Raw genomic sequence first — 72,089 nt, 5'->3', positions numbered from 1 at the left:
TTGGTTTTAGACTTTGAGAGATCCCTCCCAGGGAACTGACCAAAAGTTATAGTGTTCCATTGCTTCCTCCTCTTCCAGAGCAAGGAGATGGGTTGATCACCTGGATGCCTAGGGTTACAACTCCTTTTCATGAGTTGCAACCTGGGTGTCAGTTATTGCAGTGCCAGACTGAGCCTTGCTGGGCTGTAGTCCTGAAGCCAGTAGTCATGTCAATCTCTGTTATGGTTGTCCCGCCCTAAGAAGCTCTGGGAGACTCCAGGGAAGTATTTTGGATGGAAAGTAAAAGTTTATTTTTCCTGGTATACAGTTCCCAAGGGTGAGAATGAGCCTAGAATGAAATCTGAACTCCCTCTTTGGCCCTAAACACATTACACTCTCAAATGCAAACCGCTACTTGTAACTGAATCCTATTACTTGCTGTCACAGTTTTCCCACTACAAAATATTGTCTTAATTTTAACTAGCATGCTTACTGCTCAGTATCTAGCTAAAAACTTTCCATGCTACCCAAATGTCCTAGCTAAACAAACATGGAAGCTTGCGGTAATGCTTGTTCCAAACTTTTTCCTTTTCCATAGATTATTGACCCAGGGTATTTTCACATTTTGTTACTCTCCCAGATATGGGTCTAACTGGATTCTGAAACATGTTTTCCTCATCTTACAATTTTTTACTCCACACTGGCAGGCCTACTGTTCTATTACTAACTCCCCCTAAATCTCCTCAAGGCTGTTCCAGAGCCCACCCCAAAATTCCGCCTTCTCATCATTTCTGCTTCAGCCACTTGGAGGAAAGACAAAAAACAAAAGTTGAATTAATTAACTTTTGGAGGAGCCTATTATATGTAAAAACCAAGCAAAATGCTGTCATTTTATAGCTGACCTAATATGAACTACTTAATATTTCTAAGCTTCAGTTTCCCCATCTGAAGAATAGCACCCATGATATTGCGTGGTTTTGAGTAATAAGAAAGAAAATGAATATAAAGCATTTGGTATATATCTAGCACACATAAGTAATCAACTAGTATTGGCTCTTAATATTGTTGTTGTTGTCATTAGATAACAGAGAATACGATGATACATAAGACATATTCCCCACCCTTAAGAAGCTTACAGGATACTTGAGATGATAAGACATGATCATGTGACAAGACAACAGCATTAGCAATACCCTAATAAAGAATGTGGTGCTATTATTTGTCAGGTGAGTGAGGGACAGAATACTGTGAGCTAGAATACAACCTGGAAAGGCTTCAGATTGATGGAGGAGTAATGAGATTGGTCTTGAAGGATGAAGTGCACTTAGGTAGATAGTGAGGGGGAAGAGCATTTGGGTAGGACAAACAGTAATAAGCAACATCCTGAGATAGGAAGGTGTAAGTGTTTAGAAAGCCGTGAGTAATGGGTTAAGTAGAGTACTCACGCCAATGTGGGTTAGAGTCAGATTAAGACAAGTATTGTGTAAATTGTATATTGTAGACATTTGAGGTTTTAAGCCACAAAACTATGGAAGTTTAATGTGGTGCTGGTAGATGGGGTGGGTTTGCGGGGAGAGACTACAGCAGAGAGTGAATACAATGTTAAAATCATCTCAGTTTAAGGTGAAGTGCAGATTCAGGTGACTGTCTAGCACCCGATGGAAAGGGAAGCCAGCTCTGAAAGACACCTAAAGGGAAGAATTGTGTCCTGATAGAATAGGCAAGGGGAGTGAGGGTGTTATGCAAGGAGAAGGAAGGCCCAGAGCAGTGGAAGGTTTTAATCCCAGGAGGCAGGGAGAATGGGGCATAGTATCATTAGTGAAATACGAAGGTCACACATTTAGTCATTTGTTCAATAATATTCTGCACTCTCTATGTCAGACCCTGTGCCAGGTCACTGGGATCCAGAGATGAACACAGAAGTCCCTGCCTTCCAGGAAACAGCAGTCTAGTCAGAAAGGGAAACTAGCTTGGGGAAGAAAGATGAACATTTACTCATAAGGTGAGAGATCTGAGAAAACTTAAATGTCATCTAGAGTACTCCTCACACTGCCCCACCTGAAGCAAACTGTAAAGAGAAGAAAACAAGTCCAAATGGAGTAAAATTCATACCTCTACTTACTGTCAGAGCCACCCCAGAATGTGAGGCCAGAATTCTTTGTTTTTTTTTTTGAAGGGGAAGTGGTTGGTGAAAGGAAGTGGGAAGATGGGGTTGCAATCCAGCAGGTGACCTTCATGCTCATGTGATTCCAAAGGCGAGCTGGACTTTGATTTGGCCTTGAGCTTGACCTGTGGAAGGGTTAGACCTTGAATGAGGGAGTCTCACAAGGTTATGTTGGGAGTAGGAAGAGGGGAACGTGGACTCCTCTTTTCCAGGTCCACTCTCCCAGAACCTTCCTTTGAACCAACGAGGCTCTAGAGAAGGCAGGTGATTGCAGGTGTGAGGTGATATCTCATTGTGGTTTTGATTTGCACTTCCGTGGTGATTATTGATGTTGGGAAATGTTTATGTACCTGTTGGCTGTTCATACGTCTTCTTTGGTAAAATATTTATTCAGATTCTCTGCCCATTTTTAATCTGGTTGTTTGTTTGTTTGTTTTTCTATTGTGTTGTATGACTTCTTTATATATTTTGGATATTAACCCCTTACCAGATATACGATTTGCAAATATTTTCTCCCATTCTGTTTGTTGCCTTTTCATTTTGTTGATCGTTTCCTTTGCTAGACAGACAATTTTTAGCTTGATATGGTTCCACTTGTTTGCTTTTGCTTTTATTGCCTTTGCTTTTGGTATCAAATCCAAAAAAATATCATTGCTAAGACCTATGTCAAGGAGCTTACCCTCTATGTTTTTTTCTAGGAGTTTTCTGGCTTCAGGTTTTATGTTCAAGTCTTTAATCCATTTTTATTTTAACATCTTTATTGGAGTATAATTGCTTTACAATGGTGTGTTACTTTCTGCTTTATAACAAAGTGAATCCATTATACATATACATATGTCCCCATATCTCTTCCCCCTTGCGACTCCCTCCCTCCTACCCTCCCTATCCCACACCGCTAGGTGGTCACAAAGCACCGAGCTGATCTCCCTGTGCTATGCGGCTGCTTCCCACTAGCTATCTATTTTACGTTTGGTAGTGTATATATGTCCATGCCACTCTCTCACTTTGTCCCAGCTTACCCTTCCCCCTCCCCATATCCTCAAGTCCATTCTCTAGTAGGTCTGTGTCTTTATTCCCATCTTGCCCCTAGGTTCTTCATGACCATTTTTTTTTTATATTCCATATATATGTGTTAGCATACAGTATTTGTTTTTCTCTTTCTGACTTACTTCACTCTGTATGACAGACTCTAGATCCATCCACCTCACTATAAATAACTCAATTTCGTTTCTTTTTATGGCTGAGTAATATTCCATTGTATATATGTACCACATCTTCTTTATCCATTTATCTGTTGATGGACACTTAGGTTGTTCCATGTCCTGGCTATTGTAAATAGTGCTGCAATGAACATTTTGGTACATGACCCTTTTTGAATTATGTTTTCCTCAGGGTATATGCCCAGTAGGGGGATTGCTGAGTCATATGGTAGTTCTATTTTTAGTTTTTTAAGGAACCTGCATACCGTTCTCCATAGTGGCTGTATCAATTTACATTCCCACCAACAGTGTAAGAGGGTTCCCTTTTCTCCACACCCTCTCCAGCATTTATTGTTTGTAGATTTTTTGATGATGGCCATTCTGACTGGTGTGAGGTGGTACCTCATTGTAGTTCTGATTTGCATTTCTCTAATGATTAATGATGTTGAGCATTCTTTCATGTGTATGTTGGCAATCTGTATATCTTCTTTGGAGAAATGTCTATTTAGGTCTTCTGTCCATTTTTGGATTGTGTTGTTTGTTTTTTTGATATTGAGCTTCATGAGCTGCTTGTAAATTTTTGAAATTAATCCTTTGTCAGTTGCTTCATTTGCAAATATTTTCTCCCATTCTGAGGGTTGTCTTTTCGTCTTGTTTATGGTTTCCTTTGTTGTGCAAAAGTTTTTAAGTTTCATTAGGTCCCATTTGTTAACTTTTGTTTTTATTTCCATTTCTCTAGGAGGTGGGTCAAAAAGGATGCTGCTGTGATTTATGTCATAGAGTGTTCTGCCTATGTTTTCCTCTAAGAGTTTGATAGTGTCTGGCCTTACATTTAGGGCTTTAATCCATTTTGAGTTTATTTTTGTGTATGGTGTTAGGGAGTATTCTAATCTCATTCTTTTTTTTTTTTTTTTTTAATGTGAATGGTACCCTTTTATTATTATTTTTATTTATTTATTTATTTATTTATTTATTTATTTATGACTGTGTTGGGTCTTCGTTTCTGTGCGAGGGCTTTCTCTAGTTGTGGCAAGCGGGGGCCACTCTTCATCGCGGTGTGCGGGCCTCTCACTATCGCGGCCTCTCTTGCTGCGGAGCACAGGCTCCAGGCGCGCAGGCTCAGTAGTTGTGGCTCACGGGCCCAGTTGCTCCACGGCATGTGGGATCTTCCCAGACCAGGGCTCGAACCCGTGTCCCCTGCATTGGCAGGCAGATTCTCAACCACTGCGCCACCAGGGAAGCCCTAATCTCATTCTTTTACATGTAGCTTTCCAGTTTTCCCAGCACCACTTATTGAAGAGGCTGTCTTTCCTCCACTGTATATTCTTGCCTCTTTTATCAAAGATAAGGTGACCATATGTGAGTGGGTTTATCTCTGGGATTTCTATCCTGTTCCATTAATCTATATTTCTGTTTTTGTGCCAGTACCGTACTGTCTTGATTACTGTCGGTTTCTGGTATAGTCTGAAGTCCGGGAGCCTGATTCCTCCAGCTCCGTTTCTCTTTCTCAAGATTGCTTTGGCTATTCGGGGTCTTTTGTGTTTCCATACAAATTGTGAAATTTTTTGTTCTAGTTCTGTGAAAAATGCCATTGGCAGTTTGATAGGGATTGCTTTGAATCTGTAGATTGCTTTGGGTAGTAGAGTCATTTTCACAATGTTGACTCTTCCAATCCAAGAACATGGTATATCTCTCCATCTATTTGCATCATCTTTCATTTCTTTCATCAGTGTCTTATAATTTTCTGCATACAGGTCTTTTGTCTTCTTAGGTAGGTTTATTCCTAGATATTTTATTCTTTTTGTTGCAATGGTAAATGGGAGTGTTTTCTTAATTTCACTTTCAGATTTTTCATCATTAGTATATAGGAATGCAAGAGATTTCTGTGCATTAATTTTGTATCCTGCTACTTTACCAAATTCATTGATCACCTCTGGTAGTTTTCCGGTAGCATCTTTAGGATTGTCTATGTATAGTATCATGTCATCTGCAAACAGTGACAGCTTTACTTCTTCCTTTCCAATTTGGATTCCTTTTCTTTCTTTTTCTTCTCTGACTGCTGTGGCTAAAACTTCCAAAACTATGTTGAATAATAGTGGTGAGAGTGGGCAACCTTGTCTTGTTCCTGATCTTAGTGGAAATGGTTTCAGTTTTTCACCATTGAGGACCATGTTGGCTATGGGTTTGTCATATATGGCCTTTATTATGTTGAGGAAAGTTCCCTCTAAGCCTACTTTCTGCAGGGCTTTTATCATAAATGGGTGTTGAATTTTGTCAAAAGCTTTCTCTGCATCTATTGAGATGATCATACGGTTTTTCTCCTTCAGTTTGTTAATATGGTGTATCACATTGATTGATTTGCATATATTGAAGAATACTTGCGTTCCTGGGATAAACTCCACTTGATCATGGTGTATGATCCTTTTAATGTGCTGTTGGATTCTGTTTGCTGGTATTTTGTTGAGGATTTTTGCATCTATGTTCATCGGTGATATTGGCCTGTAGTTTTCTTTCTTTGTGACATCTTTGTCTGGTTTTGGTATCAGGGTGATGGTGGCCTTGTAGAATGAGTTTGGGAGTGTTCCTCCCTCTGCTATATTTTGGAAGAGTTTGAGAAGGATAGGTGTTAGCTCTTCTCTAAATGTTTGATAGAATTCGCCTGTGAATCCATCTGGTCCTGGGCTTTTTTTTGTTGGAAGATTTTTAATCACAGTTTTAAGTCCCCTATTATTATTGTGTCCCCATCGATTTCCCTTTTTAATGGCTGTTAATATTTGCCTTATGTATTGAGGTGCTCCTACATTGGGTGCATAAATATTTACAATTGTTATATCTTCTTCTTGGATTGATCCCTTGATCATTATGTAGTGTCCTTCTTTGTCTCTTGTAATAGTCTTTGTTTTAAAGTCTGTTTTGTCTGATAGGAGAATTGCTACTCCAGCTTTCTTTTGATTTCCATTTGCATGGTGTATCTTTTTCCATCCCGTCACTTTCAATGTGTATGTGTCCCTAGGTCTGAAGTGGGTCTCTTGTAGACAGCATATATACGGGTCTTGTTTTTGTATCCATTCAGCCAGTCTGTGTCTTTTGGTTGGAGCATTTAATCCATTTACATTTAAGGTAATTATTGATATGTATGTTTCTATTATCATTTTCTTAATTGTTCTGGATTTGTTATTGTAGGTCTTTTCCTTCTCTTGTGTTTCCTGCCTAGAGGAGTTCCTTTAGCATTTGTTGTAAAGCTGGTTTGGTGGTGCTGAATTCTCTTAGCTTTTGCTTGTCTGTAAAGGTTTTAATTTCTCTGTCAAATCTGAATGAGATCCTTGCTGGGTAGAGTAATCTTGGTTGTAGGTTTTTCTCCTTCATCACTTTAAATATGTCCTGCCACTCGTTTCTGGTTTGCAGAGTTTCTGCTGAAAGATCAGCTATTAACCTTATGGGGATTCCCTTGTGTGTTATTTGTTGTTTTTCCCTTGCTGCTTTTAATATTTTTTCTTTGTATTTAATTTTTGATAGTTTGATTAATATGTGTCCTGGCATGTTTCTCCTTGGATTTATCCTGTATGGGACTCTCTGTGCTTCCTGGACTTGAGTAACTATTTCCTTTCCCATATTAGGGAAATTTTCAACTATAATCTCTTCAAATATTTTCTCAGTCCCTTTCTTTTTCTCTTCTTCTTCTGGGACCCCTATAATTCGAATGTTGGTGCATTTAATGTTGTCCCAGAGGTCTCTGAGACTGTCCTCAATTCTTTTCATTCTTTTTCCTTTATTCTGCTCTGCAGTAGTTATTTCCACTATTTTATCTTCCAGGTCACTTATCCGTTCTTCTGCCTCAGTTATTCTGCTATTGATCCTTTCTAGAGAATTTTAAATTTCATTTATTATGTTGTTCATCACTGTTTGTTTGCTCTTTAGTTCTTCTAGTTCCTTGTTAAACGTTTCTTGTATTTTCTCCTTTCTATTTCCAAGATTTTGGATCATCTTTACTATCATTATTCTGAATTCTTTTTCAGGTAGACTGCCTATTTCCTCTTCATTTGTTAGATCTGTTGGGGTTTTGCCTTGCTCCTTCATCTGCTGTGTGTTTCTCTGTCTTCTCATTTTGCTTAGCTTACTGTGTTTGGGGTCTCCTTTTCACAGGCTGCAGGTTCGTAGTTCCCGTTGTTTTTGTTATCTGTCCCCAGTGGCTAAGGTTGGTTCAGGGGGTTGTGTAGGCTTCCTGGTGGAGGGGACTAGTGCCTGTGTTCTAGTGGATGAGGCTGGATCTTGTCTTTCCGGTGGGCAGGTCCACGTCTAGTGGTGTGTTTTGGGGTGTCTGTGACCTTATTATGATTTTAGGCAGCCTCTCTGCTAATGGATGGGGCTGTGTTCCTGTCTTGCTAGTTGTTTGGCATAAGGTGTCAAGCACTGTAGCGTGCTGGTCATTGAGTGGAGCTGGGTCTTGGAGTTGAGATGGAGATCTCTGGGAGATTTTCACTGTTTGATATTATGTGGAGCTTGGAGGTCTCTTGTGGACCACTGTCCTGAACTTGGCTCTCCCACCTCAGAGGCACAGCCCTGATGCCTGGCTGGAGGACCAAGAGCCTGTCATCCACATGGCTCAGAATAAAAGGGAGAAAAGAAAGAAAGAAAGAGAGAGAGAAAGAAAGAAAGAAAGAAAGAAGATAAAATAAAATAAAGTTATTAAAATAAAAAATAATTATTAAAAAAATTTTTTAAGTAATAAAAAAAGAAAGAAAGAAAGAAGAGAGCAACCAAACCAAAACACAAATCCACCAATGATAACAAGGTCTAAAAACTATACTAAAAACAAACAAACAAAAAAAACAGATGGACAGACAAACCCTAGGACAAATGGTAAAAGCAAAGCTATACAGACAAAATCACACACAGAAGCATACACATACACACTCACAAAAAGAGAAAAAGTTGGAAAAATATATATATCGTTGCTCCCAAAGTCCACCTCCTCAATTTGGGATGAGTCGTTGTCTATTCAGGTATCCCACAGATGCAGGTACATCAAGTTGATTGTGGAGATTTAATCTGCTGCTCCTGAGGCTGCTGGGAGAGATTTCCCTTTCTCTTCTTTGTTCGCACAGCTCCTGGGGTTCAGCTTTGGATTTGGACCCGCCTCTGCGTGTAGGTCACCTGAGGGTGTCTGTTCTTTGCTCAGACAGGACGGGGTTAAAGGAGCAGCTGATTCGGGGGCTCTGGCTCACTCAGGACGGGGGGAGGGAGGGGTACAGATGTGGGGCGAGCCTGTGGCGGCAGAGGCCAGCGTGATGTTGCACCAACCTGAGGCGCACCGTGCGTTCTCCTGGGGAAGTTGTCCCTGGATCACGGGACCCTGGCAGTGTGGGCTGCACAGGCTGCCAGGAGGGATGGTGTGGATAGTGACCTGTGCTTGCATACAGGCTTCTTGGTGGCGGCAGCAGCAGCCTTAGCGTCTCATGCCCGTCTCTGGGGCCCGCGCTGATCGCCGCGGCTCGCGCCCATCTCTGGAGCTCCTTTAAGCGGCGCTCTTAATCCCCTCTCTTCGCACACCAGGAAACAAAGAGGTAAGAAAAAGTCTCTTGCCTCTTCGGCGGCTGCAGACTTTTTCCCGGACTCCCTCCCAGCTAGCTGTGGTGCACTAACCCCTTCAGGCTGTGTTCACGCAGCCAACCCCAGTCCTCTCCTTGCAATCCGACCGAAGCCCGAGCCTCAGCTCCCAGCCCCCGTCCTCCCCAGCGGGTGAGCAGACAAGCCTCTCAAGCTGGTGAGTGCTGGTCGGCACCCATTCTCTGTGAAGGAATCTCTCCGCTTTACCCTCCGCACCCCTGTTGCTGCGCTTTCCTCCGTGGCTCTGAACCTCCCCCGCTCCTGCACCCGCAGTCTCCGCCCGCGAAGGGACTTCCTAGTGTGTGGAAACCTATCCTCCTTCACAGCTCCCTCCCACTGGTGCAGGTCCTGTCCCTATTCTTTGCCTCTGTTTTTTCTTTTTTCTTTTACCCTACCCTGGTACGTGGGGAGTTTCTTGCCTTTTGGGAACTCTGAGGTCTTCTGCCAGTAGGTGTTCTGTAGGAGTTGTTCCACATGTAGATGTATTTCTGATGTATTTGTGGGGAGGAAGGTGATCTCCACGTCTTACTCTTCCACCATCTTGAGGTTCCTCCTTTAATCCATTTTGAGTTAGTTTTTGTGTGTGGTATAAGAGAGTGGTCCAGTTTCATTCTTTTGCATGTGGCTATCCAGTTTTCCCAGCACCATTTATTGAAGAGACTCCATTGTATATTCTTGGCTCCACTGTCATAAATTAATTGACCATATATGCATGTGTTTATTTCTGGGCTCTGTATTCTGTTCCACTGATCTGTGTGTCTGTTTTTATGTCAACACCTCATGTTTTGGTTACCATAGCTGTGTAATATAGTTTTATTTATTATTTATTTATTTATTTAATTTATATTTTTATTTTTGGCTGCATCGAGTCTTCGTTGCAGCAAGCAGGGGCTACTCTTCATTGCGGTGCGCAGGCTTCTCATTGCGGTGTCTTCTGTTGCGGAGCACGGGCTCTCGGCGTGCGGGCTTCAGTAGTTGTGGCATGCAGGCTCAGTAGTTGTGGCTCACAGGCTCTAGAGGGCAGGCTCAGTAGTTGTGGCACACGGGCTTAGTTGTTCCATGGCATGTGGGATCTTCCTGGACCAGGGCTCGAACCCATGTCCCCTGCATTGGCAGGCTGATTCTTAACCACTGAGCCACCAGGGAAGGCCTGTGTAATATAGTTTTAAATCAGGAAGTGTGATGTTGCCCACTTTGTTCTTCTCAAGATTGTTTTGACTATTCAGGGTCTTTTGTAGTTCATACAAATTTTAGGATTGTTCTATTTCTGTGAAAAATGCCATTGAAATTTTGATAGGGCTTACATTGAATCTGTAGACTGCTTTGAATAGTATAGACATTTTAAGAATATTAACTCTTCTAATCCATTTAGTCTTGGTAGGTTTTACGTTTCTATGGATTTATCCATTTCTTCTAGATTGTCAAATTTGTTGGTGTATAATTGTTCGTAGCAGTCTCAGGATCTTTTGTATTTCTGTGGTATCAGTTTAATGTCTCCTCTTTCATTTCTGATTTTATATTTTTGAGTCCTGTCTCATTTTCTTGGTAAGTCTAGCTAAAAGTTTGTCTGTTTTTTAAAAAATCTTTTCAAAAACCCAGCTCTTAGTTTTATTGATCTTTTCTACTGTCTTTTAGCCTCTGTTTCATTCATTTCTGCTCTGATCTTTGTTACTTCCTTCCTTCTACTAACTTTGGCCTTAGTTTGTTCTTTTTCTAGTTCCTTGAGGTGTAAAATAGTGTTTATTTGAGATCTTTCTTGTTTCTTAATATACACATTTATCACTGTGAACTTCCCTCTTAGAACTACTTTTGCTATGTCCCATACATTTTGTTATGTTGTATTTCCATTTTTATTTGTCTCAAGCTTTTTTTTATTGCTCTTTTGATTTTTCTTTGACCCATTGGTTTTTTTGGTAGCATGTTGTTTAATTTCCACATATTTGTGAATTTTCTAGTTTTCTTCTGGTAACTGATTTCTAGTTTTATACCATTCTGGTAGGAAAAGAATGCTTGATATGATTTTTAATCTTCTTAAATTTATTAAGATTTGTTTTGTGGCCTAACATATGATGTATCTGGAGAATGTTCCATGTGCACTTGAGAAGAAGTATATTCTGTTGCTTTTGGATGGAATGTTCTGTAAATGTCTGTTAAGGTCATCTGGTTTAATGTGTCACTTAAGTCCAATGTTTCCTCATAGATTTTCTGTCTGGATGATCTGTCCATTAATAGTCCCCTACTATTATCATATGGCTGTTTATTTCTCCCCTTAGGTCTGCTAATATTTGCTTTATATATAAAGGTTTTCCTATGTTGGGTACATAAATATTTACAAATATTATATCTTCTTGTTGGATTGTCCAGAATTCTTTATATCATACCATTTCTACCACACAGCCCTCACTGTCAGGAACACATGCTTGGCACTCAATCATGCATTGCCTTGTGACATCATTCACAGGGTATCAAACAAGGCAATGGAATCCATGGCAATCTGTAATATGTGAGGGAAGGTAAATTATTGCTAACTCACTTCTCATGTGCTGGTGACTTTTTGCCCCCAAAAGATTCTAAGTTACTTCCAATGACCATGTATTCAATGTCTGTGAGAATGAGGAAATGATCTACCATCCAGATGAAAGCCTGCCTCTTCTCTCTCCCCCACTGGCTGTACACAAATAGTCTTGAAGTCATGTCACTCTGATTCTTCAATATTGCTCAAATTGGTTATTTCATTTACACCACTGCCACTCTTGCCTTAGTCCAGGCCCTCACTGCATCTTCTTCTAATTTTTTGCCTCCCTCACTCCAATCCATATTTTTCACTCTGCCATTACATGTCACTCCTCTCCTTAAAAACCACCAGTGTTTCCTCACTGACTACAGGATAAAGTCCAATCTCCGTAGTATGACCAGAAGTTCTTTTCCTTCCAGAAGTTCCTTGCCACTCCTGCCACTCCAGGTGCTCTATGATCCCACAAAAACCTACCTACCTTTATCTGAACACCCCAAGATTTTCATCCCCTTATGCATTGGCACATACTGTGTATTCTGCTGCTTTTTCTCCTTCTCAGTATTGAGAACATTGAACTCCATGTTTCAATGCCTACCTCAAAAACCACCTCCCTTAAATATATAGTTCTATTAATTTTATTTATTTATAACACACACCATGACAAAAAAAATAAGAGGATATAACGCCACATACGGAGATACATACTATATAGCAAAGTGAAATATAGTCTAAAATTCAGCAAATGATAGGAAATTAATACAAAGACAGGAGTCATGTTAGGCCACAAAGCGCTTCTCAAACAATCCTACACATCTGATAGCCCCTCAGAGTTATTCACTTCAGTCTCTGGGGGTCTTTATGTGTTTATGTGTCTTCCTTCTCTCCTAGACGTTGAGTCCTTGAGGACAAGAAATTCATATTACTTATTTCTCTATTTTCAATGTCTCGAACAATGTCTAACACTTGTTAAGCACTCAATAAATGGTTATTGGATAAATGAGTAAATGAATGTTTCAGGGGCTGTCATACTCATCTTTATATTCCCTCCCACTACTGAATAATTTATATATAATGTATAAAATGATAGAGAGAATTCAAAGGAGAGTATCCAAGTACATGGAAATACAGTCATCCTCTTTGGGGAAAATAGATTAATTTGGGGAAATGCATTGAATATCAAGAAAGAAAACTTGGAAATAAAAGAAATGGAAAAAGGAGCCAGTGAAAGAGAAAAAAATAGTGTCAAAATGGAAGGAGCAGTAAGGAGGCAGGGAAGACAGAAAGAGTGATGAGTTAATAACTACGAATGTTTAGGCTCAGTGAGCTCTTCCTGAGCCTGATATGTTTTGCAATCACTATGCCCTCCATATATTTTGTACTAAATAAACATAGTCTTGTCAGAAGTTGGGCAGAGAAATTTTAAAGTCCCAAGTCAGAAGCACAGCAGGGTGAGTGACTTCCTTGTCCTCAGATTTAGTTTGTGCCCTCATGTGAACACATCTTCATACTATTTGCTATGTTTATATTTACATCAGCTTTAACAACTTCTGGCTACCTTTTCCTCTAGACTCTAGAGCTGTCAGAAACAACCTGTTTGTCTACACTTACCCACCCTGCTTGTTAACTCTCGAGGAATAGGCATTCTTTCCAGATCCTGGTTGATTTCTCATCTGCCTAGGTATTCCTGACTTCCTCATGCCCTGGGACGTAACCTGTGGGTCTTCCTGTGCAGTCCTGAGTAATCTCACCTAACTCTTCAAATGTGCATTTGCCAACCTGGGCAGATACATGGCTCAGAAATTCTCATCTTCCCCATTCCCAGACTTGACCTCTCTTGGCTCTGACGGACTCAGAGATTAAAATGTTCTTTGTCTCTTAGACTAAGTTTTTGAATTTACTAAAAAAGAAGACTGTTGCTTTGGTTTTTTTCCACTATAGCTTTACTTAAAATCACTATAAATTCTTAAAAGACTGACAGCTGGTAACAAAAGACAGTGATTACATTGAAATACTCTGTATAAAATCTGTACCATGTTTTGTGAGAAATTTCATCCAACTGTTTCTGTTTTTGAAATTGCTCACTTGTAATTGCTATTTAAGTCCAGGAAGCATTTAAATTGCCATCTATAACATTTTTAGTTTTTTTCTTTAAAATCACTTAAAAGAAGCTTTTACCACATATATTCATATTCTGCAAACCTAAGAATTAAGTGGTTGCTAATTCAAACATATTACTCACGTAGAATTGCCACAAATAAAAATGTTTGCTTTAGTTTGCCAAGTCATTCATTTCCACCCATTCTAATAGGGGCAATCCTTTTCTCTCCATCTAACTTTCAAGGGGAAAAAAAGTCACAATATAAAAATACTAAAAATGGGAAAATTGGCACTTCCAGGTTGAAGAAAAACAAACTACCTCTTCCCTAAACAAGTTGTCGAAGGGTAGAAGATGGAAGTAGAAAATATCTTGTGACTTGGGTGATTTCTGAAAGCTTCGGAGCTTTCAGAGTTTCCCAGAAATTAGAGAAGTAAATTGCAGAATGCCTGACTATGCAGCTTTAAGAAGTACAAGGCCTTACCAAAACAAAGGAATGCATCTTGCCAATGTAATTTATGATGCTTTACATACAAGCATGGTCATCTCACCCACCTGAGGAAAACCAAGAGCTGAAGTACACATTTTCAGCAGTGAACTGATAGACTCTGATAACTTCCAAAATTATCACCACAAAAGGATTTTAAGAAATGCTGAAATTCAAGTGCTGGGGATGGAGCTAAAGATTCTAAAATGCTAGAATAGTAAAATTATAGCAATAGAAGAGACTTCAGAAACTATTTTGTAAATGAGGAAAAGGAGACCTTGAGTGTATTTGACGGGCAGTGAAATGACTACTCAGTCACTTTGAAGATAAGTGCACAGATAAAAGGCAACACGCTTTGAGTAATAAGAAAGATTATGTGCGAAGGTTAAAACTAAATGGGATTGGGTATAATTGGGGTGGGATACGGTGGCTTCATCTGCAAAAACCCCAAGCTTCAATCCAGGCTCACCTATAGCACACTCTGAGCTTCCTCTCCCATGAGTACAAAGAAGTTGGCAACAATGAAAGTGATAATATAAAGAAACTGAAAAATTCAAAGCTAGTGATAACTGTGAGAAAATGAAGAGATGTGAGGTGTGAAAGCCAAAAAGCTCACGATAATTATGGGAAGAGAAAATTGACTAATTTTAGACAAATTATTAGTGAAAATTGTATAATTACATTCTAAACTTTCTTTCAAGCATGTAATTAAAAAAGGTGTCCTCACCTACTTTTTAAGGGTCATTTTTGAATTCAGGTTTGTCTTTTTTAAAGATTCTTATGTGAATTCATTCTACAGCAACACAAGGTACCACTTCTTTAGAAAAGCAAATTATACTTGGAAAAAGTGCTTAGCAAGAGCTTCTGTTTTGTTCTTTGTGGTGGTGGCAACGTTTGTAGATCATAAGCACCAGAACTCAGTCTCATTTCCTCTCTGAGCACGGCGGGATCTGAACTTTGCTATGCCTTTAAGTAAATATGGCTCCCAAATGGCCCCAACAGCCGGCCTTGGTTCAAGGTGCTTTACAAGTGAGTTGGGTGGGGCGCTTGAAATTGTAATATTCAGTGCCTCCAGGCACCAGAGATTGCTGTTGATAATGAAGATAATAAAAGGAGGGGAAAACCCAGATGACTTCAAATAAGCCTAAATTTCAAAAGTTCTAAACCCAGAGGCTGGTAATTTGAGTTAAGGATCTTCTATGGGTTGACCTTGACTTAATTAATGCCCTGGCCCTGCCTTTACCAATAATGCATTCAAAAAAGGAAACTGAAGTCGTCTTTTGGAAATCAGAGGAAGGAAAAATTAGGTCCATTTGGCCTAAGAAGAGAAGGTGGAGAAAAGGTTTACTAACCACCTTCAAGGATATAACATGATATCATGAGAGGGTTGGTGGACTTGTCCTAGCAGGCGTTCAGTAATAGTTACTGAATAAGCTATTTTCATTAATGGCAGAAAGAAATGAGTTTAAATGTCAACAAATAAATACATTCTAGTGAGAACTAATGAAAAATAACTATATGGGAAACATCCACCTCGAATATTTTAAGAATAGAGTAGAAGGCAGGAGAATAGATTACATGTTCTCAAGATCATATCATACTTGAGCACATCAAAGTTCATCTTATGTATTAATTGCTCTTGTAATACCTCTAGCATTATTTCAAGGGAAATTAATGTATTTGTCTATGTGCTCCCAAATTCCTACGTATAGGTTTTACACAAGGAAGAGAAAAAAGCTTTCTGTGGCTACATGCTTTCCTTGTTAAACCTACAAGCAGCAGAGAATGAAGGAGGTGGGATGAGAAGCCTGGGAGGGAAGGAGAGGTGAGAGTGCTCAGAATCAGAGGACCATCTCAAACCCGAGGAAGCACATGACTGCTGAGTCAAAACAGAAATCAGGGATTCCACTTCCACCAGAGCCCAAGCTGGGGGATAGGCTTCTGGGAACACCAATTATAAGGTGAAGATAGTAGCTACCAACTCGGACTGTCCTACACCATGTTATCTGAAACCAAGTTTGTAGAACTCCTGTCAACCCCTAGGGGATCACCCTTCCTTGCAACATCCCAAGTCAAGACAGAAAACAAAAGTTTTCAGAGTTGATTCCTTATTAAATTGACCAAGATATATCAATATTTTCCAAACTTTTCCTTCTCCTCTGAAGCTACCAGACTTTCTAAAACTTGGGAAGAATAATGATATCTGATGAAAACGCTCAACTATCAATCCTCTAGAAGATCACCAGAAAAACCTGTTAATCAAGCAAAGCTAAATCTACTAAATGTATTGAAGTAAGGGAGGACACCACTTTGACAGTCTCAAAATAGAAAACTGAGACAGGTTATCCATAGTGTTTTAGGGCCTAGACTAGATGACCTTAAGGTAGGTCTTCCAAGGCAGGAAACTGGTTGGGATTGGGTAGAGTTTATGACAAAATAAGTTGATTTAGTAGGCACAGTATGCAAGGTTGTGAAAACAGGTCTTGATGAGCAAACTGTTAGAAGTAAGCTATAGAGCTGACATTATAGGTTGGGTTCTCCATGAAGCAGATTCTGGGGCAGTTTAGTATTTCGGATGGTCATTAGGGTGTGCCCTTGAGGTCAACACCTGTGCAATGGGGGTGGGGGAGGGGAGCCAGAATGGCCAGGAGGAGAAGTCAAGCTGTGATGCAGGCTCCACAATCTCAGCCAATCCCCCATAGGGAGCTCTATGCATTTTAAATGACTCATCAGAAATGTCCCTTATTGGGCCATGTCACTGTACATAGCCTACCCCTGGAAGGAAGTTATGGTTAAGGCAGTTTTGACCAAGTAATTAATGGTCAATTGCAGCTGAGGCAATCTTGGAAAGGAATGACAGGTAAAGACATTCAGCCAACAGCATTCTCCAGCAGCCAGGGGAACAGTCTTTACTTAAAGAGGGATCCGGACTTGGTGGCCCACAGTGTCATCATACATGAGCACACAATCCCTAAGAAGCAGCCATTGTTATTGCTTGGTCTCAGCACTAATTAGCATAGGAATAGGAAAATATGTCTGATCCCACTATTGTTTAACACAGGAACAAGGAATTAGGACAGTTTGTTTTCAAAACAAGTTCAGCTTCTCTCCTCCCCACATGAAATTTGTCTGGATCTCAGAGGAAGAAGTACCCTTCCTTTGTATCAGTTGGGTTCTCTATCCTATCCCTCCTCACCCACTTTTCTCCACTCACGTGTTACATGTGTTATTCCTTTATCCTATGCGTATCCCATTGTCTGTCACCATTGATAAGATTTCTGCCAAAAGTTTTCCTTATAAATAAATAAAATTTGATTTATTTGGGCTTGTAGATCTCTATATAATCACCCATCTTCCTTTCACCATCAAATGGCTTCACTTAAAAAAGAAAGAAAAAATAGTTCTTATTGGCTTCATTTCTCTTACCAACCCTTCCCGTTCTAACTTTGCTATTCTTTGGAAACTACTCTTTGGGAAGTCTTCGGTAATCTCCCTTGATATTTACAGGATTTGTTCATATTGACCACCTTCTTCTTAAAACTCCCTCTTGACTTCTTGTATTCTGCAAGTTTTCCTTCTGCCTGTAACACAATTCTTTCTTTGTCCTGCCTTTTCTTCCTCTTCGTCATTTCTCTCAAAAATGAAGATGGTTCCCATTTCTATCTTTTCTACTCTAGCTATACTCTAGCTATACTTTCCTAATTGTTGATCTCTACTCATATAAACAGCACCTTCATGTGAATAATATATCCCTGTTTTTATTCAATATCCATTTGCTAAAAATCTAGAAGTGATTCATTTGTGAGCACGCCAAACTCATCATTTCTATAAGTAGACTTAATGTATACTCCTTCAAGACTACACTTCTCATATTTCCTATCTATACCCCATGTATATCCTTATTCTATACAGAATATAGTACTGTGTGGATCCGAGTTCAGTGAGGGAAACAGAAATCACACCAATTATTCCAATAGAGAAAATTTAATACAGGAAGTAATTTAAATAGACTTTGGAGAATTGAAAAGGCAAAGTAAAAGGGAATATTCTGAGGTAACTCAAAGATAGTAATTCCAGGCAGCAGCTACTACTCGTAGGGCTGTTGGAACAGAGGGAAGAAGTTAGGGTTATTAGAACCTAGAACCTTGGATCTGAGAAGAGGTCTCTGCCTGGCTGGTACTGATGCCTCAGGAGCTCAGAAGAAGATGCTCATGTTGCCAAGACTCACCCTCTCCCTGTGGAGGGGGTGCCAGGCAGCGGGTGCTCATATCTCTGAGGCTGGTTCTAGGAGTGTGGGAAGAAACTGGAAATCAGAACCCACTGCAGCTTCCAGGGTAAAGAACCATTGTAATGACCTTGATGGGAACAGCAAGCAAAACAGGAAGGAGTGTGTCCCTTCTCCCCGCTCCAGACCTCACAGGGAGTGGCAGGCAAAACAGAAAAGTGGTTTGCAGAGTCCCAGCGCCAGCATCCCAAGAGGGTGAGTTTACAGCTCAGAGGTGATAGCTTAATCCCAGCACTGGTGCCATAACCTTCTAAGCCAGGGATCAACAAACCACAGCCTGCAGGCTGCATGTTTTAGTAAATACAATTTTGCTGGAATACAGCCTTGTTTGTTCATTTATGTATTGTGTGTGGTTGCTTTCATGCTACAATGGCTGAGTTGAAAATTGCCATGAAGGCTGTATGGCCTGTGGAGCCTAAACTATGAATCTTGTCTTTTACAGAAAAAGGTTGCCAACCCCTGCTCTAAACTTCCAAAGCTGAACAACTGTATTATTTTGACAACTACACTTCTTTCACCCTCAATAGAGAATCATCTGTCAAGCTACACTTCTATGATATTATTCTTCCTTCTCTCCCCTGTTTCCTTGGCCATTACCTCTCCTCTTGGTCATCTTCTTTCATCCATCTTCAGTCTATTTACATGCAGATTATTCTCTGGAAAATTCATCTCGGAAATGTTTCTGCCCTGCTCAAACACCTCCAATGCTTCCCCTTTTTGCGAAAAAATAAGAATAAATCTAAAGCTGTACCCATGTTTGACCCCAAACTACATTTCCTGGTTTGTTTCCCACCACTTTCATGCATAGTAAGATCACTGACTTGTCTCTAACAAATTCTACTCTTTACTCTCTTTGTGATTTTTGCACTGACACCTCTGGTTTAACAGAATCCAAAAAAATAACACCTCTACTCCACACCAGAGTTAAAAACCAATTGAGAAACTCTCTCAATTGAAGTCAGGAAAAAGGAAGTCAAAATGTTAGACATTACTATGAAATCTACGGTGGAGTATGTGGTTTATTTATGCAAGAGAAATGGTGTACTGACACTCTCTACTCTACTACCTCCCATTCATACCCTAGTTAGACCTTAGGAAAGCCAACTCAAGAGGAAAACTTTGCAAAATAAAACAATATCTTTGTTTTATTGTTTGCAAAATAAAACAACATCCAGGATCTCTGTCTCACACTGATCCAGGATGGAGAGGACATAATAGAAATTAACACCACAGTGCTTGGAACTGTGTGATAGATCAACGCCATCAAATGGATCAATGTGGACCAATGGATGTCTCCTACCACCAGAAAGGATGGAGTACGAAAGAAGATGGGTAAAAGATGAGTAAAAGATGAGGGTGTTAGTTAAGGACTCCCATATAAAATTTGAAACCAGAGGAGATTGAGAAAGGAGGATGAGTTAGTTCCCCCCAATATTTCCCATGTTATTTTTCTCTCATCCTTTGGGATTCATCATGAATTATATCAACCAAAAGAGTGACTACCCTCCGAAAGGGAGGAGGCCAGCTGTTGATCAAGGCAGTCTTGTTTCCACCTTCATGGGTTGCTTCCTCAACACCACCTATTGCTCCTTTGGTATCCTCCTGTGGCAACATAAAAATGCTCCCAGACAGTATATTAATTAGATTAACTCCAAATCTACACAGTATCCAAGGCTGAGACTTTGCTTCCTCTTCTATTTCACATCCCAAATGATGCCCAACTACACTGCCCACAACTCACCAGAGGTTAGGTAATACAATTAAAATGCTACACCAACATATTTCACTCATAAATTTCCAACAGCATAATGATGCCTGAACTTTGCATAGAAACTCCCTCCCATTGTGAAATTCCCAGAAGAAACTGAAGTCCAAAGATTAAATTCTCTTGCAAATTAAGGTCCAAATAATTTAATGTACAAAAGAATTAACATCCTTAATTCTTCCTCCCCAAGTTCTTATTCTACTTGGGCTCAGCTAAAGGATTTAAGCTCAGATATCTGATGGAGTCTAGGTTCTTTCAGCCACTACTGCCTGCGATATTTATCACTGAAATGAGCATCGTTTTTTTTTTGTTGTTGTTGTTGTTTTTTAATTAATTAATTAATTTATTTCTGGTTGTGTTGGGTCTCGTTTCTGTGCGAGGGCTTTCTCTAGTTGCAGCGAGCGGGGGCCACTCTTCATCACGGTGCGCGGGCCTCTCACTATCGCGGCCTCTCTTGTTGTGGAGCACAGGCTCCAGACGCGCAAGCTCAATAATTGTGGCTCACGGGCCCAGTTGCTCCGCGGCATGTGGGATCCTCCCAGACCAGGGCTCGAACCCGTGTCCCCTGCATTGGCAGGCAGATTCTCAACCACTGTGCCACCAGGGAAGCCCTGAGCATCGTTTTTGTTGTTCCCCCATGTTTAAAGAACCCAAAGTCACACTAAGGTTATTGCTGCAGCAGCACTGCACTCGTGAAATTTAAAACAAGACAAAACCTAGCCCCTAGAGAGCTCATCTCAGGCAAAACTGTTCCATGAACACAGTACTTAGTCTAGACTCACATTTATGTGGCCAAAGATCATGGCAGTGAATCAGTGGTACTCAGTAGTGGCTGAAAGAACCTAGACTCCATCAGATATTTGAGCTTAAATCCTTTAGCTGAGCCCAAGTAGAATAAGAACTTGGGGAGGAAGAATTAAGGATGTTAATTCTTTTGTACATTAAATTATTTGGACCTTAATTTGCAAGAGAATTTAATCTTTGGACTTCAGTTTCTTCTGGGAATTTCACAATGGGAGGGAGTTTCTATGCAAAGTTCAGGCATCGTTATGCTGTTGGAAATTTATGAGTGAAATATGTATTGAAGGGTAGCCAGAGAGGAGAAGTTCTCAATTTTAGTCTTGCCAGGATGTCAGTCAGCTGACATCAGTTATTTAAAGTTCATGACTATGAACTTAAGCCCACCTGGGAGAAATTCCTCATAAGCGGTTAATATCACATCTGAGGAAAAATCCAAGAACATACTCCCTTTTTCCTTGGAGAGAGGTGTTGAAGATTCAGTCACAAGGTCTTATTTCCATTTCCCTTTTGAGTGTTATATTTCTGGTGCCCTGGAGATACGGTCCCAGAAGTCAGGGATCTAGCCCTCATTTTCACTGACCTCTTCATTCAAAAACAGTTTTTGGCCAGACTTCTCATGTGTGGTTAGAAGGAGAAGGATCTTGGATGAAGAAGAGGGTTACACCAGTGTCTCTTGGGTCAAGGGCAGAGTGGGACATTGGGAGAACACTGGCCCTGGAGGGCAGGCAAAGGGCTTGGAGGTGGGGACAAGTCTTGGTGAAGAGGGAGAAGAATGAAAAGAAAACTGGAATTGCCAAAATGGCCCCCATAGAGGCTCTCCACGGGCTGCCCACACATCCTCCTTCCTTGTCTTCTTCAGTCTCCCTCCAGGGGCGGAGAAGATGGGAGATAAGAGGGGTGAATTAATGTATAGGGAGAGGATATAGGCTCTATGAAATTGGGTTGTGTAAGATAAAGCAGGTGGGAAAACAGATAAGCAATGGTGTCAAAAATAAGAGGTGCAACTTCTAGTCTTTTCCTAATACTCACTAGGAATGTAACCGTGAGAAATCATTTTACTTCTTTAGCCCATCTACAAAGTTGGACTGTGGTTGCAGAGCCTGTGGAGATTCTGTGGTTGTTCTTTTGTTGTTGTTGTTGTTGTTGTTTTTTGGGGAAAGCTTCCACAATTTATTACAGAAAATGTACAGTGACCGAAGCACAGTGATGCAGCCCAGCCTGGGTCTGCCCCTGAGGAGGATGTAAAACAACATTGTTCTGCCCTCAATCCTTGGAGTTCCTACTTCATCCACAGGTGCCCCTTTATTGTATTGTAGTTTAGTGGTAAAGACTTGGGTCAAGAAGAACTACATGAACATTTATGTTTAATTCTGTGGTTGTTCTGTTGAGCTTTATAAATACCTTTTCTTGAGATCAGATTTGATACCTCAGACCTCGCCTTCACACACATAAAATTGAATACTGTAGACATTTAAAAAATCTGGACAATTGGATTTCTGTAACATTTTGCTTAAAATCCAGAATTTAACATAAAGTTCCTTTAAGATGACAGAGTGGGATTAGGCAGGGAAGAGAAGGGTGGAGAGGCATTTTGGTTATTTTTAAATCACTCCTTGCTCTTCACATACCAATAGGATTTACTTTCAAAGCACTGTTTGGGAAACGTTAGACTGAATTCAAGCTTCAACTGGAAGGCAGTCAATGGTTCCCATATTTCTCATGTTCATTCACTTGGGTTTCTTTATGTTAAAAGAGGAGTGCTTCCCAGAAATCGCCGTTTTTCTTGACTGTTGCTAGGAAATAAATTCAGACCGCACAGCATTTAATATATACCATGGGGTGGAGGAAAATATCAGTAGAAGATCCCTACCCTGATTTCCATTAGAGGGGAAATTCTGACCCAAAACAATTTAATTAAGTCTAACCCACTTCCCACATTAATAAAGTGAACAGACATTAAAAACTAATGTCAACTTCTTTTAGGATTCTGGCAGGCCCTGCCAGAGGACGCAAGAAAAAAGCTTTATTTCACAGTAATGGGGATGCAGTGACACAAAGGACAGGACAGAGTCCTGGCTCACTGAGGCAATTGCGTCTTTTCTTAACCTGAGTTTAAACTGCACTGACTCCCAAGTATAGTTTGTTCTTTGGGGATGTGCTTACTATAATGGACCAACTAGCAAACAAACCAGTAGGTCCACAGCTCCTTTTGGTGAATGTAATGGAAAGGAAACTGGAATTGACAAAGCTGCGTTCACCATTGCCCACTGGACTGAAATCCATATTGGCTCGTCTTCCTTCCATCTCAACACCTGTTCTGCTAAGGGTAATGAGCCTCAGCCATCCAGTGGGCTGAAGCCTAAAACTAATCACAACTCTAGGACTTAGACTTGGAACATGGTCCACTGGATAGGGAAAGAATCTAAAGGAGGCAATAACTGGAGCTTTGTCAAAGAAGGGCTTGGAGTTTTAGAAAGAGAGAATTAGAGAAAGGGGTGAGGCTTCCTAAATATAGAGACCCAAGTTGGGAGTGGAAGGAAAGTTTCATAAGTGGTTCCCCACCACCAACACCCTGATGGTTAGGGGACTACGGTAGGCTGAATAATGGGTTATGAAAGGTATCCCAGTCCTAAGCCCTGGAATCTGTGATGGACTTTATGTGGCAAAAGGGACTTTGCAGACATTTGCAGATGCCATTAGGTAAGGATCTTGAGATGGGAAATTATCCTGGATTATCCAGATGGGCCCTCAATGTAATCACGTGTCCTTATAAGAGAAAGGCAAAAGGAGATTCCACAACAATGTAACTACAGAAGCAGAGATTGGAGTGATGACGAACCAAAGGACACTAGCAGCCGCCAGAAGCTTTGGAAAAGCAAGAAAATGGATTCTTCCCTGGAGCCTCCAAAGGACCAGCCTTGGTCCATACCTTGACTTTAGGCTAGCAAAACTGACTTTGGACTTCTGGCCTCCAGAACTGTAAGAGAATAAATCTGTGTTGTTTTAAGCCACCAAGTTCATTGGGATTTGTTACAGCAGCCCCAGGAAACCAATACAGGGACAATGTGAACTAGGAAGAAAGAAAGAGCTATTTTTTCAGGTGCTGTGCATGGAAAATGTGGGGAGGAGATGGAAGAGATGTGCAGGCTGCTTGGAGAGGGCTTTAGGAGAAGAAAAGGAGGGGCTGCTGCTTCCAGAGCCGCCTCCAGGCATGTAAGAGGCACTGATGATAAGGACAAGGGTATTTTTAATGAACTTTGGCTGTGCTTTGTGAATGAAACCCATCCCCATTTGGGCATGTTCTCAAAAGACTGGGAAGAGATATATTTTCAGTTAACATTTATTTATGATGGAATGTCATTTTTTCAATTAATTTTGAGTAAGCTCAGAGATATCTGGAGAACTTATCTGATGTTTTGGACTTAAAATGGGGGGTATTCAGCTGCATTTTTTTAAAATTTATTTATTTATGGCTGTGTTGGGTCTCGTTTCTGTGCGAGGGCTTTCTCTAGTTGTGGCAAGTGGGGGCCACTCTTCATCGCGGTGTGCGGGCCTCTCACTATCGCGGCCTCTCTTGTTGCGGAGCACAGGCTCCAGACGTGCAGGCTCAGTAGTTGTGGCTCATGGGCCCAGTTGCTCCACGGCATGTGGGATCTCCCGGGACCAGGGCTCGAACTTGTGTCACCTGCACTGGCAGGCAGATTCTCAACCACTGGGCCACCAGGGAAGCCCTCAGCTGCATTTTGAATTTGTCATCTTCCTAGCCTAGCTCAAGAGAACATTTCACTATGACTTCCAAACTTAAGGGATAATAATGGAAAAGAGTGTCGTGTCCATTAGACACGCTGCAGTCATTTTGGACTATGACCATAAAGCCAAAAGGACATAGCAGAGGGAGCCCATACTGAGGAGAGGTCACAAATAGGATTCAGTGTTTTTGTCAAACTTAGATGCCATTATACTCTTCATTTACATGAAAATTAAAAACTCCTCGATACGAAATGAGATTCGTTTTTAACCCAGCCTCAATGGAGACCCTTTCTTTCTTTCTTTTTTTTTTTTTTTTAATATTTATTTATTTATTTGGCTGCGCCCTGTCTTAGTTGCGGCACGTGGGATCTTCATTGCAGCATGTGGGATCTTTAGTTGCAGCATGCAGACTCTTAGTTGCGGTGTGTGGGATCTAGTTCCCTGACAAGGGATCGAACCCAGGCCCCTGCATTGGGAGTGTGGAGTCTTAGTCACTGGACCACCAGGGAAGTCCTTGAATACCCTTTCTTAAGGAGAGAGGTCAGTGGCAGACATCCTGGTTTGGTTGAAGGCTTTTGTCCAGCTCTACCTGCAGAGACCAGGTTCCTGGAGAATCTCCCTGACCATAGCTATTAGCTTCTTGAAAATGAAAAAATTCATAGGAAGCACTATGCTAAGGAGACTTGGGGACAAAGGATGATTTTTAGTCATGGTTAGAGCAGTCCGTGAAATGAGACAAGAATGAACAGACCTGGAAAACAAAGTGAGAGTCTGCAAGTGTCGCTTTTACGGGTTATTTCTAGATTTGATGATAGACTGTCTCACTGCCTTTAGATGGACAATATGGCAAGGTGGAGAATAGCTTAGATTCATACATTGAATCATAAATACTAACCAACAAGAGAGAAATAAAAGGTGGCATATAGTGAAAGACATCCAAGGGTAGCTTGCCTTTATGTAGGAAAGACTTGGTGAATTCTCCATTGTCTTCTTACTGAGAACATAGACCCTGGAAGGGGTATTAAATGTTGATACTGATGAGGTTACCCTCTTAGAAAATTCCAAATTTCCCAGTTCCTCATTTTCATAGAACAAAGGTTGACAAGCAAGTAGGCTGAGCACAGCCTACCTTCCATGGCACAAAAAGAAACCTTATCCACCCAGTACAAGAGAAAAATTTTTAAATGGAGTAGGCTGGAAGTGGGAAGAGGACTTGGATCACACAAAGAAGTGGTCCCATCTCATAAAGAATGTGAATTTAACAAAGAAAAACATGTAACAAGATGGAGAATTGTATTCATCAGAGTTCAAGATGACACTCTTAAGCAAGGAGGTCAGATCCTAGGAGGACTCTGTGTCCCAGGGCGCTGGACACAAGGGGAAGGGAACAGAAGGAGAAATAGGTAGCAACTTAGAGGTTAAGTGAAGGGGGTAATGAAGGGATTTTTCCAAAAGTGTAGACAGATTCAAGGAGCAAACAAGGGAGGACGAGCAACAGTGGGAAACCAGGCTTTCCCCTAGCCCTGGAAGGAACAAAGGGTGTCTGAACTGGAGTTCCTGGAGACATAAGGAAGTGAGACAGGGAAGGAACAGCTGGCAATAAAGAGTATCGAACCAGTAATCACTGTAGGCAAGCAGAACTTAACACGAAGGGCAAACTCTGGGAATCCGTATAAAACACAAGCCATAAGGTTAGGCGTCCCAGGCCAAGGGAGCCACTGTGGCCCCCAGCTGAGGATGAATGAAACCACCCAGCCTGGGCTGTTAGAGCCCAAACAGGGCGTACATGGGGTGGGAGCACCCAGAGTGGGGATTCAGAGCCTAGGCAGAAAGAGGAAGCTATCATGGGGGGGAGGGGATCCCACCGAGATGGGAGATTGGTTTCATACTGAGGCATTGATCAAATAAGTGAACATATTAAGGATAATAAGAGGCAGGTTTCTCAATGTCGTAAGAGGAACAAATAATAGAAAGGAATAAGTCTAGAATGAACTCTGTAGTGTTGTATTAGAATAAAAGGCATAGGTGTGATCTCATGGATTTCAACATATACAGATATAGGTACAGAAATAAATACAATTGTAAATGTGTATATGTATGCATATATATGTATATACATACACACATTTACATCTATACTTAAATATACATATTATATATACGTGTATATTTATAGCCACACACATACACATAGGCACACACATTTACTTCTAAATTTGTGTGTGTGTGGATCTGTGTGTCCCAGTTCTGTCCACTGAGGATCCTGGAGCAGGGAAATCGCAATAGGAATGAGCATTTACTAATGCTTAAATCTTGGCTTCTAAAAACCATTGTTCACTCAAAGAAAGCAGGACCCCTTCGGAAAACAACTGATTCCAGCACTGGGACAGGGAAAAACACGAGCTGAGCCTGGAGGATCTTGTTCTGCCAGAAAGCAAGGAAGTGCTGAAAGAATGATGGGGCCCTGGTCAAAGGACACCAGAGCCAGTTTCAATAGGCTCCTGCTGGCCAAGGATGGGACAATTTAAGCATCAATATGGATCATGGGTTCTAACTCCCAGGACAATGCTTGACAGTGAAAGATGGATTTCTTTGTTCACAATTTTAGCATGATCTCCAAAGTTAGCCTAGAATAATAACAAATGTTTGCGCTTTGAATAAAATAGGAAATCATACATACATATATATGTATATCTATATGGACAAATGAATAAATTGACACTTTGATGAGGAACAGATGACTCACAAAATTTCAAAGTACCTCCCTATAAACTGTTACTATACAGAGGAATAGAGTTACTTTACAGAGGAGAAGCTTGACAGATGCTAACTTAGTCAAGTGATCAAAATGAATGTTATCAGTAACATAACAAGTTGAGATTTTGAGCCACCTGATAAGATGTAATTAAAAGAAAGTAGCATGGTTTCTGTGTTATCTTGGCTAAAGATCAATAACCTGATTTTAATTATGGAGATACATCAGACTGACACAAATCAAGGGACCTTCTGCAAAATAACTGCTTGTAATCTTCAAAAGAGCCAAGGCCATAAAAGCCTAGGCTGAGGAACTGTACAGACTGACGTTCACAACAGAGATGTGATAACTAAATGCAAAGGGAGATTCTGGATGGAATCTTTCGCATAAAATACATTATAAGGACACCTGGAAAAACTTGAATGAAGTCTGAGACTTAGGGGCAGCAATGTCTCCATGTTAATTTTCTGATGTTGATGATTATATTGTGCTTATGGTGGCGAGTGTATTGTTTATAAGAAATATATACCAGTCAGCGGTGATAGGGCATTGGGTCAGAAACTTAGAAAAATAACAGTCCTTTTGCTGGCCTTCCAACTTTTTTATGTTTGTAGTTGTCTCAAATTAAAAAAAAAAAAAAAAATGAAAAGAGGAATTGTTCCAAGCAGTGTAACGATCTTTAAGAACAAGGTCAAATTTGCAGGTGCTGGCTACAGTAATCAATTCCCTCCCCAAAGAAAACAGATATTTTCAGCTGAATATCAAATGTTTATTCTTTAGTTTCCTACTACTACAAAAATCTATTTCATAATTAGCTCCTCTTAAAACCAGTTTTTATTTCACAGAAATTGTATTCTTTAATAATTCACTTTGAAATGTCCAGGGCTAAGGATGAGGATACTTCAGGGCACAACTTGGGCAATCAGGAGAAGCAGACCACATGAGAGTGGTCCTCCCCACTTGACACCCCACGCAGAAAACTGCAAACAACTCAGAGAACACCTCTGCAAAGCCAGCCAGGTCGCCCAAGTCAGCGAAACACCGTACTTGATTCAAATTACACATTCAGTACTGTACTGTACATATCCAGCATTACACATGCTTAAAATAAGTATGCATAATGACATATCAGGTCTCACTTTTCAAGTAAACTATAAGCAGGCAACTACAAGTTTCAAAACTGCTAAATAATCCCTTTTTTACCTAAGTTGAAAATATTGTTGCATACACATTGGCTGCTTCAGAAGCCTTGGGCATGCAGACAGGAAGTGGAGAAAATATTTCAGCTAAGAATAATCACATGTTACGTGTACTTAAGAATCTTTCCAGCTAAACCAAATTCAAAGGAAGACTGCCTTGAAGGGCCAGGGTCGGTTTCCAGGCTGAATGGTTTCTAGGAGACGGAATCATACAGATGTTCCTTGACACATCTGTGCTTCTTCACAGATCCTGGAGGAAAATGCAGGCAAACCCACTCTGGTCCCCAGGGTGACTTCAGCCTTTGGGGGCAAGCGCACCTGTTTGTCCTGGCTAAGCGGAGTTTCTCAATTCTGGGAATTCCACCCAGGTCTGGATGGCTGCTCCAGGCTGATGGGGGCTGTTTCAACCTATAAAGCCCAGATGCAGCATGGCTATAGTTTGGCAGTGACCTCTAGGAACTGCAGGTTTCATGCTGAATAGATCATGGGTTCTATCTCCCAGGACAATGCTTGACAGTGAAAGATGGATTCCTTTGTTTGTTTACAGTTTTAACATGATCTCCCAAAATAGCCTAGCTTGTAATTAATAGCACCATGAAAACACAGATAATGGTAGAAAAGAATATCAAAAAATGAAGTCACTTTTGATTCTGGGCAATGTTTCCTACTACTGGTGTCAACGAGTCAGCAAAGTAAACCATTTGAACTGAATTTGGGAAAATAAGATATCTTTCTGGAGCAAAAACTATGCTTATTTAGGGAGAATATAGGCAAGTTATAGTCACTACGCTGCAGCTGTGTATATGAAACTGAGCAGCAGAAGGAAAAAATGTAGACATAGCTCCCAACTCAGTACGTCTGTCAAGTACTTATGTGGAAGTATTTTTAAAAGGAAAATTGAGGGCAGAAGAAGGCACCTAAATTGCTTGTGCAGTGGTCAACTGGGGTTCAGAAGTTGGAGAAAGAGTACTGTATTCCACTGTATTAGTAGGCTATCCTTACATATCCACACCTCAAAAATAAAATAACTGCAGTTTTGAAGCATCTCCCTCTACTGCCTGATTATAAAAGGAATGCTCCTCCCTACAGAAAGAAGAGGTAGTCTGTTAGTGAAATGCAGACAGACTCTGGCCCTCAGCTGCCCATTTGCTTTGCAGATTCCATACCCTTGACATCTTTAAAACATTTTTATAGATGTGTTTGTTTTCCTGGCTGATGCATTGCTTAGAAGCAGATCTGAAGACAGGGTTTCCATCCCAGTGAGGTCTGTTTGTTGAGCACACACAAGCTGGGCTTTCTATAAAGCTAGTTGCGAGAGGGTATTTGTTTTGAGAGAACTCTACAGTACTAAGGCAGTCTGTTAAAATCCCTATTGACTGATATAGTCACTGGTCCAGACTGAACAAAACATCAGCAAAAGATGTATGTAGTCAAGTCAAGTCAGACTCTCTGTGGTCCAGGAAACAGAGAATCTTGCTCTTCAAGTTGGAGGGAACTGGCCAGTGTGGCTCATGCCTGGTTGCCAGAGAGTTCCAAATTACGGGTCACATCTGTAACAAAAATTTAGCATAAGTTCTTTAAAAGCTCTCCATGTGCCAATCCCCTTTAGCAAGGCTTCCCCTTTCCTCTGCCTCTTGTAAACACACACACACACACACACACACACACACACACAGGCAAACACATACCCCGTCCAAACTCTTCTTTATGCTTCAAGACTGAGCACCAATTCCACGTTTTCCATGGAGTTTTACCCAGCCCACTCTTGGCTCCTGTTGCAAACTTTGTCTGGACTCTACCACTTTGCAATTAATTGAGTACTTTTAACACTATCACGTGACTCCACCCTCCATGCAAACATATTACCTGTCCCAGTGACATTATAAACTGAAGACAAGGACTGTCTTAGGTCTTCTCTCCCTCTACCCAATACACATCACTCAGCACGGTGTTATTCGTATAATAACAAATATTTGACAGCGGTGCTGAGTCATGCTCTGCCTGGAATTGTATATGTGTCATGCTGTCGGAATACAGAAGAAAGACCCTGCCTACCCTCAAGAAGCTTACACTCTGGCCATTTTCAGTTACTGTTTGTTTACATGTAATTGCAAGATATATGCTAGGCTTGGTAGATGGAGCATGAAACTACCCCCCTCTGATTTCAGCTGCACCACTTCTGAGCATGCTGACTATTCTAGCAAAATAGCCCCACCCTGCATTTCTCTGTTTTTCTGCCTCAGGGCTTTCTCTGAAGGCTTAAGAGCAGCCTCATGGCATGCACAGAGCACGGCTCAGGAACAAGGGAGATTAATGCATCCTGCAGGCAACCCCAAGCCAGTGGGGATGGGAGCCAATGGATAAATGCCCCATTTGCCATCCTTCAGAAGAACAATTCTGGGAGACATCTGTATACTTCTCAGAAGTCCTGTGGCCTCTAGCTGAGAGCTTAGTAATGCAACCTTCATCTGCTTTTCTGCCTTTCCTGTCTCCCTCTCCCTGTTCCCTCGCCCCTTCTTCCTTCCAAATAAACTACTTGCACCCAAGTGTCTGTCTCAGGGTCTGCTTTCAGGGACCTAAATTAAGATAGACACATTATTACAAGCACAGAGATTGAGAGAAAATATTTTTTTTTCCAATAGCAAAATAATGAAACACAAGCTCTTTGCTAGTGTCAAAGCTATGGTATCAACTCTCTGGAGAACCAAAGAATCACTGAACACCAGAAGAAACATCAATTTCTTTCATCTAAAAAAAATGAGGACTAAAGGCGATTTAGCCCCTTCCCATGCTTTAATTCCATGATTACAGGTGTTTTGTGCATCCCTTTTATACAAGTCCTTTACCACTGAGTGGTGGCAGAAATGCAGTGGCTTCTGTCTCATTATACACTTTCCATCACTGCAACCTCAAAGGCATAAGATTTACAAGAATGGATATTTCAGACTTTCTGGGATGGTCCTCAGCTTAAGAACACTGCAACACTCACTCTGAATGAAACACTCACTCTGAATGAAAAAGGTCAAAGTCTCACCTAACTGACTTCCGCAGCCAACCAATTTCTCTAACCATGCACATTTTTTACGTTGAAATAACAATATCTTCACCAATTTCTCCTTCTTCCCCTTGGGAACACCAGCCCAGATCTTTCTTCCAAATCTCAGTCTAAAACCTTCATATCTGTGTATCTCCCACAGTGCCTCACTCAGTAATTTACACTAAATTGATATTCAATAAATCTCATCGTATGACTTAATGAACTTTTTAACAAGGAAGACTTAGAATCACCCCAGTTTTTAAAATATCGATTGGAAGATTGCCTTGATACCATAGGGGTTTATGAACTTTTTGTTTATTTTTAATAGTGGTTTATAGACATGTTGTTTTCAGTGAACTGGAAAGAGCATCAATTCAGTTAAAATGAAAATGTGGCTTTGTACAGAAAATACTAAAATTCAGTCTTAGAGACATTTTCCCTTCCTTTAAAATAAAAAATTAAAATTCTAAGCTTGATGTAAAGAACGCTCTTCCCTTCCCAAGCCCCCTCGTGTCACTGTACCTGTGGGTCCAGGCTTTTTAGCAGTGTTCACTGCTGCCATGAACATGTATTCACTATTAGGGTCATGCACGCTGGAAGGACACTTCTGCAAGAAAAGTCAGAAACGTGATTTGTCATCTGCTCTTCCCCACCTCCATGCCTGTGGGGGATGTGTTTGTGTGTTTGTTATTGTTTTCTATTCGTTGTTGAAGCAGTATATGACAAAGTGTGATGATGTGACTTAGGCTCCTGAATTTAGGCTAAGTAGGAGAACAATATGAAAAAGGCTTGAAATAAAAACTGTTTCTGCTCAACGTCTTTTCTCATTTATGCCTTTACTGTTCCTTCCCCAGTGGACTTAGACCACAGGGCTTATCTTCCTCTCTTCCTTCTTTATCTCTCCTTTCAAATTCCCTTCTGACACAGATATACTCACTGTATGGCCAACGATCACACTGGGATATACCTGAGGGTGCTAACACCCTTGCATAATATGCAAAATGGTATAGGTTCTTTGACTGAGAACCCATTTTGTGATGCACTAAAAAGAATATCCCCCGGCACAGAGAGATTTTTGTTGTTATCGTTGTTGTTATTCTTTTCTCTTTCTGCCTAGCTTTTCAGTGGTTTTCTTTAAAAGCAAGGAGTCCTAATAACTTACCACGTAAAGAAGCTGGCAATTTCCTTCTCAACTACTGATGGTGCCCTACGAGACTTTCTCACTGATTGTTTTTTAATTGACTGGTTGAGAAAAATGTATAACTCATTGTTTCATCTGCCCTGACTTTGGAAACTTAGAATCAAATTTGCAGCCCACATGTAATAGTTTTTAAAAGTCGGAAGCATCTATTTTTATCTTATAACCCTCCTCCTGCCTTTTTGTCTTTCCGTGGCCCCAATTTCCTTATCTTTTTTGAATAATAATAAAGTCATAGCTCTTTGTAAGCCACTGAATTCCTTTTGGAATGAAGCGGCTATAAAGTAAATAAGCTTCTGTTCCAAGTTAGTAGTTTAATTAGTAGGCATATCTTGAGGAAAGGAAATCATCTACCTGTTGATCAAATTATTCTGGCAAGAGCAATACTTACTTTGATGAGTAAATAACTGCTCGTATTCCTCAGTAAAGCCAGTGCAAGAAAAGATCAACGTTGCTCACCTTTTTTGTAAGCCAACATGTAAGGACACATCCAAAAATGCACGCTACAACAAAAGCCGCACATCCTATGGGTAGCCAGAACTTCAGCTGGCAACAAAGCTGTGATTCTGGGTTGGAAAAAAATTAAGGTAAGGAAAAACTCTCAGAATCAAATCTCCTCTTTCAGTGTTGAATCACAAGTTCACTTAACAAATTTAAAAGAGCTGTTTAAATTAAACAGCTTGCCATAAAGCTTGCCTTCATTACAATCATGAAATCCAGTAAACAGTAAATAAATAACATCATCTCAGTATGATAGCAAGGATCCAGAAACTAAAACCGAAGACTTATGCACATATATGCACATATATTTCTAAATATATATTTCTATAAATGTGGTTAATAGAAAAGACTTCCCTGTCTATGTTTTTGCAAAAGAATAAGTAGGAAAAGTAAAGGTATAAAACTATTGTTTTCAATCATCTCACTTAATTCCACAATTCCCAGCACAAAACCCAAACCTTAAACTTTAGGTGAATAGAAGCAACAGCCATTAAGCCATGGGTTTGGATATTTCTCCTAATTTTTGTCCTGATTTTCAATGGCATGTGTGTTTTAGAGACAACATAACCTATTTCTAACTCAGCAGTCTATATGATTAAATTTCATATTGCTGATTAATATAATTATTTTTATTATTAATAAACATCCTTGTATTGATATATTTCATCATAAATTATTGCCATCAATTGCACCGGAATGAACTCCAACACAAGAGATACTTATTTAACTGTTTTCATTAGTGAGAAAAATTGTTAAAATGTCTATGTACTCTTAAGTCTAGAAGATTAAAACAATGTCTTACCGTAAATATTCAAATATTCTTTGCTTAGAATATCTACTTGAAAAGGAGGAGGATCAAAAATTGATAGTTTGCAGATGTAATAGCTGGCATGAGAACTGTCCAAGTTATACAGAAAAAAAGAGACACTGTTATTGGATAACTGAAATTGACAGACGTTCAGATTCGTGATGGACACCGTGTCTCCGCTTCCCTTTGTTTTAATGAGATCACAGAGTATATTATTCCCTTTCAACAACTGCATTTTAAATTGTTGGACAGTATCAGGGTATTTGCATAAAATTTGTACACCTCCATTGTGAAATATAAACATCTCAGATGTGGCAGAAGCATTGAATTCTCCTGGATAAAAAAAAAAGAAAAAAAAAAAGTGACATTTTATGATTCTGTTGACCTAATCATTATATTTGAGCACAAAACTCATCTCTTCTCTTCATAAAGTCACCTTTATTGCAACAAAATGAAGGAACTTCACAACCAAAAAATAGAACATGAAGGTAAAACTGTGTCTTGGGAAAAAACCTAACCAGAGACTTGTTTATCATATATGAATATATAATATGTAATATATTAAATAACATATTTACATAGTATGAATCAAAGAGAAATGGTTCCTGCCTTTGGGCAGATTTCATACTGGAGACAGATGATAGATAAATATGAAGTCATGCACCATAATTCATGCTAGGAATGGAGTCAAGTAAAGGTAGATGGGGGTCACATTTTGACTGGAGAATCAGATAATGCCACTTGGAGAAAGTGACTTTGAAAATTGAACTTGAAGGAGGATTAGCACTTTAGTCAAACAATGAGAGATTTGGGGATAGACATAGTTTAGGAAAAAAACTTTTTAAAGCACAAAACAGCTTAAACTAAAAATGAATGGTTATATAAGAGTATATATTTACACTATACCCTCCCGCTAGAGAGTGAAAGAACAGATGAATCATTTTCAAATGATAGAAACATGTCTTCTCTGAACCTCAACCATTGAGAACTGAATCAAAGTCTGATGATAAAGGTAAAGACCCAGAGTTTTGTTTACTTTTTCATTTTTTAAAATAAATTTTAGCTTATAGGAAACCAAGGTTGTTTTTGCAAGCTACATGGGGATCACAGAAGAAGGAAACTGAAATGGATTTGGCCTGGTTGCAGATTCTGAGTTATTCAGTTATAAGTTCAAACAACTCTTTCCCTTCCTTTTTTCTTCTTCTTTTTTTAATATGACAAAGTTTCATGCTGAAATTGGGAAAAATTATTAGCATGACAGTTTTTAGCTTAAGTTTTGAAATCCCTGTTTTTATTCTTGAGAAAACTATGTAACAAGTACAAAGAATTTTTAAGGAAAAAAATTACCTACTCCTCCTTTTCCAGTGAAATAGAAATACTATTTCTGCATTTTTGCTCTTTATCTTCCAGACATATACTTATTTTATATAGCAAACCTATTCCTTTTGTTCTTCTATTGGCAGTTAATGTTATATCATAAACATTCCATTTTTTACATAGTCATCATACTTATCCTTTTTAATGGCTATATAAAAGGGCATAATGTTAATCTATCATAATTTGTTAAAGCATTCTACTAATGTTGACTGTTGGGGTTATTTTCAGCATTTTGATTTTATGTAAATATTTTGACATGTGGGCAAAATATTTAAAGACTCTGAAAACACTCGGTACCGCCATGTTGCTTTCGGAAAGAACTGTTCCACTTTATAACAGGACTAGCATTACCCTCCTGGCTTCACTTGTCACAATTTTGCTTACACCAGTGCGTTCATTTTATTTAAAATTCACCATAGTTACTTATTTTTCTTAATACCTGTAGGCTTTCATTTATATCTCTCATATTGCTAGGGAATAGATTTTCAACTTGGGGATTTGATTGTGAAAATATACACAAGCGTTCTAGTTTTCAGTATGGCAGTCCAGGTTATTCAAACTAATTCCCACACCAAAACAACCAAACACGCTGAATGAAATGTCTAAAAATATTAATGTAAAGGATTAAAGAGCTGAAAAAAAGAAGAAATTACTAGATTAAACTTGAAGAACCAGAATCCAGAGAGATAAGCGAAGGTTAGAAGTTGCTTTTACTTCGAGAGCATGTGCTGCTCTCCCAGATTCAAACTTCTGCTTTCAAGTCTCAACTCCCAGAGTCTAAAAGCGAGAAATCTAGTAAAAGACATTCTCCTCAATAAGCTCCTCAAAATCCCAAAGGGCTACAGCCTTGGAATACAGGTTAAACCAGAAGTAAACCAGCCTTCATGCAGATTATAGCCCACCTTCAAATCACTTCAGTGGTCCAGAAAATCTCAATAATTGAACTTTGTCTAAGGTGATTTTGGATTATTATTACCCCTAAGCTTTTAAAAGTAAAAATGCAAACTATTACAGAAAGAAAAGGTTTACATCCTAGGCTTCAACTCATATCTACAAATAATAATTATAATGACAAGCATACAATAAAAAATAATCAGACATGCAAGGAAACAAGACAACAACAGAAACAACAGACTCCAAAACCAAATACACAATTATATATTTAAATTATCAGATCCCCAAAATAAAACAATTGAGCCTTCTGTGTTTAAGGAAATAAAAGACAAACTTGTAATAATATCTATAGATCACAGGAAACAAAGAAAAAAAGTCAACTAATTTGAAAAAGAACCAACTAGAATTGGCAAAAAAACCACACTGAGATTAGAAACTCAGCAGATATGTTAAGAGCCTATTAGATGGTTAAAGAGAGTTGTTGAACTGGAAAATTCGGCTAGAAAAACTATTCAGAATGCAATCAAAATCCACAGGTTCAAGAATCCTAACAAATCACAAGTAGATTTTTTTTTAAATATGCACATCTAGACAAATCATAATAAAAACCCTAAAAACAGCCAGGGAAAAGAGACTGACTACCTTCTAAGAAGCAACTGTTAGACAGACAGGTGGTATCTCAACATCAACAGTAAAAGTCATGATACAGTGGAATTACATCTTATATCTTTAGAGTACTGAAAGAAACTGTCAACCTAAAACACATTGTCTAGGAGGCTAGAAACGGTGTATGCAACTTGAGACTTTGATAAATGAAGTATGCATGTTGTGATTTCTTGCATAATGACTAAAAGAATAGAAACAGAATATATAAACCAAATGAATATCTCAAAATTCAGTATGATGCTTCTGTACAAAGGGGAAGAGGAATTGGAATCGGGAAGGAAAACAAAGGGTGGAGAGGCTTCTGTGGGCTGACAATGTTTTACCTCTTGACCTGTGATAATTGTAGGAGTAAGGTAGTATGTTTTGTAACTATTCGTTAAATTGTACATTTATATTTTTTCACTTTTGTGAATAGATGTTTTGCTCTAGAATAAAATAGTTTTCAAGTATAAAGAAGAAAAACAATGCTTGTTTCATTTAAAGAACTGAGGGTAAATGTAAGCAAAAGGCAAAGGGGAAAAACTCATCACATGAGAATAGGTGCAACCTACATTAGATTAAAGTGAAAGATGATTTGCATGGGGACTTATTTGTCTGAAAGTAAATTATGTTGCACTACTATTGCTTTGATGCTTATGTCTTTACTGTCTATCGCAGAAGATAAAATCAGTGAGCTGGTTCACAGTTCCTTTAGAAATGTTCAGAGCAAATTTCCCAAGGACTTTAGAATAGCAGTGTGTAAACCACAAAGAGATCTTGGAACAAAAGCGTCTGCGGCCACCCTGTGCACACACAGATGTAGATGCATTGTCTTCTACTTTGGAAGATGATTTTGTCAGCAGCTTTTTCTCCTTTTGGGCCCACACTATGACCTATAACCCAACGCAAGATGAAATATAATGGTTGGCGATGCAGGGTGATAGAAGTGCAATGCAGTGGTTCCCAAGGAAACCAGAGGAAAATTCTGGCTTTGCCATTAGCAAGTCTCTGTGACAAGGATACCTCTCTAGACTTTAGTCTCTTCAGCTGTGAAATAAGGAAGTGAGACCAAGACATCTTAAAGTTCTTTCCAACACTTACTCTCTATGGGTTGAGGATGAGAACATATCTAGATGAGACCATGAACAACCAAGAGAGATACTAGTTTGCTGCTGGGTTCTCCAGAGGAGAAACCATGTTTCCATAATACTCTCTCTGTCCCAGCATCTTACTGGGCTGTTCCATGAAGTCAGGAGAAATGAAAATTAATGAGACAATCTTCCTGGCCCATAAAAACATTTAGGTATGGCGAGGAAAACTACCTAAGTTTTTCTTGAGTGACAGTGCCATTGACATCAGAGGAGTAACTGGAGATCCCAAAGTGTCATTTCTACGGGACACTCTTAGTTATTTGTTTTATCATTTTTAATCTAAAAACTACCTAGGTCACCTTTTTATTATTAAATGTGGTGACAAGAAGCCTGACTTAAGTGTCCACATACCCGATGCTTAAACTTTCCATCTGGAAAACGATTTGGCAACTCTTGGTCTGCTATTTGAATGTTTTCAACTAAAGGAATCAGATAGGGGATTTAATCAATTGCTTCATAATTACTTTGGCACCTGTAGAACAGATATGCTCAAATACCTAATCACAAAATCCTTAGTCTTTGATGATATATATTTTTTAAATTAATTAATTAATTAATTAATTAATTTATTTATTTATGGCTGTGTTGGGTCTTCGTTTCTGTGTGAGGGCTTTCTCTAGTTGTGGCAAGCGGGGGTCACTCTTCATCGCGGTGCGCGGGCCTCTCACTATCGCGGCCTCTCTTGTTGCGGAGCACAGGCTCCAGACGCGCAGGCTCAGTAGTTGTGGCTCATGGGCCCAGCTGCTCCGCGGCATGTGGGATCTTCCCAGACCAGGGCTCGAACCCGTGTCCCCTGCATTGGCAGGCAGACCACCACTGCGCCACCAGGGAAGCCCCTTTGATGATATTTGAAAAATAGTATCAAAAGGAGATCATTCCTATAATCATGACTAAAGCATTTAATGGATAGACAATTTAAGGAAAATCTGAATATGTTAGTTCCTTATAACTGCTGAAGCAGCTAGAATCTTTTCTCCACCTTCCCTGGATGTTCTTATCTCCAAGTCTAATATTCAGTCAGGAGTACTGGTATGATAGCACCATTTTTTATAGCCGATGTCTGCTTTGATTGGGTGTCAAATCTCTTTGGTCAGTTCCCCTGTCATACTAGTAGTTGAAAATTGTGACTATTCCCCTCATCAATCTCTTTCTTCTTGTTCTTTCTTCCCTTATATCAAGCTTAAATTCGCTTCGCATACCGCTTTTTTTTTTTTTTTTTTAACTTTTGGGTTTATTTATTTATTTATTTAGTTTTGGCTGTGTTGGGTCTTCGTTTCTGTGCGAGGGCTTTCTCTAGTTGCGGCAAGCGGGGGCCACTCTTCATCGCGGTGCGCGGGCCTCTCACTGTCGCGGCCTCTCTTGTTGCGGAGCACAGGCTCCAGACGCGCAGGCTCAGTAGTTGTGGCTCACGGGCCTAGTTGCTCCGCGGCATGTGGGATCTTCCCAGACCAGGGCTCGACCCCGTGTCCCCTGCATTGGCAGGCAGATACACAACCACTGCGCCACGAGGGAAGCCCACACATACCGCTTTTTAATATAAAATTATCCTCCAAAATATTCTCTCACACTGTCTTTGATATGTTCCTCACTCTCCCTACCATAACCATCTCCATTTCCAATCCCCATAAGCTCTCATATACAGTCTGTACATGTTTCAGACATCCTGTAAACACCCCTACCTTCACACTTGTGTTTCCTGTAACATGATTCAACTTCTGCCCAGCCTCATATACAGTCAAGCCTAGCAAACATACAAATCATACAGCAAGTCCAATTTTTCCACATACAGACAACTGATGACCCAGACAGATTAGATTATTTGTCCGAGGTCACACAGCTTCTTGGGCAGATGAAAGATTTGGGGTACAATCTGAGGTTGAAGTGCCACTAGCAACAACCAAAGGAAGTATAATGGAAGCAGGCAACCACATGAAGCTACAAAGTGGTCACTATAGACTGAGTCTTAGAGGATCACTGTTGAAATCCTTCTACAGGAAGAAAGTCTAATTTCCTGCAGCTCTGTTCTATGTCTGGTAGAATCTACCCATTTCTCCATCTAAGCTGCAATTGGTCCAAACCAGCATTCTCTCTCTCTGGGATGACAAGAGCTTCCTAACTTTCTGCTCTCACTCACACCCATTCACCATCCACTCTCCTCAGGGAAACCAGAATAATCTTCTTACATACATAATCAGATAGTATACTTGCCCTGCTTATAAAGCATCCAGGGCCTTCCCATCTCATTTAAAAGAAAATCTAACTCCTTATGCTAGTTTCCATGACTTGCGTGATCTACCCTGTCTCGCTAACACCATTTTATACCAGCCACTCACCACACTGCAGTCACACTGTTCTTCTTTCTATTCCTCAAACACAAGAAGTTGGTCCCCAGGGCTTTGAATTTGTTGTTTCTTTGCCTGGAATGTTATCTCTGATTTTCATGTGGCTGCTTCTTACTTCTCCAGCAACCATTGACCGCTCAATCCAAAACACACCGCAAGTCATTTTCTAGCATATTACCTGAGGTTGCTGTCTGCTTCGTTTTCTTGTTTACTGTCTGGCTACCCCACTATAACATAAGCTTTAAAATGAGGGACCTTGTTGATTTTATTCACAGATTCATCCCAAGTATCTACAGTAGCACCTGGTAAGTAGTAAGTCACAATAAATATGTATTGGATGGATGGATGGATGAATGGATATGTAGATCTCAGTGATGTTATAAATCTGGGGAGATAAAGCGTAGACTATAGAATATAAGAATCAAAAGGGCTCTTAGAAATGATTCAGTTAAGCCTTTCATTTTAAATTGTACACTTAAATTTATCAAGCTAAACTGGGGCCAGAAAACTGAGTATCTTTCCCAGGATTACATAGCTCATAGCTGGGACACGATCCCAGGGTTAGCTACGGCATGTTGCCTTTCTTCTGCAGACAAGTACGTGCAAATATACAATCAAGTACAAAAGACACCTCCTCAACTGGGATGTCAGGTTCTAATGAATATTATCTGGCTGAGCTTTAAAGAAGCACGTTCTTTAACTATTATAAATATCTACCAGGTTCATAAAGACTTGTTTAGATGGTTGACTATTCTCTTGGCTCTTTTGTGCCTATAGAAGGGAAGACAGGTTTCAACCTGGTTATTATTTGTATCCTCTAAAGTGCAGAATCATTAAATTTGCCCAATGGATGTCCAGGACAGGTGCCTCTGAACCAATGATTGTTGTAATACATCCAGATGTTTCATAACCAGAGCATGTGAGTGATTTGCAATAGAAACACCATGCTATAAAATTTAGCATTTAGTGCATTGCTAAAAACACAAACAGGAATATGTTCTCTTGAATCCTGGTGATGAGTCTAAAAATCTGAATATTCAGACTTCATTTTCGTTTTGCTACCATATCTGTTTACTTCTTGTTGGTGCTCCTAGATTATAAGTACTCTAGAAAATAGGTGCTATATCTTAATCACATTGACTACCATGTCTAAAGGGTGCAATCTTTCCAATAGAGGTTCAAACCTGTTAACTGCTGCTATGATTTTTATAACATTACTGTTGATATCAGCAGACTAAGGTTTCAAGAGTAAAATCAGAATGTTTATATCAGATGAGTTCTTTAGATCTTCAAAATTTTTAAAAGATAAAAGCATTTACATCTTCTTTTTGGGGAGCTATTAAGAAAAAAATCTCTGAAGAAAAGGGTCATTCAGCTGAGAATCGCATTATGATTCAGAAATTTATTTACAAATTGATTCTTTTACATCTAAACTATTTCATTTCTTCAGTGTAAGATTGTCTTGATAGAACCCATCCTGCCAGGACTCTTTATAAGCAGTTGTATTATGCCTGGTTGAAAATCTTTTAGCAAAAACACTTAGAAAACCCACACAGTGCAGGGGATATGAGACGGATCAGCAATTTCACTTTATTCTCCTTAACTCAGACTTCTAACCACAAACCTCCACAAAGGTCTGAGTGATCGAAAGATAAGAGTTCCTGAGTTTGCAATTATTGATAGTGCTTATTAAAAATATTTTCTGTAATCCAACAATGATAAGCTTTAGCTTAGCACAGCACATGAATGTGACGTAAGAAGTGAAGTTCTAAAAATTGCAATGTTTATATTAGGGTTTTGTTACATTTGATCTTTTCCTAAGAAATTCTGTCATTTAAAAAATATGCTTTCTACCACTTTTTTTTTTACCTCTCATAAAACCACTGTCATTTCTTATGCATCTACTAGCTAAAACTTTTGGAATCCTGATTAGCAGATTTTTATATATGCATAATTTCTATATTTACATTATTATTCAAAGGCATCCATAATCTAAAGTAGTGATTGAAATTGGTAGCAAGGGTAGGCAAAATAAGCCCAATCCCAAGTCTTAACATTTGCAGAAAAGGAAGTCAAAAAAACATGAAGAAAAAAAGTAAGGAGAAAGTTAAAAAGGCAAAAGACTATGAGCGCACCTGCACGTGCACACGCACGCTGACACACACACACACACACACACAATGTGTGAATTTTCTATTCTCCAAGGAACTCTGTAGAGGGGGTAAAACAACCCTTGGTTCTCTAAAATGCATAATTTTTTTAATGAAAGATTGATTTTCTCCTCGTAAAAACTGATTTTCTTTGTGAAAATGGAAAAATCCCAAAGGTGTTATAAAACTTCGTAGCGATATTTACAAAGTAATTAGAATAAACTCTACTCTCTACTCCAGTAACCCACACCTTCATCTCCAGCCCACTCCTCCCCTTGGCTTAGTTCCTTATTTCCAGTTTCCTTTCAACGTCTCCATCTGGATGTGTCCACTGACATATCAAGAGTAACATTTCCAAACTGAACTCAGCATCCACTCACCAAACCCAAGTCCTGTCCTTTAAGGCATCAGGACCTCAGAGTCTTCCTCATTACTCCCTCTCTCCGACTGTCCTGATCCAATTGGTCACCAAGTCCAGTTGACTCTAGCTCATGGATGGTTTTTCCCCATTCCCATTGCCAAACTAGGACTTTTTCACATCTTCCTCATCTGTGGAAGCATCTTCTTGACTGGCCTTCTCAACAGTAGTCTCTCCCTCCAAATCCATTCTCCATGCTGCTTGCAAAATTGTGTTTCTACAAAGCATTTCACTCCCCAGTTTGAAAATATCCACTACCTTGTTGCTTATGAGGTAAAAAAATAAATCAATTTTCTTGGAATGACACAAAATCCTTTCACAATCTCAGGGACCATATAGCTTCAAGCTACACCATACTTTTTGGCCATTACTTTCACATTGTTACTTCTATCCCCATAGACTAGAATATCCCATTACCGCTTTATCTGCTTAGAAATCCTCATTCATTCTTTAAGAACCACTTTAAAAAACCGCTTTGTCCCTGAGACCCCCAGACAAAGACTCCTATCTCAATGATTTCAATAAAGCCTTGTTTATAGCAATATAGTTATAATGTGTATAAGCTTAGATCATAATTATTTTTGTCTTCCTCATTTAAACATAAACTTCACAAGGATAAAGACTGTATCATGGTCACTTAAATAATCCTAGGACCTGGAATACATTAGATGCTCAATAATAATAAATGAATGAATGAATAGAAGAATATGAAAGCTGAGCCTGGTTGGTAACTGTCCTGCAATGAGGTGAGGAGGTGAGCAAGAAAAACAGAGCAGGGGATCCAATCTACTGGATAATGGAGAATGCTTGTTTCCAAGTCCAAAGGCAAAGTCTCACACTGAATGATGCCCAACCAATTGTCTGAAGCCCAATAGTTCTGGAGTTATATAAACATCTAAGCTTTCAAAAACTTCCAAATAGTAATAATAATTGCAACTTACAAGCATTGCGTGTTTCCCATGTATTATGGTTTCAAATTCATTACATGCAATATATCATTTGATGTTCATAACAACATTTGACATCAGATTTTCTATTTTTATTCCTATTTTACAGATGAGGAAACTGAGGCTTGAGTAACTGGCCCCAGGTCATAGAGGCAAATTGTGGTGGAGCCATGATTTGAACCTAGACAATTTGATATCAGAGTCCACATTTCTAAGGAACTGTTTAGTCCAATAATCTAGTCCAACCCCTTAATTTTATAGAAGCTGAAGCACAGAAGCTAAAGAGACTTGCTAAGAAAAGAGAAGAAAAAGAAAAAGAAGTTTTTAACATTAAGCTAGATTTGGAAGTTATTTTCAAGTATTTCTTTTCCTTCAAGATGTATTGGGTGTATAATTGTCCCAAATACTTAAAGTAGTATTTACATTGGTGCCACATATGTATTCTACGACTGAAAAGGTTATTATGCACCAAAAAAATATATAAAATTATTTATTTGATGTGAAAATACATTCTTTAACATACCTGTTTCCCTAGACAGCCTCATTCATGGATCATTGTGTGTTGAACTGCCCTGTGTACTTAAACCTGCAACAAAGTCTGGGTCCTTGCTCTGATGGGATCTAAATTCTTGATGAGTATTCTGTAACTTATCTGCCTGTAGAAATGTAAAAAGATGTATTCACATCTACAAGAAACTCTATTATAATTAAATAAGAGCAAACAGGAACTACTAGGAGATTTTGCTTCAGTCTTAGTACAAAATGAGCAGAACTTGAATTGTGAGTGCAGTAGAGGTTTTGTTTCTTGTTTTTTACATGAATGAATTTTTTTGTGTGCTAAGCCCTAGGAGAGTATAAATGTTGGCTATAAAAGTTTGATTTCTCATATTGAAAAAAGTTCCATTTAAGTGATTCTTTGTTGCTTGTTGGAAGTGCCATGTCTATGGCAACACACTAAGAAAAACAAAAGACTCTATCAGAACTAGTGGTTGACTGACTCAAAATTCTTGAGCCCAAAATTCTTGAGTCCATCACCTTCCTTTAAAGACAAACTGCTTCTTCTTAGCTTTTCCTCATGCAAAGTAGATGCAGCCATCAGTATGTTATACGAGAGTCAGAGGAGATTCATATCCCAATTACTGACTCTCTCTTTAAACTTGCAAATCTCAGTCTGTTTCAATCGACCATACAGGCCAAACTAATGGAAAAAAATTGCTTGTTGACCAACAGCTTTCATTTGTGTTACATGTTTTCTACATATTTAAGTTCCACTTTCCAAAGTATAATTCTGAATTTTCCTCAAAAGGTACTGAACGCCACATTCTTATTTTACTTAGAATGACGAAAACGTGTCATTTAATAGACTCAATTTATTAGAAGAGCAGTAACACAGAGATGCCATTTATGGAGTAAACGTGGTCTTTTCTTTGGGTATTGAAGGCTACAAATGATTGGTATATATATATGTGTGTGTGTGTGTATATACACATATACATATGTATATATGTATATGTATATATATGTATATATATATGTGTATATATATATACTGGGCTTTGAATTTGCAAAGCCCAGTACATCTTTTTATGTATAAAATTTATATTCTTAGGATAGGGAGACAGCATAAGCTGTGGGTTTTGCTCAGTTTACAACTGTGAATACTGAGGCCAATTTTTTTTTTTATGCCAAACAAGTCTATGGACACACAGTGAGCAAAGCTCAGATGAGAATTGAGGTCCTCCCTACACACCTACATTTTGTTTCTACCAAGAAATGGGAATATGCTGCTAGCAATTTAAGAACTATAATATTCCGTTTCATCTGAGGGAGTTGTTAAAAGCCATGGCAAGTTATGAAATTCATTTTGCTCACTAATGATGATAAAACAAGGATCTCGAGATCTTACATGAAAATAATAGGCATGTCTAAAAAGAAGGAAAAAAGACAAAGAAAAAGATATGACTAAACAACTACTGGGAGAAAATATCCCCGAAATTTAAAAAACCCAAAAAAACCTGAAGTCTACAGATTGAAAAGGCTCACTCAGTTCCAAGCAATGTTAATGAAAACACTCACAGAATTAGGCATATCCTAGTGGAATTCCTGAATTCCATTATTGAAATGAATAACAAGATTCTAGAGATACTTTTTAATCTACTTGCAAAGTAATGAGAGGCAGACTAACATGGAACTACTCACCTGCAACCCTAGAAGCCAGCATACAGTGAATGAATATCCAGAGACTATTAAAAGAGTGCAGTCCAGGAATCCTACTCCCAGAAAAGAGATTAGTCACCCATCAGAGTAAAGGAAGACATCTTTACCCATGCTGGAATTCAGAGTTTGAGGTATCTGAAGAAAATAATGGAAGTCTTCTGATCATTGGATCAGAACAAGGATGACAAGACAGGAGCAGATGGCAAGAATGATGCTGCCGCTGGGAAAAGGTGACGTGAGTGTAAAGAATTCTTGAACCAGAAGGGAAATACTGTCAGAGGAAACTTAGCAATGATCTGCAACTACAAGTTTTCAGTTATTTCAACAAAACCCATGTATGGGGCAGGGGTTCACTAAGGGGAAAGCAAGAGAGTGAAAAGAGAACTTTCCAAAGTTCTCACGTCACTGCGGGGGATGGGAGGTGGGGTAAACACATCAAGCAAGGCTACTGTCATTATTTACTTTACTACAATAATAAATAGATAGTCAGTTAAGCTGCTCTGAACATGATAATGAATTAGTCAACTAGGACGTGTAGTCAACCTTCCAAATTACAGAGGGAAAGAGGGGAGTTAAAAGAAACTTCCTCCTACCAACAAAAATAAAAGAGAATACCGCAACCAAGGAAAATAGAAATAAACAATATTGAAGGAGTGAAATTCATATAGGCTTCTTGTGCTGAGTGAGAATGCCCTGAATTCATCTATTGAAAGAAAAGGTGGACAATGTGGATTTTTTTAATTCAGCAAGAACACTGGAAGGAGGTGCTGGGAGGGGCTTAAATGTCAGCTCAACTCCGCAGGACTCTCCCTGAGCTCTGGGGAGGAGCAGGTGCTGGAGACGCCAAAGGGCTGGTTTTTTTGGAGGTGATGGAGTTCAGGAATCACTGCTTCAGTGCCTGGGTGACAAAATCAAGGCTCAAAATGAGCCTGAGGGCTACCCTTCCAGCTTCCACCCTAAACATATCATTAGACATGCACATTTATTAAACACCACCCAACCTTGGTCATTCCCACTCCACTGCTTTTAAAGTGGTCTTTCCAAAACCAGAATTCATCAGGTCACCCGCGTGGTCTCCATTGCCCATAATGTCTATAAAGAGTGTCTTCTAAATGCAGACAGAGGGTCCCAGTTTTCTCAGTTCTTTTACAATTAAGAGCCTCCTATTGTTCCAGAATCATTAAAAGAAGATGACTTTGTTAAGTTTTACACTGAGATCAATAGCAGACTGAGAATCACCATGATTTCTTTCCTCTTAACTCACCAACCAAATAACAAAACTGATGAGAATTTCTCTCCTTTGAGATTCATGTTATATCTCCACTACTTCAACATGGTGTGGAAAGAATGTGGCTATTGGAATCAGACATATTTGAATTCTAATCTTGGTTCTGCCACTAATTACTAGGTAACCAAACACTTAGCCTTTCCTGGTCTGAGATTCTTCAAAGATTAACTGAAAGTAAGAATGCCTATCTCTTCATGGGATGAGAAAGCCTACATAGTTGGGAGGATTAAAAATATGCCAAAGGAAAGGATCTGCAAGAGCTTAGTTGACTTCAGTCTGGTTCTTTACTTTGCATTTAGAGCCTTTAAAATGGTAGTTGCTGGATACATGCACTGTGGTGATATTTTGAATATAAGATTGTTCAGCAGTTTACTATCTCCATCTAGCCATTTGTGCCCCAATTTTGCCACCTGTCAAATAGGATAACAGCTTGCACATGGCATGGTTTTCTGTTGATGAGGGGGAACGTTGGTTTTGTTCCATCAGAATCCAAGATAAATATCATTCCAGAAGTACAATTTATTCATCAGCTTAATTTGCCAACTAGAAATAATTCCACCTAGGCTGGATCGATCCTTCCACAGTGGTAACACCATTGCTAATTCAAATCTCCTGAGCATAATATCACCACCATAAGTGCCTAAATAGGTTTGGCACATTGGATGCTTTTTAGCAGTACAAACCCTTCAATGACTTGAACCAATGTTCTTGGAAGAAAATCCACAATCCTTCACATGGTGCATATGGTCTGAATGGTCTGGTCTCTGCTTTCCTTTCCTGCCTTATCTTGCACCATCCCCAACCCCTTTCCTCTCTGTACTCAGGCACATCCACTTTCTTCCAGCTTCCTGACTTACTTCATTCCTTCCTGCCACAGGTCCTTTGCACTTACTCTTTTCATGATATGGAATGTTCTTACCCACCATCCCACCATTCTCCCCATTTATTCCTATTTGTCCTCCAAGGCTCAGCTCAAGTGCCACTTCCACAAGAAAGACTTGGATGAACCCACCCCCCAACCACACCTCCACACCCACCAGTTTATGCAGGTTTCTTTGTTACATCCTCTGATAGAACTGGGTTCTGCCTGTAATTGTCATTCATTCATGGGATTATTTGATTAGTGTCTCTCTCCCAGCCATTCAGTTAGCTTCGTGAGAGCAGGGGCTGACCTGATTTTGCTCATCATTGTACACACAGCAGCTGGCACAGTACCTCCTGCATGGCAAGTGCTTGGTGCTGAATGAATGGATGAGTGAATGAATGAATAAATATCAATTCCAAAGCTATTCCTTTGTTGCTCATGCAGCTAAAGGATTTCATTGGGTTGTATAAAAGCCATAGTTAAACAAGCAAGTGGCCCCAAACTGCCCTTGGGACCTTAAGTAGACTCTAATTCCTCATTCCTCTTTCCTCTTTATTTAAGAGCATTGGAGCCACCTTGAGCCACCACAAGATCAAATATTTGACCAATACACTTTTGTTTTTTAATTCTTTGGAGAGAAAAATAAAGTCTATTTTTGGTACCACAGCAAAACTTATTTTGAAATAAAGTTATACCTACTAAAAGTTCTGTCTGCACTTTTAGTGTCAGTAGAACTTCCCAATGTAATATAATTTCACTTTGCTTTTTCTCAGCCTCAAGAACATGAGGCTCAGACTTAAAGATGAAACAAAAATAATAGAAAATGTACCAAGTAAGAAGCAGCAGAAGTACATATTAATTTCATTGTAGGTAACATTATCTAAAGTATTCAAGTAGAGTGTGATATATACCATGTAAGAGAAAGAATTGAGGACTTCAGAATGATTTTTTTTTTTTTCAGAATGATTTTTTTAATGTCTACAGAGGCTAGGGAGTGTTTTTACATCATCCACTACTCCTTAGCCTTTTAGAAGGACCTTGACATTAGTGTCGAAAAAACTCTGTGGCAGCCAGGGCATTTCTGACAAAAGACCACCCAGATAAGATTAAAATCAAAATCCTTCTTTTCAAAGCCCTTCCATCTTATTTTCTCCTTCAGAAAGGATCCCCAGCCCAAATGCCAGGACTACTTAATTTTCATTCTCTTGACACAAGTCATTTTGCCTTTCATCTTTCTCTGAGAACAGTAAGCCACTCTTCTACTTTATCCACTAAAAAGTAACTTCAAGCAGGTAATTTAAAGTTTTAATGATCCGATGAGACATTTTTCTTCATCTTAAAACAGTGACATAAACGCCCTTAGCCATGGACTTGGGCTCTTCTGTAATCGTTCTTACTTTCTGAAAACAAACAAACAAAAAAAACCCTTTTCCAACTGATTTTTCTTAATGTTCACTTGAATTATAACTTAATAATAAATATTCAGTAGGTCACTTACCTGCTAGAACTTCAACTTGGAAGCAGAAGAGAAAGAAATACCAGAGATCTGACTTCATGTTTGCCAGAAACAAACACAATTTTCTCCTTCAGTGTTTAAGGCTGCCAGTGAATTCATGTCCTCTGCTGTTTTCTGTTTGCTGGAAAGGAAGTGGGTTTTTTGGGGGTTGATGTAGTGTCACACTTACCATCAAGGCAGGGAGGTGTCTCTTAATTGATGTCAGTGGCTATATGGCATTATTGCTCATGGGGGTTAAGCTTAATCAATGGATTATTAAGGATTTTGAAGATAGAGGAAAACTTTACCCTCATTTCAGTTCCATGAAAAGAAGTGAAAGAGACAATGCCTATTCTTTTCAGAACCACCCTATTCCTCTGAATCAATAGTTTTGGGGATAACATGATCTAAAATTAACCACATGATAAATAGCATGTATTTGGACACATTTCTATCTTATGCTATTTGCTCCAGAGAAAGAAAGCCTTTGAAATAGGACAAGAAATAAAAGAAATTACAACAGAACTTGAAATGATGATACTGAAAGAAGAGCAACACAGGAATCTAAGAAAGAATATTTACATGGCATTCATTGTAGATGGTAATTTTCCAAGTGTTAGAATTGGTTTTAATCTAACTTAAACCTTGCCTTACATAGTACAGCAGAGTCTGTAGAAAGCAGGGATTCTACACCTATAGCCTCAGATGAAAGCAAGAAAGCTGAAGAGACTACCCATGGTCTCTCTATCCATGCAGGGTGATAGAGTAGACAAAAACAACAGTAATAATAATAAAAATAATTATGTTTATATGTATATAAATGTTTTACATGAAATAATACATGTTAATGCAAAGCATACATAAAGTTAAGTGTAGAATAATATATAACATATTTAATATGTATAAAATATGTGAATATAGCTAATATTATATTTATATTGTTTCACATTTATGTAGGTGGATTATTTGTATATGTTTATATAATGTCTTATACATGTATTAATTCATTTAATCCTCTTAACCATCCTATGAATGGGGACTGCTAGTCTCCCCATTGTACAGATGAGGAAAACTGAGGCACAGAGTGGTAAATTACCTGGCCCGAGTCACTTAGTTAGTAAGTGGCAGTGTTTGGATTTGGAGTGTGTGGCTCCAGAATCCTCACTCTTAACCAAGCAGGTGAAACCAGTCATGCCAAGGCCTGCTGAGCCTACCACTCAGAGGTCTGAACTGGCTTCCAGAATGCTGGATCCAGGTTAGGTTTCTGGGGAGTAACAGGGCAGGATAGATTCTCAGCCTGCAGAGCTGACATCTAGGTGAGAAGCTGGAATCAGCTGGGCAGGGCAACCAAGGTGTCAGTCCAAAATGTCCAGGCTCTGAAGCAGAATCCAGGATGGTCTATAAAAAAGCAATTAAAGATACTGGAGAGTCAAGGGGTTCCAAAGGTAAGGTAGGAGGCTGATCCTGCGGTGATTTCCAAGCTGCTGAGGCTTCCCCGGTAACTTTTTTAGGGCTCCTGGGCCTCCATAGTGGATGTGAAAGAAACCATTTGAAGTGTAGAACCTGAGCGGTACAGACTGGGTCACGAGGTCCCCTGGGAACCTGTTACCCGTATCTCTTTCCTTTCCCTTCTACTTTGCCCTGACAGCATCAAGAGTCTCACTGACATTTTACTGGAGTCCTTTCCCAGCAAAGACAGGCAGTAGAGAATAATTGACTTTTTCTAACCTAGTTGTGGCCTAGCTCTGGAACTGAGAATAGAGAGATTTTACTTCATTTGATAAAAGCTGCTACAAATTCTAGAGCTGAGCTGCAGTTACGCAGAGGAAAATGGAGGAGGGAATCTAATAATGAACATTTATTGAGTATGTACTATGTGCCAGGTACTGCGCTTCACATGAATTGTCTCATTCAGTTCTCACAACTACTCTCTGAAGTAAATCTTGTCATTATTGCCATTTCTCAGATGAGGAAACTGAGATTTAGAGAGATTAAATAAGTAGCCCACGATCACACAGCCGGTAAGTGATGGAACCAGGTCAAACACAATGAAACTCTGTGAATTCCATGCTCTTAATTACCACAATATACTCACAGGCTAGTCTTCATTTATCTGGCCAGAAATTACTGGTGACATGATTTTTTGGCCTCAGATTTTGGTGGAAGAAGGGCACTTAGGTCCTAGATGAAGTTCCCAAATATCTGAATGCAAAAGAGATTTCCTAATAAAATTTAGGTGCAATGTTTCTATCTCGGGGGAGAAAAGTTACACAAAATATGGTTGAGTTCGCTTTAGTTCAATTGGATACGTGTGTTTTTGTTTGATAGGAATCTGTTTGCTTTTTCCCAACCGACAGACTTCTCTGTTTGTAAGACATTTGGTTGAAATTGATGTTGAAGTAGAGCAGGCCCTGTGTCTATGTAGACGGAGCCTTATGTCAAAGACCCCTCTAAGGGATCCTTCCCTTTCCTCCTTGTCTCAAAAATCTCGGTTCAGAATACAATTACTTGTGGTTTTGATTATTCAGAACTACTCTTCATGTGCCTGGAAAACAAACTAGGCAGAAATTTCCATTCACCCCACAGGAAGCCCTTTTTGTTTGCTTTTACTTTTTTCACTTTTTCATTCCGTGACTTAAGAGGGTTTTGATTTGTGTGTGCAGATGCCTAGGGCGAGGGTGGGAATGGAAATTCTGCTACATTAAAGGTGTTGTGTTTATTATTACTTGCTTTGCGGGCACCGGGAGTTGGGGAGGCTAAGTGCTTGCTTGTTTGAAGTTCCACAGGTGAATATCTTTCTTCTGCTTTGCTTGAAACTTGTTGAAACCAATAATTGCAGGTGTAGGAGAGCCCACACACCAAGGCCACTGAGTCTAAACAACGGGGCTAAAAGGACCCCCAAAGTATCTCTGCTTCACCTGAACTTGTCTTGCCCATCTGAAATAGAAAAGCATTGGAAGAGCAGGGTTCTTCCTAATCAAAATTATTTCTCCTCCTATGTCCCCAGTTCTTGGGTGACACCATCATCCAGTCAGCCAGGAACCCGCGTGTCAGCCCTCTGGGCTCCACTAGTTCACCAAGGAGCCCTATTATTCTACTTCCTCGCTCTCTGCCTGGTCATTTTTCTTCCTCTCTTGTCTCCAGCATCTTACTCCTGCTGTCTCGGTCCGACTCTTGCCCGGTTTCAATCTGTCTCCACACCACAACCAGGGTAAGTCATCTTTGTAAAATGTAAATCTAATACATCTGCTCCCCTGCTTCGCGCCCTGCCCCGGCCTCCTACCAGATAGATAAGGCACCCAGACTCGTTACAAGACCCTTTACAAGAGGGTTCCCGTGAGCCCCGTCTCCTGCCTCGTGTGTCCCTTCTCCTGCTGCACCCAGTGCTTCAGCCGTATTGAATGAAGAGGCGTTCTCCAAGTTCCCCAGCTAACTATTCCTCCAACCACCAGGAGCCCCCTTCTTGTCCTCACTTCCCCTCCTCACCACCCCAGCCTCCCTTCTTCTGCAGAAATCCTACCCGTCTTCAGGTCTTTGCTTACATGCCCAACAATTCATCGAAGAAGCCTTTCCTGATCCATTTACTCCATAGCTAGAGTCCATTGGGTGCCTTTTCCTCATCCCCATAAAGTCCCTCTGTATCCCCCATCCTAAAGCTCATCATTCTACTGCGATGGGCTGTTTGCTTCCCTACTGGAATGTGAGGAGCATTAGGAAAGGGACTGAAGATGCCTTGTCTGCAGCCGTGTCTTCACTGCCCCACACAGTGCCAGGAGCAGAGTAGATGCTCCATAAGTATCGGTTGAATGAGTGAGTGTTGGAAGAATCCTTGACTTTTGAAGGAACCATGTTACCTCAGGAACCATCCCCAATTAACACTTTGCTCTTTGAATGGTAGTCTGAGGGCAGAAGATAGTCAAATTTGTTTGTATTTCACATTGAAATTAATTCAATAATATAATCACTAATCATACTGATTTATCTCTTATCTGATCATTTGTCCATCCCTAATCATCAAACAAAAGAGCATTCCATTTTAACAGCCAAATAATATTTTCTCATTTAAAAGTTATTAATCCATCCTTAAAGCCCAGAAAACTAATTGCACGTTTCCATTAATGGTGAAAAAAATCATAGGGTAAGGTGTGACTATAAAGTGATATGACTGATATTTTTAACAAAAATACCTCAACTTGGTCACTTTGGCAGCAAGGCCTCCATTCTAATGATGGTGCCATTGCTCCAAACATCACAAAGCACCTCTCTGGATCCCATTCCCTCCAGAATCTCCAGGGTTCTGGTTCCCTCAGTCCCACCTTTTACTCCTGCCTTTCAATAGCTCTTTCCCTTCCATTTAGAAACATGCTAGAAGCTCTTCGATCATTAACACATACAAACACATTTCTTCAGACCCTGCAACCCTGCCATCAACTTCCCTCTCCTTTCTTAGTAAAGAGAAGACCACACTCAGTCTCTACCCTTCACTGCTTCCTAGATGTTCCTCAACCCACTGTATGTTGGTTTCTGCTTCTATCATTTCATTAGAACTGCTTTCCCTAAGCTCACCATGACCTCCACATTGCCAACTCCAACCAACACTCTCCATCCTTCCCTTCCTTGACTCCTCTGAATCGTTTGATGCTATGCTTACTTTGTGTTGATGTTACACTTACTTTATCTTGAAAACAGTACCACTCAGTCCTGATGGAATTATCAGAACTAAGAGCCATTCTGCTCCTTTAGGTTATTTTGCTGCCTCTACTGTGATCTATTCTGTGTTGAATAAGGTCTAACTCTCAGAAGCGAACCTTTATCCTCCTAATTTCAAACATTTCATCAAAGCCCCTCTGTGGTCTGCATCAGAGTGATTGGTCAGATCATTACTCTCTCCTTTTTAACCTCCATCTCTCAGACCCCTTTCTTCTTAGCCAGTTCTTCTAATTCCTCTCTCCTCCTAAATGTTGATGTTGACATTGCCCAGAATTTGAGCTTCATCCTTGCTTTCTTCATTCTATATACTCCACCTAAGTCATCAAGTAGATAATGCCACTATTAATTAAGAAATTAAATGGGCTAACATACAAGCACCATTTTTCTTGTGTGACTTTTTTTTCTTTTTTTTTTTGAGTGGTTTGACACAGTAGAAATTTATTGGCTCACAGTTCCAGAGGTTAGAAGTCCAAAATCATGGTGTCAGCAAGGCCACATTCCCTCTGAGACTCTGAGTAGAACACTTCTTTGCCTCTTCCTAGCTTCTGGTGGTTGCCTGCCATCCTTGGTGTTTCTTGGCTTGCAGCTGCATCACTCCTGTCTCTGTCCCTGTCCTCACATGGCGTTCTCACAGTGTGTTCTTGTGTGACTCTTAACCTGATTCTGGAAGCTATCCAAAAAATATTTTGAACTATAATGCAATTGTTGAAAGGAGTACATAACCTTTCCCGGAAGACTGAAACACAAAAGACTTGCAAACTCATATGCAAACAGGGGGCCAGGCAGATGAAAGAAACGAATGAAGTGGACCTGGTATAAGGCAATAGGGAGGGGTGGAAAGTGGGGCAAGTTGGAGAGCACACAGGAGGAGCAGCCATTCAGATCCAGCTGTACATTGCTACAAGGGAATACAACTCCAATGTAGCCATATCTTCTGCTTTTTTCCAAATATATATGAAAGTCTAGTCTTTGTGGGAAAGGTCCCAATTTTTAAATTTTGCAACTTAGTCAAAAACTTTAAAATAGAGCCTGAACAAGTACTCTGGGAGGCAAACAGAACATATCTGAAGATCCAGTTTGGTCTAACCTCTGCTTTAAAGGATAACGCTCATTTGGCACTATATACGTATGCATACAAAGTCAGAAGATCCTTATTCTAGAACTGGATTCATCATTTACCAGCCGTGTGGCCCTGAGCAAGATGCCTAACCTCTCTGAACAGAAGTTTACTCATTTAGAACCTTGGAGGATTCTTGCGAGGACCAAAAGGTAATGGATATAAAATTTCTTAAGAACTGTTACATGATACCAAAAAGTATAGTCATTATAATTTTTAAATTTCATAACTTTTTCACAGTTTTTTGATATTTTTAAAATATATCATTATATTTTGACTCATCTTGAATTTTTATACACCAAATCTGGATTGGTGACCCTCTTTCAGAAAAAAAAGACAATAGCATAATTGACCTTATTTGGATGGCTAACTCAGAGTAAGATTTTAACAACCTCTTCCAAGTAATTGATGTATTTTTAGGATATAAAATGATAAGTATAAGCTTATGAAATTCATTTTATTTCAAAACTGTTCTTTTTTCTTTTTTCTTCTTTCTTTCTTTGCAAGCACCTTAAGGGCAAAGGTAGCATCTTCTCCAATTTCTATTAAGAACCTAAATGCTCTTCACCCAAGGGACTCAGATAAGCTAGAACACAACACTGGAACTTGATAGAAATTACAGAGGTTAAGTCAAATTACATTAGGTTTCCTGCGTGGCACTTTGTGTGAACGGATGACACCTACTGGCATAAACTGAAAATTTGCTTTTTCTTTTTAAGAACAAAAATAAATGTTCATCTTTTAAGCCAAAATAAAGAAAAGAAAAAAAAAAACACCCCACATCCAGTAGAGTCCATGGAATCATGAGAAAATGTTCATAATCGAGTAAGTGAAGAAAGCAAGTCACATGTATTACGTAGGTATAAGGTTAATGTTTAAATTTTTATATAAAAATTTATAAAGAAAAAATATATAGGGGCTTCCCTGGTGGCGCAGTGGTTAAGAATCTGCCTGCCAATGCCGGGGACACGGGTTCGTGCCCTGGTCCGGGAAAATCCCACATGCCGTAGAGCAACTAAGCCCGTGCGCCACAACTACTGAGCCTGCGCTCTAGATCCCGCCAGCCACAACTGCTGAGGCCGGGCACCACAACTACTGAAGCCCGCACGCCTAGAGCCAGTGCTCAGTAACAAGAGAAGCCACCACAATGAGAAGCCTGCGCACCGCAGAGAAGAGTAACCGCCACTCGCCGCAACTAGAAAAATCCCGCGCACAGCAACGAAGACCCAATGCAGCCAAAAAAAAAAATACATAAGTAAATTTATTAAAATATATATATATAGAAACTATACATGAAAAGTTGAAAGGATAGGCAGCAAAATATTAATTTGCTTGTATTACAAACGATTGGTTTTCCTTAGTGTTTTTCTGCACTTTTGCAAATTGCTCCTAAGGCCATGTATCATTCTCATAACAGTAATAAACAAGCACAGTCTGTGTGTATGTGCGTGTAATTGTTTTTTTCTTTCCTAAAACTTTTATGAAAGTACCTTATGCATGAGGAAACCGAATACCTAAGGCACAAAGGACGAAAGTGATTACAAAGCTTAATAATGAACTTTAAATTTTGGCCAGGCAAGCCCTCTGATTTGTTTTTCTTTTTTAAAAATATCCATTGTCACCTAATTGTTTTTCCAAATGAACCTGATAGTCACTGTCAAATTTTTGTAAGTTCTCCCTGTCTAACCTCCCCAACCCTCAAATTCCATTGGGATTTTGATTTAATACAGTATCTAGTGCCCAGACTTCTATGTTACTACTTCTGATCTCGGGAGCATCCTACAGTCTAGTAATTCAAAGCTTTCGTAAACCATTTTATTTAAAAAGTCAAACAGATATAAAACTAATCTCATATCTTTATCAATGTTCATCTGTATTTCTTAATCACTATTTCATGTCTTGAGTAGACCTCGGTGGCCATAAGAAATTAACATGTGGTGAGAGTTTTCCCCATTCTTAAGAGCTGAGCTACTTAAGAAGAGGGGCAAGGATCTTGCAAAAAGGCTAATGGAGTCACCCAAAAGTAAATGAGCAACGATAACTAATATAGGCAAATGAGTAGCTGTTTGGGACTCATGATAGGTCAAGAAAAATCAGAGTTGGCTGAAAAGTTTAATGGAGACGATAGGGCAGAATGCCTTGATGATTAAAGAAGGTAAAAGAGACAAGAGACAGAAAATATGTTAATTCACATTTGTATGGCATGGGACATGATACCTACACATACATTTTATGTTAAAAACCAATGACTTGCCCAGAACAGTTGTTATCATTCCCATGTTGTAGGAATGGAGACCTGAGTCTCAGAAGTTAACTGTTTTGCCCAAGTTTGCTAAGCCAGAGTCAAAATCCAACTCATATATGCTCACTTCTAGATTAGTGCTCTTATAAGTGTCTAGAAAGAACGAAAGAAACAGAAGTACTGGGCCTATAGAAGGTTATACTGGTGTCTTGGTTCTATTTCAGTCTCTCAGAGTTTAAGTTTTCCTATGCCTAAGGAATGCAATTGTAAATAATCTTGGACCCAGCCTCCCCACACAAAAAACCATTGATTATTCTCTAGATTATAGATTCGCCGAAGTGTCCAGACCTATTTGATGTTAGCTCTTCATAAGTCATTTGACATAAAAATATAAGCAAAGTTTTGTCTGGTACAGTTGTAAAGCCATGAAAATTAATTTTGCATTTTATTATCAAAACTCCCAATGTAAATTCTTAGAATTACATCATAAAAGTTATACTAGGTTTATTATCAAGACACTATGGGCCCAGCGGAGCCCCCAGCTCAGAGGATGAGCAGTTTCCTCAAATGGCATATTGAATCACCATCCCCAGGGAATTGGGGTGAGGACTATGAGGAAGTTGTCAGAGTGACACCAGAGTTCATCCAAAAGAATAAAAGTTTTTATACTAGACCTGCCATATATTAAAACATATTGTAAAGTTATAATAATTAGATCCTTTTATACTGGCACAAAGGTAGACAGTTCAATGGAAAGGAGTATATATCCAGAACTAGGCACCTGTGTATATAAATATTTAATATATATTTAAAAGCAGAAAACATACTGAATAGACAAAAACAAATTATAAATAATTAATAAAAGTTTGGTTTTGGGTATTTTTTATATAAATTTATTTATTCATTTATTTATTTTTGGCTGCGTTGGGTCTTCGTTGCTGTGCGCGGGCTTTCTCTAGTTGCGGCGAGCGGGGGCTACTCTTCGTTGCGGTGCGTGGGATTCTCATTGCGGTGGCTTCTCTTGTTGCGGGGCACAGGTTCTAGGCACGCAGGCTTCAGTAGTTGTGGCACGTGGGCTCAGTAGTTGTGGCACACGGGCTTAGTTGCTCCACGGCATGTGGGATCTTCCTGGACCAGGGCTCGAACCCATGTCCCCTGCATTGGCAGGCGAATTCTTAAGCACTGCGCCACCAGGGAAGCCCCTCTGTTTTTGTTTTTTAAAAAAACATTAACTTGAGCAAGACTACCTTAGCATGAGAAAATGTTAGAAGAAAAGAAGAAAATACAGATACTTATGAGATTTTTTTTAATTTTAAAGAAAATACAACATCCAATACAGGTACCTTTTAAAAATATGGTTGAAATGGCCAGTTTTCTGGGATACAGAAAATTGAAACAAATAGAAAATTAAATATGCTTATAACCTTGGAAGAAAATGAAAATGGAACCAAGAGACTAGCCTGTACAAAAGGGCTGAACCCAGACTATTCTACAAGCGAGTTCTTCAGTGACTTTCAAAAAGTAAATAACACTCATGCTCTGGACCTCTAGAGGTAAAGACTGAGCATTTCAGTTTATTTTGTAAAGCTGAGATACTGCTAGTAACAAAATCTAACAAAGTTGACTCAAAAAAGGTCCACAGACCAATCTCACTTATGAATATAGATACAAATATTCTAAGCTAAATACTAAAATATCTAACCCAGTGGTTTATTATGGGAATAACCCACCAAATGGGATTTACTCCCTAAATGCAAGAATTGCTTAATATTAAGAAATCTAAATCTCAATAACTTAAAGGGGAAAAATATACAATCATCCCAATAGATGCTGAACAGAACTTCAATGAATTCATGATTTTTAAAAAGAAAAATCTGTAAATATATTAAAACCAGAAGGATACTTTTTTTTTTTTAAATAAATTTATTTATTTATTTTTGGCTGTGTTGGGTCTTCGTTTCTGTGCGAGGGCTTTCTCTAGTTGCGGCAAGTGGGGGCCACTCTTCATCGCGGTGCGCGGGCCTCTCACTATCACGGCCTCTCTTGTTGCGTAGCACAGGCTCCAGACGCGCAGGCTCAGTAGTTGTGGCTCACGGGCCTAGTTGCTCCACGGCATGTGGGATCTTCCCAGACCAGGGCTCGAACCCGTGTCCCCTGCATTGGCAGGCAGATTCTCAACCACTGCACCACCAGGGAAGCCCAGAAGGATACTTCTTAACCTAATGAAAAGTTTCTACCCCGTATCACTAGACATTATCATCTTAATTACAAAAAATTGAAGGAATCCCCTAAAGTTTGGAGGAATACATTATGCCTGCTGTTTTTCAATATTTAGAAAGACATTTAAAGGAAATAAGTGCTACACATTTTTAAAAAGAGGAGAAACAATCACCAGATATTTGTTCTGATGTAATTGATTACCAAGAAAATCCAGGAGAATAAACTGAAAAGGTATTACGATTAATAAGAAAGTTTAGTGAGGCAGCTGAGAACAAAATAAACATAAGAAAACATATAGCTTTCTGTAAGTCAGGGGGAAAAAATGAATGGTTAGAAAACTTTAAGGAAAAAATAACAATAAGTACACACAGTCTATATCCAGAAAGCTATGAAACTTACTAAAGGACATAACAAAAGGTCTGAATAAATGGAAAGGCACATAATCCTTCTGAATGGGAAGACTCAATGTAATAAAAATATGAATTCTCTCCAAATTAATTTATAAATGTAATGTTTTTCCAACCAAAATGCCAAGTGGATTTTCCAAGTGGAACACTTTACAAAAGGATCCCAGCATTTGGGGGGAATAATTTAGTTGAGAAAAAAAAATATTAATTCACAATTGACTGGAATGTGGAGTGACAAGGGGGTTGAGCCCTAAGAATGGGTGTAATAATTAGCTAAACTGAATACAAAATCCAAAATCAAATCCACATAACTTAGGAATTTAGTAAAATGATAAATACATAGAATTTCAAGTCAGTGAGTGAAATATGTATTTTTCAGTAAAGAGTTAGGATTAGCCAAAAATTCAGTTAAGAGCCCTAACTCATAGAATAAGGCAAATAAAATTCCTGATTCAAAATTAAATGTAAAAAAACGAAATCATAAAAGAATTTGGGGGCTTCCCCGGTGGCGCAGTGGATGGGAGTCTGCCTGCTGATGCAGGGGACACGGGTTCGAGCCCTGGGCTGGGAAGATCCCACATGCCGCGGAGCAGCTGGGCCCGTGAGCCACAACTACTGAGCCTGCGCATCTGGAGCCTGTGCTCCGCAACAAGAGAGGCCGCGATAGTGAGAGGCCCGCACACCGCGATGAAGAGAGGCCCCTGCTCGACACAACTAGAGAAAGCCCTCGCACAGAAACGAAGACCCAACACAGCTAAAAATAAATAAATAAATAAATAAAATATTAAAAGAATTTGAAGAAAATTTAGATTAGAAAAGTATACCCTAACTGCTTGGAAAGATAAACTCCTGCATAGTTTTTTCTCAGGTATTCTCCTCATCTGTATTGTTATTCTTTAAAATCAATAATCAGGTGTTAGAAAAAATAATAAAGACATTTTTGAAAAAATATATAGATGACTATTTGCCTGATCTCAGGGTGAAGAAAGTATTTTAAACCTAAAAACAGGGCTTCCCTGGTGGTGCAGTGGTTAAGAATCCGCCTGCCAATACAGGGGACACGGGTTCGTGTCCTGGTCCTGGAAGGTCCCACATGCTGCGGAGCAACTAAGCCCGTGAGCCACAACTACTGAGCCTGCACTCTAGAGTCCATGACCCGCAACTACTGAGCCCACGTGCCGCAACTACTGAAGCCTGCGAGCCTAGAGCCCGTGCTCCGCAACAAGAGAAGCCACCGCAATGAGAAGCCCGCCCACCGCAACGAGGAGTAGCCCCCGCTCGCCACAACTAGAGAAAGCCCGTGCACAGCAATGAAAACCCAACATGGCCAAAACTAAAATAAAATAAAAAAATTTTTTAAAAACCAATATTAAACCTAAAAACAAAGGAAAAATAAAACATAAAGGAAAAAAATCTTAATAAATTTAATTCATAAGAACTCACAAATTTTCATGCATCAGAAATCTAAAATTAAAAGTCAAACAGTGAAGGCAGGAAAACTATTTGCAATTTAAATGACAGCAAAAAGGCCAGTGTGATCAATATATAAAACTTCTTACAAGTCATCCCTAATTAGATGAACACTCTAACTTTAAAAAGCAGATAAGAGGCCTAAGTGGGCAATTCACAGAAGAAGAAAGGCAAAAGTCCAAAATCCACATTAAGAAAAAAAGTTCAAGCTCACTAGTAAGCAAAGAGAAATGAGATACATGAAACCATGACATACTTTTTTGTTCTACCAAGTTTGCAAAGATATTTAAAAATAGTATTTAAAAGACATTAAATGATAATCTTAAAGATATTAAATAAAAGCTAATGTTCAGTTTTGGTAAGAAAATGGGCATTTTTTCCACAGCTGGTGGGAGTGAACATTGATACAACCTTCTGAAGGGCCATTTGATAATAGTATCAGAGGTCTTAAAGTGCGTTACACGGTCCCATGATCAACCAGCACCTTCTCATGAGGCCTCTCCTTCCATTTTATCAGACATTTTCCAACAGGTCACGGCCCTCAGTGAAGCTCCAATGAACCCCAAATCCGTATACAGATATGCATCCACATTATAAATTAAATTAGGTCTTCATAGCCATTTAAAATCATCCAAATGACTGAATGAATTTAATTCTTTAAATTATTTAGTGTTAGATGGAAAAAGCCTGAACAGTTATGTGGCAGAATACATACCTATTCCAGCTTTGAAAAATTTCTCTGGAAATAGCCTTGGAAACATATTTATGGCCTGAAAGAGAATAATAGCAAAACACATAGAAAATGTAATAAGAACTATTCTGCATATCCTTCCCAGACTGAGGGAAAGAGGCCTTGGAATATAGTTAATGTAGCTTAAAAATTTATAAGAAACAAGAATAGTTTCTAAGTGTGTTGTATTTTTCATCGCTCTAGTAGCCTTGTTGCTATAAACAAAAACTAAAAATTATTGTTATGTATTCCTCTGGATGGCCCATGTCTGCATTTTGCATTATTTCATCAAACAAGTGACATTCTTTATCATTGTTAGGTGGCTTCTATTCTCAAGAAAAAAAGTGCCAGCTGACAGCCTGTAAAGTATTTTATTTTTCTGCTAACAAATGTATTTTTAACACTGCTAACCTACCTGTTCCTCCCGTGCAACACTGGAGAACAGAAGTGAACCCATGCCATTTGATGATAAACAAGATGTGTAGAACCCAACATGAAGCAATATATTAGCCAGGAATTTCCATTATAAATGACAGAAACCCAAATTGGCTTAAGAAAAGAAAAAGAATTGTGGCTTATATAAGAATTATAAGCCATAATAAAACTAAAGTAAGTTCAAGAGAACTTTAGGTACAGCTAGGTCCAAGAATCTATCTTTATTTGTATCCCCTTCCTGCTGTTTTCTGTGTTGGTTTCATTCTGAAGCAGGTTATTCCAAGGAGCATTGGTCTTACATTCTCCCAGCCTTGCAAATGTGACAGCTTATAAAGGGTATTGCAGCACTAGCAGAAGCCCTACGTCTGATGTACTAGGCTGATATGGGGCACGTGCATGTTTTTGAAATAGTCCCTTTGGCAAAGGAGATGCAGAGCTCTGATTGGCTTGGTCATGTGCCTATCCCTGGAGCCCAGGGGCAAGGTCAGTCCCACCACAATGACATGAATTGAAAGTTGGAGGAAAGTGGCCCCTAAAGGCAAATCAAGGTACTGTTACTAGAAAAGAGGAAAAGGAATGTTGGTCAGACAAAAACAGCTGAAAGTCTGCACAGGCACAAACGGGAAAATGCTTTCTTCATCTTGATGCTGGGGGTAAAATAAATGTCCAAGGCACAGTGTGAAAACACACTGTGGTAGGATGAATAATAAAACTTTTAGGGACTTCCCTGGTGGTGCAGTGGTTAAGAATCCGCCTGCCAATGCAGGGGACACGGGTTCGAGCCCTGGTCCTGGAAGATCCCACATGGTGTGGAGCAACTAAGCCCGTGAGCCATAACTACTGAGCCCGCGTGCCACAATTACTGAAGCCCACGCGCCTAGAGCCCATGCTCCACAACAAGAGAAGCCACGGCGCTGAGAAGACTGCACACCGCAACAAAGAGTAGCCCCTGCTCGCCGCAACTAGAGGAAGCCCCTGCGCAGCAACGAAGACCCAATGCAGCCAAAAATAAATAAATAAATAAATTTATTAAAAAAAAAAAAACTTTTAGACTAAATAATCGACAGTGATTAAGAGAAGCTTTTTCTTAGTCATTTCATCATTCAAAATAGAGAAGGAGAAAAATGGGGGCCTGGAATTAGCACTCATTGTTTGACTGTTCCAAGGCCTTGAATAGTTACCTCATATGCCACAAGAAATGAAACACGTGGCACGAGAAGGACCTTTTCCACCTGTACTTGCTCTGTACTTTGGGAGGCTGACCCTACAGACCACATCAACTTCCTCAACCTCTGGCTTCCATTTGCTTCCAGCTGGGGGAGATTGTAGGGTGGGAGGAAAGTGAAGCTGAGTACTTACTCCCTAGACTGCTTCCCTTCAAAACCATAGCTTTTGTCTGGGAGCCCTCTCACAGCTACCGCTACCCCTGGCTCTGCTGGGTTCTGGTAAGCACTCTTTCCCCTTGAACTTCAGATCTAGAGGTGGTAACGGCTTCCTGCTGTTGCCTGCCCTGGGTTGTTTCTCCATCTCTTAAGGTTCCCTTTAACCCTGCTTACACCTTTGCAAATAGTCTCTTTATTAAACTTTCCTCAATTACTCTTGCTTGAGTTTATTGCCTATGTCCTTTGTGTGTATGCTGGGGGAGTTGGGGCGGGGGTGATGCCTAAAGAGGTGAATTTAGTAGGTGTCTAGCTACGTATTGTTATTTCAGGGGTGAGACAAGGAAAAGTCTCACCTCCCCCCCCATACCACCTATTGATGTACTCATTGATGGGTGAATTTCCTTTAAGTGGACACAAAGCCTTTCACTACATTATTCTGGAGAGGACATAATGTGCAAATTGCCCTGAGTTAAAATTGCTTCACTATATCAGATTCTTTCTCGAGAGATAGCATAGCATTGATGATGGAGGGAGACAGAAGGGTGAGGCAGAGAGTCTGATTAGGATAAAGAAGATGCTGATAACACGTGGAGAAAGGATCCAGGAAAAAAAAAAAAAAGACTGCATATACGAAAGATAGACTTTTTCAACTTGTAATTTTGAAGGCTAGCTCTAAAGCTAAGGATCTCTTCTCTAACAGCCTGGAATAAATGAGGTTATCCAGAGTTAGGGGTTGGATTGTGTCTCCCTTATAAATCATGTGTTGAATTACTACCCCCAACACCCCAGAACATGACTGTATTTGGAGATAGGACTTTTAGAGAGGTAATTAAGGTAAACCGAGGTCAGATGGGTGGACCTTAATCCAGTATGACCAGTGTTCTTATAAGGAGAGGAGATTAGGACAGTGACATGCACAGAGGAAATAGCTTGTGAAGACATAGGGGAAAAAAACAGCCATCTATCAGCCAAGGAGAGAAACCTGGAATAGATCCTTACCTCATGGCCCTCAGATGAAACCAACCCTCCCAATACCTTGATCTTGGATCTCTAGCCTCCAGAATTACGAGAAATTTCTGTTGTTTAAGCCACCCAATCTATGGCACTTTGTTAAGGCAGCCCTAGCAAACTAATACACGCACCCCCAAGGCCCCTGACGTAAAGACTTCCAGGGGAAAAAAAAAATCTCCTCCACTACACCAAGAAAACCAAATCAACCCTTTGTTTTAGTATCATGAAGCTGCAACTTACATATATAAACCCTAAGGTGACTTAGCCATTGTATTACCTATCTGTCCATCAATATATGCTACCAGATCCATCATCCAGGGCAACAGAATTGTCAGTGCATTTATTTGCCAGACATTTTGGGGAATTAGCCTATGGTTACACTACTGCCCATCCTATCAAATATTGGGATAAATCTCCATTTCTAATTGAGGACTTGGCATTTTAGTACTTAATGTGTTATCTCTTCTCACACAATGATATTAGACAAAAATATACTGGATAAAGAGGTGTAGAAATTCAAATGATATGAAGAGTAAGAAATAAAATAAGGTAAGATAAAAATCCCTGGATTGCGGAGGTCAGCACCTACCCAATCCCTAGGTGTTGCTACTCCAACAAAGGGTATTTATAAAGCCTTTTCTGAGACTGCTGGGTCTCCTTGAGGCCATACCCTCACCTAACCCAACTCCATTACTTTGCAGGATTTGCTTGCTAAGGATTAGTAGTCTAGTTTGTTGCTGGCCACTACCATATATGAACAAGGAAAAGTCTAAACAGCAATGGAGAGCAAAGCAAAGAAAGAGCCCCAGGCAATCCCATTTATTTTTTCTCTATATAGGACTAAATGCTTCCAGGATGCCCCCTACTTCTATTGCAATTATTAAGAAGTAATAAAATTCTCTTTTGAAATTTGTGCTTGGGAACCCATTGCCTTAGAAATGAATGTAAAAGCATCAGGTAGGTTTGGAACTGATTAAAAAACAAACTCAAAGAAAATCAAAACCAAATTGCTAAAGTTTTAGAGATCTCAGCCTCAAAAATTGAATGTCATATGTGACAGAAACCCCAATAATGGAGTCATTTGTTCTATAATGTCTCATCCTAGTTTCGAGTTCCAGAGCTGTTCATTTTTATTTAATTTAGTGAGGCTCACTGTTCTTAACAATAGTTTATACGAGTGAGTTTTTTCTTCCAAATATATAAAATTAGAAGTTCTGCTGCATTCTCAAATGTGATGTTTATTACACGCCAGTGCCCGGGAATTTTTCCAGTGGAATACAACTTGATTTCAAAACAGAAAAACTGGATTTCCTTCACAGACTCTTGTTGGCTCCAAACTCTGTTGGAGCAACACAGCTTCATCCAGAAGGTCCAGGGCTTGGTGCAGGGATTAAGAGCTGGGCTTCCGGAGCCAGGCCTTCTGGGTTTGAGCCCAAGCTCCCCACCTTAGTAGCTGCAGGCTCACTGGGCAAGTGCCTGAACTTCTGAGTTCAGTTTTCTCATCTGTAAAATGAAAATAATAATGACAATACCTGCCTCCTTAGTTTGTTGTGGTAATTAAATTAACACAATTAATGTATTTCCATCTAATATGTTTTATTTGCTCAGTAAGTATTAGCTGCAGCTGGTGTTAAGCGCAAACAGCTTGTGACTCTCGCCTCTTTTCCACACTGCCCAGGTCAGCCTCCTATTTCAGTCAAACAGCCAATGGAAGGACCAAGAGTGCCTGTGTGAACTGCACAGTGACCCCGTGGTTAGGTGGTAGATGCCTCAAGCTGTCTTTTAGGGCTCCTGAACCAGACCTGTGGTGATGGTGGTGAGGTTTTGTGGCACAAGCTTTCTTGGTGGGTTTTGTTTTGAAGATGCAGAGGTTGTTTAATTACCACTAAAAAGAACCACTTCAAACTTTCTCTTGCTTGACCTATAAGATTTAGCCAAAATTTAAAGCTATTCCTTATTATGTGTGCTCCAAGCTGAATATAGAAAGAAGACAACTAACGTGAAATGTGAAATGTGAGAAAGGAGGAGAGGTGTGAAGAAAGCTAAATGCAGAATTTGGATTTGAATTTATTTTCAGGTCTAAGGTGGAAAGTTTTCTTATATTATCTCGTAGTGAGAAAAAGTCCCTTGAAGCTTTCCTTCCTATCAAACTCCATCCATAACAATGATGGAAGAGAAGGAAATAGTAATTACTTTTCCCCAAATAATTTCCAAGTTGACTGCCTTGTTGGATATATCTAGTTTCGCTTTGGCAGTGTTTTCCCTAAATACCCCCAGAATTTAATGTAATAATACCAGTTCTTTAAGGACATCAATTATCCAAGCCAGATCCATTTTGATGTCCAAACTGCACCTAAAATAGATAAAACAGTGTGCCCCATAACCTCGAAAACCCACCTGTCTGGCCCAAGGAAGTCTAGGGTGACAGCATCATGGGCAATGCTGTCATTGGGGCATAGTACCCTCCAGATGCCCAGAATTGGAACCCAGAAATTGTTAAAGTAACCTTAAAGGGATTCAAAATATCCAGGGAAATTTCTGTGTGTACGTTGGTCTTCTTTTGAAGATATCAGAGGAAGCCGAAAGCAGCACCCTGATTGGTCAGATGGCAGTACATGCCCCATCAGAGGTGGGCGGTGATTGGTGGGTGAGGACAGCAGGAACTTTGGCAGGAGATAAGAGAGGAAAACGTGAGAGGGAGCAGCGAAAGGACTCGAGGGATGAGAAGTAAAGTGAAAGGGGAAGGGGGAGACAACAGCTAGAGGAAGAGAGGACTGGGAGAAAGAAAGCAGTCTTTCTAGGGAAAGATTTAACAAGGGAACTGATTTATTGAGAACATCCCACTCTACCTCGGCAGGCTTGATTGGTCTCTTTTTTTTTTTTTTTTTTTAAATGGCAGTATTGTTTTTATTTATTTATTTATTTATTTAGGCTGTGTTGTGCCTTCGTTGCTATGCAAGGGCTTTCTCTCTAGTTGTGGCGAGCGGGGGCTACTTTTCGTCGTGGTTCATGAGCTTCTCATTGCAGTGGCTTCTCTCGTTGCAGAGCACGGGCTCTAGGCGTGTGGGCTTCAGTAGTTGTGGCATGCGGGCTCAGTAGTTGTGACGCATGGGCTTAGCTGCTCCGTGGCATGTGGGATCTTCCCGGACCAGGGCTTGAACCCGTGTCCCCTGCATTGGCAGGCGGATTCTTAACCACTGCGCCACCAGGGAAGTCCCTTAATTGGTTTCTTAAAGGCTTCTGTAAGAGGGCACCTCTGAAACTAAGCATTGATCTGCAAGCTCCCCAAATTTTAAACCTTCTTGTAGTCACCAGATGATTTTTGGTTTCGTTTTTGCTTTGGGGTTTTATTTCTGTTTTCGTTATTTCCCAGTGCCACTTGGGCTATGATTACCTTAATATTTGTATTTTTTACTAAATTTGTCCTTTTATTTATATCTTTATTTAAAAATTAAAGAAATTTCATATCAGTAATTAAATGGAAAGCCAGTATTAGCTGCCATAAATAAAAGGTGATGACAAAAATAAATAAAATAGAAACAATGCAGTAAATTCTAGCCAGAGAGTGAGAGTGTGTTTGAGATTAGCAAATGTTAGGGAAGTTGTAAAGATATAAGAGCACTGAATGAGACTTGTTCTTAGATGTAATCAAAAAGAATGAAAGAGAACTGAAATGAGAAAAAATATTCTCACTTTGTGAGTCAATGTGATTTTTTGTCATGTCCAAGTTCTATCTGAACTCATTTTTTTTTTTTCTTATACCCCCTAAAGCTAGTGGTATCCATCCCACACTTTGAAAAGCACTGTGGCTGTGAGCATTTTATTTTCTAGAAGGGACCTTGCTCTTTATAAATGAATACATTTTCTCCTTAGAATGGTCATCAGTGTCACCAGACTTTAGTTAACCTGAGCCCCCTTCTAGGAGTTAATCACCTCTGGGAGTTCTAAGAGTTTATAGGAGGAAGTCCAGGATCGGAGCTGGAGAAGCACCACCCCAGAGAACCACTGCCAAGGAGTCGCTGGGCCACTGGATGACATCCCATCACTGCATCCACCCCTGCGCTGTCCAATATGGCAGCCTCCAGACACACGTGGCTACTGAGTACTTGAAAATTGCTAGTCCAACTTGGAGATGCACCTCAGTGTAAAATACACACCAAATTTTTTAGGCCAGTCACCAAAACAAGGTAAAATCTCATTAAAATAATTCTACAATGAATACATGTTGAAATGATAATACTTTGGATATACTGGGTTAAATCAAAATGTTGCTAATACTAAATTCATTTATTTCTTTTTAAGTTTTAAATTATTTTATTTTGAACCAGTTTTAGACTTACAGAAAAGTTGCACAGCTGTACAGAGTTCCCGTATATTCTTCACCTAGCTTCCTCTCAAGTCAGTGTCTTCTATAACCACAGTACAATTATCAAAAGCAATAAATTAGTATTGATACAGTACCATGAACTAAACTGCAAACTGTACTCAAATTTCACTTTTTTCCACTGATATCCTCTTTTGTTGTTGTCCCTGGATCCAATCCAAGATACAACATCAAGTTTAGTCCCCTTAGTCTCTGGCATCAGTTCATTCAAATTCCACAGCTCAAGATTTACCAACTGTAAACTCTCTGTTTTAACTTTTTTTTCTACATGACATAGAGTGGGAGAATTGACCTTTATTTAAGCTTCCATACACTGTGCTAAGATTTTAACACACATTATCTCATTAAATGCTCACAGCAGTTCTATTATACAGATAAGAAAATTGAGGCTCGAGAAAATAACAACTGGCAGAGGCTGGGAGTCACATATTTGACTATCTTCCCATTCTATTCACTTCTGCTCCAGTTAGCTCAACTGCATAAGTGTTTTATTTTATCACCTTTTTAATGTTTTAATAATTTTGAAGAATTGGTTCTCTACTGTAGGGATTCTATCCATCATCAGGTTTTTTTTTTTTTTTTTTTTTTTTTTTAATTTATGGCTGTGTTGGGTCTTCGTTTCTGTGCGAGGGCTTTCTCTAGTTGCGGCAAGTGGGGGCCACTCTTCATCGCGGTGCGCGGGCCTCTCACTGTCGCGGCCTCTCTTGTTGCGGAGCACAGGCTCCAGACGCGCAGGCTCAGTAGTTGTGGCTCACGGGCCTAGTTGCTCCGCGGCACGTGGGATCTTCCCAGACCAGGGCTCGAACCCGTGTCCCCTGCATCGGCAGGCAGATTCTCAACCACTGCGCCACCAGGGAAGCCCCATCATCAGGTTTTATGATGATTGGTAATGACCCTGATGTTCAAAATGGAGCTAGCTCCCTGTGGTTGAATACAGAATCCATTGTGTTCATCAATACCCACTCCAGTGGCTGAATGACAGAATCTTCCTTAATAAAGGAGTAGAACTGGGTACTGCTTCCTGGGGCTGTGCTCCTTAAGCGGAGACAGGCAGAGTGTGGTCCAAATGGAATATTCCAAGGACTCCCGAGACCAAAGCAGAGAAATGTAGTTGTTTCTATTTGTTCAATTTGGCTGCCTTTAAAAAAAGGTAATTAGGTGATTTTTTAAAGTCCTGTGTAATTAAACATACTTGGATAAGTTGTGGGTGGCTGATATTATTAGGTATTAAAAAGAAAATATTTCCAAGGGTGTCTTACTTTGACGTCCCAAGAAGTCTCAGAGACTTCTACAATTCCCAAATATAACCGCTAGGGGGTGCTGCTGAATCATACTTAACTAGCAAAACCCACAGCTGTATAAATGCTTTTGTTCCTTTGCTGCAACCAAAAAAAAAAAAAAAAAATCAGGAACAATTTCCACAGGCGTGCGTGCAATTCAGTGTAAGATTTTGTTTGTTTGTTTTCGTTTTGTTTTGTTTTAACAGTTTGCAGTACAGGCCTATAGAGCAACTGCAATGAATTCCTGTATTGCCAACAGATGCAAGTAAATCTCAGCCAGATGGACAGATTGTCTGATGTAGTGATACCTGCGCTTGGATTGTTCTCTTAAAAGACTTTTGTATTTGCACTGAAGGAGATGACTGCCTGAAAACCTGTGCATGTTTTGTCCTGCTTTGCTTTGGGGAGTGAGGGGGTGTGGCGGGGTAGTGGGAGCGCTTCCACACACAGAGATTTGAGAAGGAAACTGAGACGTCTTTGGAGGATTGCGACATCCCAGTGAAGTCAAGAAAACAACTGAAATTTCTATGCATCCCGTCAGGCTCATCTTGGTCCATTACTACCTCCTCTAACTGTAAACGCACTTCATAGTGCTTGCCTGACCAGCGGTAGATCTGCACCCCACAAAATAAGATGAGTAACTTGAAACAAAATTCGTATTCCCACATGCAGGGAGGAAACAAAAGGAGGGGCAAAGGCTGAGAACAGAGCATGACCCCAGTGCCCACTGGAATATGCCATGAACCAGTGAAGGACTCAGGAATGCC

General features: G+C 39.7%; 1 protein-coding gene across 1 annotated transcript; it reads right to left on the bottom strand.

The window, feature by feature from the left end:
• Positions 1-30,110: 30,110 nt before the first annotated feature.
• On the bottom strand, positions 30,111-49,995 carry ICOS (inducible T cell costimulator). Its single transcript, XM_059927535.1, has 5 exons — positions 49,938-49,995; positions 34,140-34,478; positions 33,296-33,402; positions 32,161-32,245; positions 30,111-30,151 (listed from the first exon to the last, which is right to left on the bottom strand). Exons 1-5 carry the CDS (start codon positions 49,993-49,995, stop codon positions 30,111-30,113), a joined length of 630 nt encoding a protein of 209 aa, XP_059783518.1.
• Positions 49,996-72,089: the final 22,094 nt, after the last annotated feature.

The sequence above is a fragment of the Balaenoptera ricei genome, chromosome 7, assembly GCF_028023285.1.
Source record: "Balaenoptera ricei isolate mBalRic1 chromosome 7, mBalRic1.hap2, whole genome shotgun sequence".
Lineage (NCBI taxonomy): Eukaryota > Metazoa > Chordata > Mammalia > Artiodactyla > Balaenopteridae > Balaenoptera > Balaenoptera ricei.
The sequence above is the reverse complement of the archived record's forward strand: the minus strand, read 5'-3'. Positions and strand labels throughout refer to the sequence as shown.

What these genes read in the sequence shown, in the direction of transcription:
- ICOS (XM_059927535.1), bottom strand. Translation starts at nt 49,995, where the DNA reads ATGAAGTCAGATCTCTGGTATTTCTTTCTCTTCTGCTTCCAAGTTGAA. An exon ending in CCAAGTTGAAGTTCTAGCAG is followed by an intron (nt 34,479 to 49,937) that starts GTAAGTGACCTA and finishes TTTTTTATCCAG; the next exon opens with GAGAATTCAATGCTTCTGCC. An exon ending in AGAATATTTGAATATTTACG is followed by an intron (nt 33,403 to 34,139) that starts GTAAGACATTGT and finishes TTTCCAACCCAG; the next exon opens with AATCACAGCTTTGTTGCCAG.